The 71,845-nt window shown below is 44.8% G+C and overlaps 2 protein-coding genes across 10 annotated transcripts in view; both read right to left on the bottom strand.

Annotated features, from left to right (window-relative positions):
- The window catches only part of LOC114117773 (liver carboxylesterase-like), a 27,134-nt gene extending 21,905 nt beyond the window's left edge, over positions 1-5,229 (bottom strand). For 2 of the 4 annotated variants that reach the window (XM_042231658.2, XM_060398352.1), the window contains exons 1-2: positions 5,134-5,229; positions 2,603-2,807 (exon numbers count right to left, since the gene is read on the bottom strand). In XM_042231658.2, coding sequence (XP_042087592.1) covers positions 2,603-2,807; positions 5,134-5,185 — 257 coding nt within the window. In that variant the 5' untranslated portion in view covers positions 5,186-5,229. The remainder of the gene's footprint in view (positions 1-2,602; positions 2,808-5,133) is intronic. The other 2 variants (XM_042231660.2, XM_027977512.3) reach the window with 1 other exon arrangement.
- A 29,592-nt stretch (positions 5,230-34,821) lies between these two features.
- CES5A (carboxylesterase 5A) lies at positions 34,822-62,180 on the bottom strand. 6 transcript variants are annotated; one of them, XM_004015008.6, is made up of 13 exons: positions 61,959-62,179; positions 60,513-60,720; positions 57,565-57,703; positions 55,408-55,541; positions 51,668-51,821; positions 50,806-50,910; positions 48,889-48,993; positions 47,100-47,240; positions 43,554-43,622; positions 41,622-41,769; positions 37,985-38,134; positions 35,418-35,490; positions 34,822-35,327 (listed from the first exon to the last, which is right to left on the bottom strand). In XM_004015008.6, exons 1-13 carry the CDS (start codon positions 62,029-62,031, stop codon positions 35,096-35,098), a joined length of 1,731 nt encoding a protein of 576 aa, XP_004015057.2. In that variant the 5' UTR covers positions 62,032-62,179; the 3' UTR covers positions 34,822-35,095. The 6 variants fall into 6 exon arrangements, with proteins under 6 accessions (XP_004015057.2, XP_042087584.1, XP_042087586.1 ...); XM_042231650.2 differs by having other exon boundaries at positions 35,418-35,487; XM_042231652.2 differs by having other exon boundaries at positions 57,655-57,703.
- Between the last annotated feature and the right edge of the window lie 9,665 nt (positions 62,181-71,845).

Genomic DNA, 71,845 nt, shown 5'->3' with positions numbered 1-71,845 from the left:
TAAAGGAAATCAACCCTGAATATTCATTGGAATGACTGTTGCTGATGCTGAAACTCCAATACTTTGGCCACGTGATACTAAGAGTTAACTTGTTGGAAAAGATCTTGATGCTGGGAAAGATTGAAGGCAAGAGGAAAAGGGGGTGGCAGAGGATGAGATGGTTAGATAGCATCACTGACTCAAGGGAGATGAATTTGAGTCCAGGAGATAGTGGAGGACAGAGGAGCCTGATGGGCTACAGTCCATGGGGTTGCAAAGATTCAGACATAACTTATGGACTGAACAATCACAAAAATTCAGGTCAGGGGCTTCCCTGGTGGCTCAGTGGTAAAGAATCTGCCTGCCAGTGCAGGAGACACAGGTTCGATCCCTGATCCAGGAAGATCCCACATGCCACGGGGCAACTCAGCTTGTGAGCCACAGCTACTAAGTCTGTGCTCTAGAGCCTGGGAGCCTCAACTGCTGAAGCCTGAGAGCCCTGGAGCCAGCGCTCCGCAAGAGACACGGTTGCAATGAGAAGCCCACACACTGCAACTAGAGAGTAGCTCCCGCTGTCTGCAACTAGACAAAGCCTGCACAGCATCAAAGACCCAGCACAGCCAAAAATACACAATAAAATAAATAAAATTATTAAAAAAAATCTTCAGATCAGACCCATGATATGGGTTCGATTATTATCCCCATTTCACAGTTGAGAAAACTGAGGCACAGAGAGGTTATAGAACCTGCCCAAGGTCACACAGTCATGAAGAGTCAGACTAAGCACTGCTTATGTTTCCGAGGACTTTATAAGCCACATTTCCAGATTTGCAGAAAGCAGGCATGGTGGCCCCCAGTCCTGAGGTGCTTGGATGACATAGCTGTCAAGTGACTATCAGAGCCCCTTAGAGACCCTCCTGATTTCCATCCTGGGGGAGCTGTCCCCAGATCACCAAGGCAAGGGGATACAGTATTCATAAAAGGATACAATAAAAAATTAATGGGAAAGAGAGTTCAACATCACTAGTGTTGAGATAAATGCAGAATAGACTCTAAAATTATATAAATAATTATGATGCTAATAATTATTATTATTTTGCCTACTCAATAGCCAAAACATTTTTAATAATCTCAAGCATTGGCTAGGGTCTGGTGAATGAAAGTTTCCATATATGAATGGAAAGAGTGTAGCTGGGACATTTCTGAAAGGAAATTTAACAAAAGATGATACTCTCTTACTCAGAAATGTCATTTCTTGGAATTCAGCCCCAATTACCGTGAATGTGCATAAGGGTTTGGCTATAGGATATTCATCACAGTGCTAATTATACTATCAAAAATATCAAGAAGAACTTAATGGTCCCAAATAAGAGACTGGGTAAATAAACTATAACTCAATACCCAATGTAATATAATGTCAGGCTGTGGTATGCAATGACATATAACCATGTTTATGATACAAATGAGCAAAGCAGACATCCAGAGTATCTGTATCGGGCTTCCCTGGTGGCCCAATGGCTAAGAGTCTGCTTTGCAATGCAGGGACATCGGTCTGATCCCTGATCTGGGAAGCTCTCACATGCTGCGGGACAGCGAATCCCGTGTGCCACGACTGAGACCAAGCCCTACAGCCCATGCTTCACAACAAGAGAAGCCCACGCATCTCAACTAGAGAGTAGCCCCTGTTCCTTGCAAGTAGGGAAAGCCCACGTGCACCAACAAAGACCTAGCGCAGCCAATAATAACTTAATAAACAAAATTTTTTAAATTATTAAAAAAACAGTAAAGTATATGTATTGTGTGATATGATACTGGGATCTAATAAGAAATATATCTTTGGTCTTCCCATTTCCTGCAAGGAGTTCCTAAAACCCTAGGAATTTCCTAAGTGAAGAAAGTGACAAACCCATCATTTGCTGTGTTAATGAGGTGGTTCTGGACCTCACCTAAGGGTGGAAACTAGCGGCAAGAAGCAGATCCTGGAAATCCCCAGAGATCCACACAAGCAGATGTCCTAGGTGTTCTGGGGCATGACTTTGACTTCTTTGCCCAACGTGGACACTGTGACTAGGACACACCGAACATTGCTCTCCTCCTTACTAGGCAGCAGCCACACCTGGGAGTTAGGAACTGGCGATACCCCAAAGACTCCCCACCCACACACCTCCTGGCCCACCTCACTCCCCAGCTGCATCGAAGATCAAGACAGAAGAATAAACAGAATCATTACTTCTGACCTGCCCACACCACTGCTCAACTCCTGGTTTTATTCCAAACCACTTAGCCTATTCTTACATATTATATAATCTTTACCTTGCATATTGCTCAGGATCTGTTTTTCCCTGCTACAAAGGCAAGCTGCATGAGGGTGGGTCTTTCTTTGGGTCACCGACGGGTCCCAGGAGACTAGAACACGCCTGACACACAGGAGGTGCTCCGGAAGTATTGGTTGAATAAAAGGCTCTACAGTACTGTGAGAATTCTGGACTGCTGGTGAGGATCTACACTATCTTGGGGATTTCAGAATAAAGTACGAGCCCCTCAGATTTCCTTGGCTCCTTCCTGCATCCCTTTGAGACTAACATCCCCCCTGAAAGGTGCCAAAAGCCACACCCCGGCTTACATGGGAGGGTGAGAGGTGGTATTCTTCACGAAGCTCCATGGTTCTGCAGGCTGTGGCGGAGCAAACCTCAAGGATCCAAGAGGAGGCTTGGCAAAAGGAATTCCCAGGAAAATGCCCACAGGCTGTGCAAATCCTTTTAAGCTGACATATTTTCCCAGGACTCTGCCCTGAGCAGTCTCCACTATAGGTGGTGAGGGTGGCAGCCCTGGTGGACATTGAGAGGAGATGAAGACACATCAGTGGTGAAGGTTTGAACTGGATTCTGGGTGGACTTTGTTACCTTTGCCACGTGATCTTGAATGTCCTCCCAACTCTCTAAGCCTCTGCTTCTTATGTGAGGGAGAGTGAAGCTGACTATCCTTCCTAACTCACAGGGTCATCAGAGAGAGAGAGACGGGGGGTCACATGCTGTCTGTCCCATTCCCATGGAGCAGACAGTTCCTTCTCACTGGGCTCAAATGTGTCTCCCGCAGCTGCCACGTCAGGCCTGGTCCTCCCTGCTTGGGGACATTCTGCACCTTCATGAGGCAGGGGGCCTTCGTGTTGACCCCTGTTCATGCTCATCTCTCAAGTCCTCTCTTGTCCGTCCTCAACAGCTGCAGTTTGTTTAAGCATCCTAACAGGAAATGCTTTCCAGCCTCTCACCCTCCCAATTGTTCCCCTTTAGATACAGATAAAATGACAACCTCTCCCCCAAACCGTGTGGCCAGAACAGAGAAGAATAACCCAGATCTGGTCTTATAAACACATCTAATGATAGCCTTCAAGAGACGTGAAGTGGACAGATGCCCGACTAGGAAAGGTGAAAATGTGGATGATGCGCTGTGAGGCATAGGCAACAATGGTGGCAGCAGCGGTTACCCCTTGAGGTACATGTAAGGATGTGTATTGGGTACATTGGGCCACGTGGACATTCCAATGACAAAAGCCTCGCTAGGGAAACGTTAATATGTCCGTTTTACAAAAGAGGTAACTGAAGAAATGGAGGGCGCCAGTATGGATTTTTAAAAGATGGAAATAGACTGACTCTCCCCAGATAAACCAGCAGAAAGGGGATAGTCAGCTTCTAGAGTGCTTCTTACTCGATCTCCCCTCAGGTCCAGGCCGCTCACACTGTCACAGCACCAGGAAGAGGATTAAACCCAGTGTAGACCTCTCACAGTGTCACAGCACCAGGAAGAGGTCTAAACCCAGTGTCGACTGGACGGTCAGAGCACTGGCTCTGGTCTCAGGAGACAGGGATAGAATTCAGAGCATGATTTTCCAGCTGACCTTGGATACATACCTTTCCCTCTCTGAGCCTCAGTTTTTCCATCTATAAAATGGTACAGATGCATTCCGAGGTCCCTTGCTGCACCCTCGTATTAACCATGTCTTCTATGCTGTGTATTCTGGTGCTTTGACACCTGGAGCCTTGCTGATTCTGGGGGAACTGCCCCTCCCAGAGTTAGCCAATCCCTGGAGACAGGAATGAACTTTCTCTTCCACCTGCCAGAGGCTGAACCCCAACCATCTTCTTTATCAGGCCCGCACAATGGCCACTATCAGCCTGCCCTAATCGCGCCAGGGCAAAGTTCCTAACACTTGTGGGCACTCCCCAAGCCCTAGAGCGGGGCAGGGTTTGGCTAGTTCCCTCGCCGTATCCAGGCCACCCCACCAACCAAGATAAAGTTCTTGCCCAGATTCCTCCCTTCTTCCTCTGCCCCTGACACACCTGGTACTTCACCTTTGAGCCCACCGGGTGGTGTCATGCCCCCTCCTCTGGGACCCTGGGAAAAGCATCTCTTAGATGGCAGTTGGCTCCTGACCCATGGGCTTTACCACATCTCAGAGTGTCTATTAACACACTGTAAGTTATAACAACTCTTTTACTTATGAATCACTGTTTTTTCACTTTTTCCAATTCCAGACACTCTTTAGAAACAATCCATTTCACACTTACAACAGCACAATGATGGAGATACAGTTCTCACCCCCATTTTAGACGTGCAAAACTGAGACACAGAAAAGAAACATCCCTTGTCTAAGAATACACAGCTACTGAATGCTGCCTTGGATGGGAACCCGCACACTGACTCCAGAGTGCACATTAATACTCCGTTAACCCACTTCTGGAGAAGGCAATGGCAATCCACTCCAGTACTCTTGCCTGGAAAATCCCATGGACAGAGGAGCCTGCTAGGCTGCAGTCCATGGGGTCTGGACACGACTCAGCGAATTCACTTTCACTTTTCACTTTTATGCATTGGAGAAGGAAATGGCAACCCACTCCAGTGCTCTTGCCTGGAGAACCCCATGGACGGAGGAGCCTGGTGGGCTACTGTTCATGGGGTCGCTAAGAGTCAGACACAACTGAGCGACTTCACTACCTATCTATCTATCAGAGTCCTGACAGCGCGCGCTGCTGGGGGACCCGGCAGCTGTGGGACCCGGCAGCCTGTCACTGCTTTGCCCTGTACACCTCTCCTCCACCTGGTCCCCCACAAGGATTCTCAAAGACCGCCCGCTATTTGCATTTCAGGACGACTCACCCCAAACGGTGGAAATGGCGAGGGAGGTTAGGACCAGAGCGACGAGTGTCATCCTGGCAGGACAGCAAGCTCTGCGTCCTCGGGTCTCTGTGCCTTATAAGTCCGCCCAGTTCCCGCCCCCTCCAGCTTCCCCACCCAGCCCCGCCCCCACCGCCCAAGAGCCTGAAGAGGAGACAACAGAAAAGCTCTCCTGGCTCCCTAAGAGGCAGGGCTGAAGTTTCCGCCGCCAAGCCGGTCCAGGCCCCGCCCTCCTAGAATGATTTTTGTCAAAACAGCTTGCATTAAACTTCCTGATTACAGATGACCACTGACTTGTTCAACCCCTAGTTTCACAAGTGTTTCTCCCTTCCTGGATTCTAAGCTTCGTGCACGGTGAACTACCCATAGCAGGCATAAGCAAGCAGAGGTCTGTAGACAAGGGCACACTTTGGTGGAACAAAAGACTGGTTCCAAATGGGGAAAGGAGTACCTCAAGGCTGTATATTGTCACTGCTTATTTAACTTCTATGCAGAGAACATCATGAGAAATGCTGGGCTGGATGAAGCACAAGCTGGAATCAAGATTGCTGGGAGAAACATCAATGACCTCAGATACGCAGATGACACCACCCTTATGGCAGAAAGTGAAGAGGAACTAAAAAGCCTCTTGATGAAGTGAAAGAGGAGAGTGAAAAAGTTGGCTTAAAACTCAACATTCAGAAAACGAAGATCATGGCATCTGGTCCCATCATTTCATGGCAAATAGATGGGGAAACAATGGAAACAGTGAGAGACTTTATTTTCTTGGGCTCCAAAATCACTGCAGCCATGAAATTAAAAGATGCTTGCTCCTTGGAAGAAAAGCTATGACCAACCTAGACAGCATATTAAAAAGCAGAGGTACTACTTTGCCAACAAAGGTCCGTCTAGTCAAAGCTATGGTTTTTCCAGTGGTCACGTATGGATGTGAGAGTTGGGCTATAAAGAGAGCTGGGTGCCGAAGAACTGATGCTTTTGAACTGTGGTGTTGGAGAAGACTCTTGAGAGACAGTTGGACTGCAAGGAGATCCAGTCAATCAATGCTAAAGGAAATCAGTCCTGAATATTCATTGGAAGGACTGATGCTGAAGCTGAAACTCCAATACTTTGGCCACTTCATGAGAAGAACTGACTCACTGGAAAAGACCCTGATGCTGGGAAAGATTGAGGGCAGGAGAAGGGGATGACAGAGGATGAGATTGTTGGATGGCATCACCGACCTGATGGACATGAGTTTGAGTAAGCTCTGGGAGTTGGTGATGGACAGGGAAGCTTGGCATGCTGCAGTCCATGGGGTCACAGAGAGTCAGACACGCCTGAGCGACTGAACTGACTGAACTGATGGTTTGGTCTGTGGTCCTCAGAACAACTCAAAAACTTTCAGAGTGACTCCTAGCCCTGCAGCTGTCCAGTTGGAGAACATAGGGCAAATCTCTTAGCTTCCCCAGGTTTCTGTTTCATAGAATTCCATGCTTTCCACTTTGGAAGCATCTTAAATTTCATCCTGTTTCCCTTTTGATACCTGGATTAACTTTACAGTGTTCCTGACAATTAACTCAGCCTCCTTTTGCACACCTCCAGGGTCTGGGTCTCACTACGTCTCCAGGCAGGGATCTTTGGACAGAATGTTCTTATGGTAAAGGAACACTGTCTCTTCATAGTCCCTGACTCTAACCATCCATCTTTCCATCTATTCATTATTTCCTTTATTCATTCATTCTGCAAGCATCTATCAAATATTTGGCTCTATGCTGGGAAGGATGGATACAAAGTTACATTTAAGACATGGTCGAGTGCCCAGAGGAGTTCACCATGTCATAGATAAAACAGATGGGGGAAGCTATGGGTGGCTTGCCATGCAATGTGAAAACACCATATATAGGGATATATGCTATATATAAAAAGTGCTCTGGATATACCTGGGAGAGTGTCATCTCCCTGATGGGGTTGCAAAGAAGATGCTCAAAATCTGTTTCATAGAATCATTAAATGTCCAACAAAAGAGAATTCTCCAAATATGCTCTGAGGTTGATATTTAGCTGGCGAAAACAATACTATCCATTCACTCAAACTAGTGCTGCTCACTTCTACATATGGACAACAGAATACAGTCATGATCCATTGTTAAGGGGAAAATATATGTTATAAAATAGTTAGGGTTGCTTTGGGACACAGCTTGGCAGTTTATTAAAAATTAAACTTAGGGACTCCCTGGTGGTTTGGTGGTTAAGAATCAGCCTGCCAATGCAGGGGACACAGGCTTGATCCTTGGTCTGGGAAGAGCCTACGTGCCGTGGAGCAACTACGCCCGCACACCACGACTCCCGAGCCCGTGTGCTGCAGCTGCTGAAACCTGCACACCCTCGAGCCCGTGATCCGCAACAGGAGAAGCCACTGCACTGAGAAGCCTGTGCACTGCAACGAAGAGCAGCCCCATTTGCTGCACCTAAAGAAAGTCGTCGCGCAGCAACGAAGACCCAGTACAGCCAAAAATAAGTAAATACATAAATTAAAATAAAGAAATAAAAATTAAACTTAGAGTCACCATATTTCACAGCAATTTCACTCCTAGGCTTGTACCCAAGATAACCCAAGATAATTGATAATATGTTTATACAAAAACTTGCACACGAATAGCAGCGTTTTTGTGATTGAGCACCGTTGCACTCATCTCACACACTAGTAAAGTAAGGCTCAAAATTCTCCAAGCCAGGCTTCAGCAATACGTGAACCATGAACTTCCAGATGTTCAAGCTGAGTTTAGAAAAGGCAGAGGAACCAGAGATCAAATTGCCAACATCTGCTGGATCGTGGAAAAAGCAAGAGAGTTCCAGAGAAACATCTATTTCTGCTTTATTGACTATGCCAAAGCCTTTGACTATGTGGATCACAATAAACTGTGGAAAATTTTTCAAGAGATGGGAATACCAGGCCACCTGACCTGCCTCTTGAGAAACCTATATGCAGGTCAGGAAGCAACAGTTAGAACTGGACATGGAACAACAGACTCGTTCCAAATAGGAAAAGGAGTATGTCAAGGCTGTATATTGTCACCCTGCTTATTGAACTTCTATGCAGAGTACATCATGAGAAACACTGGGCTGGAAGAAGCACAAGCTGGAATCATGATTGCCGGGAGAAATATCAATCACCTCAGATATGCAGATGACACCACCCTTATGGCAGAAAGTGAAGAGGAGCTAAAAGCCTCTTGATGAGTGAAAGAGGAGAGTAACTAAGATCATGGCATCTGGTCCCATCACTTCATGGGAAATAGATGGGGAAACTGGAAATAATGTCAGACTTTAGTTTTCTGAGCTCCAAAATCACTGCAGATGGTGATTGCAGCCATGAAATTAAAAGACTCTTGCTCCTTGGAAGGACAGTTATGACCAACCTAGATAGCATATTCAAAAGCAGAGACATTACTTTGCCAACAAAGGTCCATCTAGTCAAGGCTATGGTTTTCCAGTGGTCATGTATGGATGTGAGAGTTGGACTGTGAAGAAAGCTGAGCGCCAAAGAATTGATGCTTTTGAACTGTGGTGATGGGGAAGACTCTTGAGAGTCCCTTGGACTGCAAGGAGATCCAACCAGTCCATCGTAAAGAAGACCAGTCCTGGGTGTTCATCGGAAGGACTGATGCTGAGGCTGAAACTCCAATACTTTGGCCACCTCATGCGAAGAGTTGACTCATTGGAAAAGATCCTGATGCTGGAAGGGATTGGGAGCAAGAGGAGAAGGGGACGACAGAGGATGAGATGGCTGGATGGCATCACTGACTTGATGGACATGGGTCTGTGTAAACTCCAGGAGTTGGTGATGGACAGGGAGGCCTGGCGTGCTGCGATTCATGGGGTCTCAAAGAGTCTCACACGACTTAGCAACTGAGCTGAAGTGAGCAGCTTTAGTCAAAAGAGTTGAAAGTGGAAACAACCAAAATGTCCATCAACTGATGAATGGACAAGAATGATTATGATCTATAATATAACCTATCCACACAGTGGAATATTATCTGGGCATAAAAAGGAACACAGTATGGATACTTGCTATAATGTGGATGAACCTTAAAAATATCATGCTAATGGAGAAAGCCAGCTACAGGAGGCCAGATGTTGTATGATTTTATTTATGAGATGTTCATAATAAGCAAATCCACAGAAACAAAGTAGATTAGAGGCTGGGGAATAAGGAATGACTCCTAATGGGTATGAGGTCTCTCTTAGGAGTGCTGACAATTTTCTGGGATTGGATAGTGGTGATGGTTAAACAACTTTGTGAATATACAATACCACTAAATTGTGCACTTAAAAAATGTGAATTTTATGGTACTTGAATTATATTTCAAGAAAGTAGTTATTTTAAAGATCCCATCAAGTATAGGATCCTATGTTAAAAAACAAAGCTCCACTTCATAAATTTGAAGATATAATTGCCTTTTCAAATGATTCACACACAAAGCAGAAATCCATCTAGCAAGGAGAAAAGTTCTGAAAGGTAGAGAGGGATGGACAAGGAAACCATAAACAAATGGAAAATGACGACGTTGGGCAGTGTCACTTTCTTCGAGGGGGCAAAAGGGTCTATGAGGCATATTACCTCACTGGTGCTGGCCAGAAAATTCCAGACTGACTGGTTAAGATTACATTCCTGGGGAAGGTTGAAACTCCAATTAGGTAAGGTGCTAAATCTTCATCTGCTGATGAGGGCTTAGCACAAGTGATTGCATTTGAGGCCTGTTTTGTTTTTGCTTTTAACAATTCCCCTCTTTTGATCAAACACTTAGTTTAACTGAGAGATGTGATCAAGATCTAAGGCATCTAGGCAAGATCTAAGCACCACTCTTGGCTACAGGTCACAGCTTCTGTGGGTCCTTTGTGTGGTGTCCAGAGCTCAACAGTTTTTTTTTTTTTGTTTAATCCCCATGACAGTCATAGGTCATGGCTTCAAGTTCATGATACTTATCTGGTTATTCTCTTTCCTTCTTTTCCAACATTCCTGTCTTGGGGAGATCATTTGCTTGGTCGTTAGCAGCTGGGAACATGTATTTAAAGCTTTTGAGAGAATACAGTGCACTCATGGAAATGATTATGATTGCAAGAAGCACAATAACTCTCAGTGTTTGGAGTGCACTCAGTGCAGGAGACGCAGAGAAGGAGATCCGATCCCTGGGTGGGGAAAATCTCCTGGAGGAGGAAATGGCAACCCACTCTAGTATTCTTACCTGGGAAATCCCATGGACAGAGGAGCCCAGCAGGCTACAGTCTATGGAGTCACAAAGAATCAGACATAAGTAAGTGACCGAGTGTGTGCATGTGTGCGCACGCACACCCACACAACACACAGTAGAGCCATGGTTCCCAAGACCTAAACCAAAGTCAAATCTGTCCAAGCAAGAATCACTGAAGGAGTCAGCTTTTTAAGCCAAGTGGCTTGCTCAGTGATCTTATGTAATTGATCATGTGTAACTAAGTTACTTCCCCAGAAATGTTAATCCAAGTGCAGCAGGTGGTATTGGTCAAAGCACAGATATCTCCTTGCTCAGTTAACAGATCATCAGGGGAAAAAGACACATGTATCCCATTGTTCACTGCAGCACTATTTGCAAATGCTAGAACATGGAAGCAACCTAGATGTCCATCAACAGATGAATGGATAAAGAATTGTGGTACATATACACAATGGAATAATACTCAGTCATAAAAAGGAATGCATTTGAGTCAGTTCTAATGAGGTGGATGAACCTAGAACCTATTATACAGACTGAAGTAAGTCAGAAAGAGAAAGATAAATATCATATTCTAACGCATATATATGGAATCTAGAAAAATGGTACTGAAGAATATTTATAGAGTAGCAATGGAGAAACAGACATAGAGAATAGATTTATGGACACGGGGAGAGGGTGAGAGGGTGAGAGAGTAAGAGTAACAGGGAAACTTACATTACCATATGTAAAATAGATCGCTGTTTTAAAAAATGGGGAATTTGCCCTATGGCTCAGGAAACTCAAATAGGGGTTCTGTATCAACTAGAGGATGGAGCAGGAGATGGGAAGGAAGTTCAAAAGGGAGGGGATATATGTATAGCTATGGCTGATTCATGTTGAGGTTTGACAGTAAACAACAAAATTCCAGAAAGTAATTATCCTTCAGTAATAAATAAATAAATAAGATCAAGGGCTATCCTGTTACCAAACACAACTTTGGCTAGAGAGTCTAAGGAGTTTTCCTGGGCAGCTATTTCTTTAGCAGCAGATTCTGTAATACTTTCGACAGTAAAGGAGAGGTTTCTGATCATAGCCTCATTTACATTTACTCCTAACCACCTACATTTACACATTCCTTCAAAGGAAGGAAGCCTTGAACACTGAATGCCTCCTGGTAATTCCCATTTGAGTCTTTGGCTCAAGACTGGGAAGGCGACAGCCCTGGAGGCTAGTGAAAGGGTCTGCAGACCACCCAGGCAGTTTTGCCCTTTCCTCATGTACAGTTTTTTTGCGGACAGCCCGGACACAAGGTTTCCCAAGTTTGGGGTTGTTAACAGAGACAAAGAAATGGATCAGGGTGACCCTGGCATCATGGACAGACAAGAGTTTTTTTTAAATGATAGTTCTAGCAGTCTGAAAACATACTCCCTTTAGCAATGGTCTTGGAAATATGGATGATGGCATCATCTTTCCAGGCCATTGCCAGAGTAGAGGGAGGAAAGAGAAGAAAGAAAGCTTTCATGTTTAAAGTATTAAGTTTTTTTAAATTAACTTCTGTTGCCATATAGTTGATTTTTGCAATGTGTTAGCTCTAGCTGTACAGCAAAGTGAATCAGCTATGTTGTTGATGTTCATTGCCATTTCCTCCTTAGGGGATCTTCCTGACCCAGGGATCAAGCCTGCATCTCCTGCATTGCAGGCAGATTCTTTATAACTGTGTCTCCTGGGAAGCCTGCAGGATCTATTGTTTGGGTAAATTCCTTTCTTTCTGAGGCTCCTGAGACTTCCAGGAAGTTATTTTCCTTACTCACCTGGTAAGGTTGCTGGGAAACCTGTAAGCAAGGTAACAGGTCAACTTTTTCAAGCAGCTCCTTAAAGTCGTCTGGTCATATTTGAGCCTTTATACAACTCTTTTAAATATGACATTCTCAGGTTCAATGGCTGGGTCAAGAAGTTCCCCTGGAGAAGGAAACAGTAACCCACTCCAATTTTCTTGCTTGGACAATTTCATGGCCAGAGGAGCCTTGTGGGCTACAGTCCATGGGGTCGCAAAGAGTTGGACATGACTGAGAAATTGAGCATGACAAATTCTAGTCAAAGCTTTGGTAACATGTCCAATATTATTGTGTTCTAAGGAGAACAGATTCTTATTGAACTTACTCAAATAAACTGTATTGCCATGAAAAGAATACTCAAGAGTTTCTGAATTTTGAAGGAGTTAGGTAGGGAGAAAAAGTAAATATTTCATCTTTGTTCGCAAAGGTATAATTGATTAACTTGTCAATCACTTCAAGAGAAAGAAAACAGGTTTCCTTAAATCTGGAAGAACAAAACATAAGCGAACCAGCAACATTTCAAACAAAAAGTCATCAAAAATTATAATGATCTTTATCAATTCATTTAGTCCTACATAATTAATTCTTGTTGATGTTTTGTTAGCAATTTTACGAATTTAATTTTTCCTTAGAGTTCTGAAAATTCTTACCCAGTTTGGTGGTATGATCGAAAGTAATTACAGTCGGTATTCGCAAGCACTTGTGAGATTCTCTTTAATAATTTCTCCGAAGATGAAACATTTTGTTGGAATACTTTTGCAAGAGCATCCAAGTAAAACAAGAACTATCTGTAAACTACAAAAGACTTAAAATAACCATGGTTAAAGATCTCATTAGATTTCATTACAATGTGATTGATATGGAAATCTTGTTATTTCTGGGAAACACACGACATTTTAAGGTAATAACTGGAATTACTAAAGCATTTCAGATTTTTAGGAGTTTCATGCAATTTTTAGAACACATAATACATACTGACATAAATACAACATTAAAAAGCTTAGTGTTCCTTCTTTTCTGACAATGCTTCCCATGTAACTTAATATATCAAATAAATCTAATTAATATATTTTCATATGAGAGAGAATAAATTTTTGAAGGTGTTCCAGGAACCCTTCAAAAGATCCCAAAGTTAGTTTAGGTCAAAAGATTTCACTGAGAATCTGATTTGGGGGATGTTTGTGAAAAATAACAAAAGGTTTAAAAAGAGTCAAATAGAATCACAGGTCAATGTGAAACAATACTTAGTTATCTACTAAACCAAAGTGACAAAGACTTCTCAAGCAAATATGGGAGGTTATATATTCTGAGCAAAACTCGCCTAATTTACGACTGAGAGGACTAGTTTTACTTACATAATCAAAGACAACATACAATACAAGTGACTGTTTTAACAAGTCTCAAGATGTTTGTTTTCTAGGAGATCATTTTAAAAAGTAAAGAAAAACCTTTTGTTATCAGACCAATAGTTCAATAAAACTTTTCCCCTTTAACAGTGAAAAAGCCAACTTTTAATTTGTACCAGCTTACTTTTGATATTGGGAAAGGTCCCCAGTGGCTCAGGGGTAAAGAATCCACCTGAAATGTAGGAGAGGCAGTAGGAGCCGTGGGTTCGATCCCTGGGTTAGGAAGATGCCCTGGAGAAGGAAACGGCAGCCCACTCTAGTATTCCTGTCTGAGAATCCAATGGACAGAGGAGCCTGGCAGACTACAGTCCATGGGGTCGCACAGACTCGGACACAACTGGACAACTGAGCACACACTTTTGATATGAAAACTCATTCAACTTATTTTAAAACGTAAAACTACATTTTATATATTTTTTAGAAACATAATTTTTATAGTAAAAGTTTCAATGTGGCACAAGATGTTTACTAACATACCCAACAAACTTAAACTAGCTTTGATTTACTAAAGATTATTTTAGATCATATGAACGTGAGAAACATCTGGGCTAGATTCTACTATATTTCTGAGAGTTTGACCTATATAAGCACTTAATTTTTCTTAAAGTAATTAAATAAAGCCCGTTTTACAAGTTAATTTTAGAAATACCAGCTCAAGGTAGAAAATACACACACCTACAGCACACATATTTAGACATACAAACATACAGAGAGAGAAAGAGAGACTTTATAGTTTCATTTATGACTTGTAGCCAGGCCAGCACAGTAAGAGGCGGCAGTACCTCCCTTATGCTCATATGCTTTCACAATGTTATTTAGCAAGCTTGCTTTTGTCCAGGCCAGACCAATACTGACATTAGAGAGAGCTGAGCAACCAGCAGCTATAAGACACAAGATAATCCCCAAAAGGCTCATGGGTTCTTGGCTAAGGGAATAGGTTATAGCTGAAATGAAGCTTCTGGAGACCCAAATTCTAGAAAGGATGCTCATTTGCACTCATTCTGGCCACAATGGCAGGCCAGTGAGGGGAAGCCCTGTGTTACAGATGAGGACTTTGTAACAAAATTGGGATCAGCCTTCAGAGAAGATTGCTTCTGTGAAGCTTGATTTCTTCCCTTACATTTATCTGAGAAAGAATCCGGGGTCATATGAGCACCCTAAAAAGGGAATCTCTATTTCTATCCACATGGAACAATCCAAGTGGTCTACCTAAGCAAAAAACAAGGCTGTTTCTAATCACTTACCATACCACACACACACACACACACACACAAACTTACACTCACGCTGAAACTCATAGATGTATATGCCTGTCGAGGAATAACCACCCAGCCTTTTGCCCTGGCCATTTGGCTTTTCCATTCTGGGAACACAACCCCAGCAGTTAGCCCAGGAAGACCGTGGGATGCTGTCTTAACAAAATATAAAAAGAGGGGATGAATTATTCTCCTCATCTCATGGTTCAATCACATACCTACTTGTGACACCCACAATTTCAAAAAGACAGGCAGCCACTCCCAGACCTTGCTCTGAATGGCAACAGCTGTGGATGCCCATATCCGGCTCATGATGACTCTGCAGAAATGGGCAAGGCTGAAGCCTATCAAACCTGAAGCCAAACCTCAGTTTCGCTTAACGTGTGTAATCTTGTGGCATCACAGTCGCCACAAGCAACACAGCTCTTAGGTGTCAGTGGTGGTTGATTGGGATGATCACCTTTCCTCTGGGTAACTCCCTAAGGTTTCCATGTGAAACTGGATGATCTGGAAAGTAAAATCCTGGGAACTGACCTTTACTCGTAAGCAGCTGGGTAGGTCTTAGGAGAGAAGACAAAACCTTACCATCTCTATCAATTTATTCAAAAGATATACAGAGAGCACATAGTAAAAGAGGCGCTGGACAAGTATGAGCTTGTATCGTACGGATCCTTTACTGGCCTTTGTTCAGCTAATCATGGGATTAACCAGACAAAGCCTCCATGATTCAGAACGCAGCACAGGGGGGTCAGAAGCCTGGGAACTCCACTGGAGGGCATTCGGGATCTGCTCTGGAAAGCGAGTGGTGAGAGACAGGAGTGCCTGTGGGCGAGGTGATCTCTCACGCACCGCTCATTCTGAATCGACATTCTATGAATCCAGAGTTATATGACATTTGCCACTGCAGCCTAGACATGTGTAGTGTTTTGGAACCTCAGCTATTCTCGTAATAACATCATGCTTTTTTGCCGTGTCAGTATACCGTCTGTATTATTATTATCATGAGATCCTGTGTGTGTGCTCAGGATCACATGTCTGACTTTCTTCAACCCCGTGGACTGCAGCCCTCCAGGCTCCCCTCTCCATGAAATTTTCCAGGCAAGGGTATTGGAGTGGGTAGCCATGCCCTCCTCCAGCGGAACTTCTCCATCCAGGGACTGAACTTGCGCCCCCTGCAAGTTCATAGATATATATTCATCCATATATATATATGAATGCCCAAATCTGTCCATGACTTCTGATCATACTGGGCATTAAGAGGTGAGCAGGATTTGGAGAAGAGAGAAGAAAGGACATTAGCCCCAGTGCAAGGTGGATTTGGAGGCTTCTTGGGGGTGGGCAGCAGGGGCTGAAAGGTGAATAAGGGACAGAGACCCATTTTTTTTTTACTCTGAAAAGTACCAAGTTAAGGAGAGCTGGGTTTCACCCCAGAAGATGGGGATGACAAGATAACAAGGGTGTTTCTGAAAGTAGAATCTGGCAGAAGCCTGTAAGCCATTGGAGTGGCCAAGAGGGTTACCCTGAAAAGGAACCTTCCAAACACTCACTGAGATGGTAGAAGGTGAGCTCTCCTTCCCAAAGATGGCTAAGTTCTCAGCAGGTGAAAGTTTTTCCTTAGGGGCTCCCACAGACCTCAGCAAGAATAATGACAGAAGAATCTCCAGATCGCTAGATGCCAGCAAGTTTTGTGAAATCCCAGGACCGATTGTCGTGAGCTCTTGGCTCTCACTCTGAAAGGTCACAGGAGCCATGGGAAGTTGTAACCCACTGAGATTGCCCTGAACCACTGTCTTGTTCTGTGCTTACTTGTCCTTCTAGGAAGCAGGTCAGGAGCACACTGGGGACTGGGCACAAGTGTGCGGTGTGGGCGGAGGTTGAATCAGTCCACGGTTTCCCCAACATGTCACCCAGGTTTCAAGTACCCTTCAAGCTACACATATATACGAAATGTCACTCCCAAGTCACTAAGAATGAACATCAAGATGTGCAAATTAAAACTTACATATCAAACTGCACCTATCCAATTGGCAAGGAATCACCTCACGACAGTTTTAGTGGTTGTGCCGAGTATTGGCAAGAAAAACAGGAAGTTTCACAACTGATGTAAGAGATAAATTAATATAGCATTTCTTGGGGCAATTTGGCAAAATCTATCCCCCTGGAGAAGGAAATGGCAATACACTCCAGTGCTCTTGCCTGGAGAATCCCATGGACAGAGAGGAGCATGGTGGGCTACAGTCCACGGGGTTGCAAAGAGTTGAACACGAGCGAAGCAGTTGAACACATCCAAATACTCACAAAGGATATCCGGGTTGCCCTAGCTATTCTCTGCTGCTGCTGCGCCGCTTCAGTCGTGTCTGACTCTGTGAGACCCCACAGACGGCAGCTATCTCTACTGAGGAATAATTCTGAATGTGCTCAAAGATGTCTGTATCAGATTGTTCACCTCAGTGATACTGATAGTAGTAAAAAGTATGAAATAATCTATGACCAACAAAGTAAATGGTTAAATAATTTATTAAGTGTTTCTACTGTGGGATGCTACATAGCAGTCAAAAATGTAGTAACATATATGACATTGTTTTTAAGTGTTTATTAAAAAAGCAGTTTGGCACTTGCTATTAAAGAAGAAGGATCAAAACTTGCATTTATGGGGACTTCCCTGGTTGTCCAGTGGTTAAGAATTCGCCTTGCCATGCGGGGGATGTAGGTTCGATCCCTGGTTGGGGAACTAAGATCCCACAGGCCTCAGAGCAACTAAGCCCACAGGCCACAACTACTGAACCTGAACACTCTTAAGCCTGCCTGCCACAACTAGAGTCTATAGACGGTAGCAAAAGATCCCACACGACACGACTAAGCCTCGACACAGCCAAATAAATAAATATTTTAAAAATCTATTTAAAAAACCCATGCATTTATTTCCACTCCCTTCCAAGTTTTTCTAAAAGGAGAGCAAAATAACGTTTATTAAGGCACAAGCAGCTGTGTCCAAACAAAACAGAAGAGGGGTTGATGGCAAGAGTATTTTAGAAGCTGAAAGGTGATAGCACAATGATTACTACTTTCAGAGCAGAGAGAGGGAGTCGATGTGTGGGGAAGAGGGAGCCCCCAACAGATGGATGCAGAATGGAGGCAATAGACAGCCCTCTGGCTTAGAGGGGCCAGGTAACTGTGAAAGTGGGGGTGCAGATATCCCCAACTTCTGTGCATCAAGAGTGCAGCTCTCCCCTCCAAGATCCACCCAGGCCAAAGTTCCCCACGTGGGCCCTGCTTCTGCCATTCCTAGAACTGGACTGCATCTGGGGAATCCAATCACCTGGTCACAACAGGGCATCAGAAGGACCCTGGAAGCCTCAACATAGTGTTATTTCTGTCCAGAGATCTGAGTGTCAAAAGGAAAAGTCTCCTGAAGTTCCAGGAAGTGACTGCAGTAACAGTGACCCTTGATGAAGACAATGCCTGATCACCTACCAGGGGTCATGGTGGTGGACAAAGTGGTCCCATCCTTATATCACTAGCTGATCATCAGTGGTATGCTTTTCCCACTGAGAAACTTATTTTCAGGAAAACGGTTTTCTAAGGGAGTGGCCAGCATGGTGGAGTGGAAACACCCTGAACTCACCTCCTCCAACAGGCACTCCAACTAGGGTAACAATGAGAATGACCTGAAGACTAGCAGGAAAGGTTTTCCACAACTAAGGTACAAAGAAGGAAACAACAGTACAAGAGGACAGATGGAGAGGACCCACACCCCCTGCGCAGGTGACCCACACACGGGAGGATAGGCAGAGTTGAAGGGGTTCTCCCCGAGGAGCGAGGAGTCCGAGTCCTGCCGGCATCAGGGCCCCCGCCCTGGGGAGCCTACACCAGGGAGATCAGCCCCCAGGATCTCTGGCTTTGAAGGCCAGCATGCAGGGGAACTGGAGGCCTTGGGAATGGTGCACACAAAATACCACACGCTCTTAGATCCAGCAAGGACGCAGTCATTTGAAAGGAGCCTAGGTCTGATCTTGGAGAGCCTCCTGAAGAGGCAGGAGACATCTGGGACACCCCCCAAGGAAAAATATTGCAGCGGCAGCCACTTACGGGTGCCGTTCTACCACTAGGGCACCAGGGCTCGCAAGTGCCGCTTGGGAGCCCTTCCTCTAGTCCGTTACACTGACTCTTCCCTGTCCCCCAGCTAGTGGGCACAAGTCCCAGAACCCCTCAGGCTGAGCCGTCAGCCACTCTGGGACACAGCCCTGCCCATCAGCAGGCCCAGAACCAGCCTCACCCACCAACAGGCCAGCACCAGCTGTAAAACCACCCAACCTCAGCAGCCAACCATACTGGCACATGGCCCTGCCATGAATGGGCTGAAACCAGCCCTGGGACCTCCCCCCAATTCAGGATCCCCTGGCAGCCACCTGGGCCAGGGACCAGCCCCACCTACTGTGGGCCCACAGTAGTCTTCCCTGCCGAAATAGGAGCACTCTGGCAATCCACACAGGCGGCACCACTAGAGCCTCTAGTTTTGGTGTCCTGAGGGAGTGTGCTGTTGGCTCCTGCAGGACAACCACTGCATGAGGCCACTTCTCCAAGACTGGGAAATGTAACTGACCTGTCTAACACAAAAAAATAAAAACAGAGCTAGGCAAAAGGAGGCAAAAGGAAAATATGTTACAAGGAAGGAATAAGATAAAACCCCAGAAGAACTGGAGATAAGCAATCTACTCCATAAAGGGTTCACGGTAATGAATACAAAGAGCCTCAACAAACTCAAGAAGAATGGATGAACACAGTGAGAAGCACAACAGAGAGTTAGAAAGCATAAAAGAAAATAGAGCTGAAGAATACAACAACTGAAATTAAAAACACGCCAGAAGGAACCATCAGCAGAATAGGTGATATGAAGGAACAAATCAGTGAACTGCAGGACAGAGTAGCGGGGATCCCCAGAGTGCAAAAGGAAGAAAAAGGATAAAAAAAACATTAGAATAGTTTAAAAGACCTCTGGGACAATATCAAGTATACTTTCATTTGCAGGATAGGGAAAGAGAAGAGAGACAGAAAGAGGCAGAAATTTTATTTGAAGAAACGATAGCTGAAAACTTCCATAATATGGGAAAGGAAACAGAAATCCAGAGCCAGGAAGGACAGAGTGTCCCAAGAGGTCCACACCGAGACAAAATGTCAACATGTCAAAAGTTAAAGAGAGACTATTAAAAGCACCAAGCTTAGACCAACTAGTTATGCCTAATGAAATTCTCATAAAGCATCAGCTGACTCTTCAGCAGAAACTGTACATGTCAGGAGGCAGTGGCATGATATATCTGAAGTCATGAAAGGAAAAATCCTACCATCAAGAATACTCTACCTAACAAGGATATCATTCAGGTTTGAAAATAAGACAAAGAGTTTAAGCTAAAAGAAGGCTTCCCTGGTGACCCAGTGGTAAAGAATCCACCTGGGGAGGGAAAATTGGATTTTCTCTGGAGCAGGAAAGGACAACCCACTCCAGGATTCATGCTGGGGAAATCCCATGGACAGAGGAGCCTGGCAGGCTACAGTCCATGGGGTCACAAAAGAGTCAGACATGACTTAGAGATTAAACCACAAAAGCTAAGAGTTCGACACCAGAAAACCAGCATTACAATAAATGCTAAAGGGACTTCTCTAAGAATGAAAGACCACAGATAGAGATAGGAAATTTACAGAAGAAAATATCTCACTGGTAACCAATGGTAGTAGATCAGCTCCTCTACAGCAAAGGGCCACATCAAGATGGGCTGGCTGGGCAGTCATCGTGTTCCCAAAACCCCACCCCAGTAGGGTGACCCACAAGCAGGAGGGATCTCACAAGCACACTACTTATCCCTGAGGAGCGAGGGCTCTGTGCCCATTAGCCCTTGGGACCTGAACTGGAGAGACAGCTCCCAGGATGCCTGATTTTTAAAACCAACAGGGCTCCTGTTCAGGAGAACTATGGGCCTATAGGGAATGGAGATTTCTCTCTTAGAGAGATCATACTCAAACTCACTTGCCTGGGATCTAGCACAAAAGCAGCCTCTTGAAAGATGCCTAGACCATTTGTGAAGAAGATTTATTTGGTAATCCTCAAGCATCTGCTGGAGGGGCAGGAACCTGTTGGGATGCTCTCTGGGGGCACAGGCACTGGTGGGCACCCTTGTTGCTTCTCCTTCTACCTTGCTAGCCTAAGCTTGGCAGACACGTTTTCTGCACCCTGCCTCTGACCTGCTAGCTCTGGGGGGAATGTCCTGCATCTGAGACTTTCCCTTGGCCCCACCAAAGCTGACCAAGCAAGTGCCTCACCCTTGTACTACTTCTGCAGTCCCACCAAAGCCAGTTGGGTGGGCGCATACAGTCTTGTCAAACCTGGCTGGGCAAGGACCCTGCCCTTGCATTGCTCCTGTGACCCTCCCCCAAAGCCAGCAGACACCCGCAAGCCATAATGGGGACAACCTCTGAGTGGTTCACTCTGGTGGCAAAGAGTTTTATATTTCTGGGTCCCAGGGGTCTGAAAAATCAGAAAGTTCTTGACACCCTCAAAAACTGGCACCTAGCAAGAGAAAAACAGGCTGCTTAGAAACAGACTCATAGGCTTAGAGAATGAACTTATGGTGGTCAGGGAGGAAGGATGTGGGGAAGGGATAGTTAGGGAGCTTGGGATCGACATGTGCACATTGCTGTATTTAAAATGGATACCAATAAGGACCTACTGCACAGCACAGGGAAATCTGCTCGATGCTATGTGACAGCCTGGACGGGAAAGCGGTTAGGGGGAGGGAAACATGGATGTGTGTGGCTGAGTCCCTTTGCTGTCTGCCTGAGACTATTACAACATTGCTGCTGCTGCTGCTGCTAAGTTGCTTCAGTCATGTCTGACTCTGTGAGACCCCAGAGATGACAGCTCACCAGGCTCCCCCGTCCCTGGGATTCTCCAGGCAAGAACACTGGAGTGGGTTGCCATCTCCTTCTCCAATGCATGAAAATGAAAAGTGAAAGTGAAGTAGCTCAGTTGTGTTTGACTCTTCGCAACCCCATGGTCTGCAGCCTACCAGGCTCCTCTATCCATGGGATTTTCGAGGCAAGAGTACTGGAGTGGGGTGCCATTGCCTTCTCTGATTACAACATTGTTAACTGACTATATTCCAATATAAAATAGTAAGTTAAAAGAAAAATCTAAACCACACACACACAAAAAAAATCAGGCTGCTTAGATAATCACAAATGACTAATAGACAACCCAAGCTAGGTCAGGTTAAATGCTGTTTTATCTCCTACTCAAGTCTGTTACTTCAAGACTGGACGAGATAGCTATTTTGCCTAATAGCAATACATAGGAACAAACACAGAGAGCAAAACAAAATCAGGAGATAGAGGAATATTTTCCAAATGAAAGAACAAGATTAAAACCCCAGGAAAACCTTAATGAAATACAAATAGGCAATTTACCCAGTAGAAGTCTAAAAGTAGTGGTCATGAGGATGCTCACTGAATTTGGGAGAGCAAAGGATGAACACAGCAGAATTTCGGCAAAGAGAAAACACGAGAAGGTACCAAACAAATCAGAGGCCTGCAGAATACAAGAACTGAACCAGAAAATATACTGGAGGGGTTCAACAGCAGACTGGAAGAAGCATCAAAGAGAATCAGTGACTTGGAAGACAGGGCAGTGGAGCTCACTCAAAGAGAGCAGCAAAGAGAAAAGAAAGAACTTTAAAAATTGAAGATAACTTAAGGGACCTATAGGACCACATCAAGCAGAATACCATTCACATTATAGGGATCCAAGAGACACAAGAAGAGAAAAGAGTCACTTCAGATCTAGCCTGAAGAAGGAAATGGCAACCCGCTCCAGTATTCTTGCCTGGAGAATCCCGTGGACAGAAGAGCCTGGCGAGCCCCAGCACGTGGGGTTAGGAAGAGCTGGACACGACTGAGCGACTAACCCTTCACTGCAGATCTAAAGAGGCACACAATCTGAAAGTAAGTGGTTGGGTAATCTCTGATTTTTTTGTTTTCCCAGCGCATATAAAAGTTGTATTTACACCCTACAATAGTCTATTAGGACTTCCCAAGTGGCTCAGATGGTAAAGAGTCTGCCTATAATTTGGGAGACCTGGGTTCGATCCCTGGGTTGGGAAGATCCTCTGGAGAAGGAAATGGCAACCCACTGCAGTATTCTTGCCTGGAAAACCTCATGGACGGAGAAGCCTGGTAGGCTTCACTCCATGGGGTCGCAAAGAGTCGGACATGACTAAGTGACTTCACTTTCTTTCTTTCATAATAGTCTATTAAGCATTCAATAGCATTATGTTTAAAAAAAAATCAATGCTCATACCTTAATTTAAAAATACATTTTTTGCTAAAAAAATAATGTGCTAACCATCATCTGAGCCTTCAGCAAGTCATAGTCTTTTCGCTGGTAGAGGGTCTTACCTTGATGTTGATCGCTGCTGACTGATCAGGGTGTTGCTGCTGAATGTTGGGGTGACTGTGGCAATTTTTAAAGATAACAGTGAAGTCTGTGCATTGATTGGCTCTTCATTTCATAAATGATTTCTCTGTAGCATGCAATGCTGTTTGATGGCATTTTACCTACAGTAGGACTCCTTTCAAAATTGGAGTCAAATTCTCCCAAATCCTGCTGTTGCTTTACCAATGAAGTTAATGTAAATCCTAAATATTTATTGTTATTTTAATAATAAAGTTACATCTAGCTATTTTAATTAGATCTGATAAACAGAGTGCCTGATGAACTATGGACAAAGGTTCGTGACATTGTACAGAAGACAGGGAGCAAGACCATCCCCAAGAAAAAGAAATGCAAAAAAGCAAAATGGCTGTCTGAAGAGGCCTTACAAATAGCTGTGAAAAGAGGAGAGGTGAAAAGCAAAGGAGAAAAGGAAAGTTCCAAAGAATAGCAAGGAGACATAATAAAGCCTTCCTCAACGATCAATGCAAAGAAATAGAGGAAAACAACAGAATGGGAAAGACTAGAGATCTATTCAAGAAAATTAGAGACACCAAGGGAACATTTCATGCAAAGATGGGCTCAATAAAGGACAGCAATGGTATGGACCTAACAGAAGCAGAAGATATTAAGAAGAGGTGGCAAGAATACACAGAAGAACTGTACAAAAAAGATCTTCACAACGCAGATAATTGAAAAAAAGTGAAGGTGTGATCACTCACACTCATCTAGAGCTGGACATCCTGGAATATGAAGTCAAGTGGGCTTTAGGAAGCATCACTACGAACAAAGTGGTGATGAAATTACAGTTGAGCTATTTCAAATCCTAAAAGATGATGCTATGAAAGTGCTGCACTCAATATGCCAGCAAATTTGGAAAACTCAGTAGTGGCCACAGGACTGGAAAAGGTCAGTTTTCATTCCAATCCCAAAGAAAGGCAATGCCAAAGAATGCTCAAACTACTGCACAATCGCACTCATCTCATACACTAGTAAAGTAATGCTCAAAATTCTCCAAGCCAGGCTTCAGCAATATGTGAACTGTGAACTTCCAGATGTTCAAGCTGGTTTTAGAAAAGGCAGAGGAACCAGAGATCAAAATGCCAACATCTGTTGGATCACTGAAAAAGTAAGAGAGCTCCAGAAAAACATCTATTTCTGCTTTATTGACTATGCCAAAGCCTTTGACTCTGTGGATCACCACAAACTGTGGAAAATTCTTCAAGAGATGGGAATACCAGACCACCTGACCTGCCTCTTGAGAAACCTATATGCAGGTCAGGAAGCAACAGTTAGAACTGGAGATGGAACAACAGACTGGTTCCAAATAATAGAAGGAGTACATCAAGGCTGTATATTGTCACTCTGCTTATTTAACTTATATGCAGAGTACATCATGAGAAACACTGGGCTGGAGGAAGCACAAAGTGGCATCAAGATTGCCAGGAGAAATATCAATAACCTCAGATATGCAGATGACACCACCCTTAAGGCAGAAAGTGAAGAACTAAAGAGCTTCTTGATGAAAGTGAAAGAGGAGAGTGAAAAAGTTGGCTTAAAGCTCAACATTCAGAAAACTAAGATCATGGTATCCAGTCCCATCACTTCATGGCAAATAGACAGGGAAACAGTGTCAGACTTTATTTTGGGGGGCTCCAAAATCACTGCAGATGGTGATTGCAGCCATGAAATTAAAAGACGCTTACTCCTTGGAAGGAAAGTTATAACCAACCTAGACAGCATATTAAAAAGCAGACATTACTTTGCCAGCAAAGGTCTGTCTAGTCAAGGCTATGGTTTTTCCAGTGGTCATGTATGGATGTGAGAGTTGGACTATAAAGAAAGCTCTGCGCTGAAGAATTGATGCTTTTGAACTGTGGTGTTGGAGAAGACTCTTGAGAGTCCCTTGGACTGCAAGGAGATCCAACCAGTCCATCCTAAAGGAGATTAGTCCTGGGTGTTCATTCGAGGGACTGATGTTGAAGCTGAAACTCCAATACTCTGGCCACCTGATGCAGAGAGCTTACTCATTTGAAAGACCCTGATGTTGGGAAAAATTGAGGGCTGGAGGAGAAGGGGACAACAGAGGATGAGATGGTTGGATGGCATCACCGACACAATGGACATGGGTTTGGGTGGCCTCCAGAAGTTGGTGATGGACAGGGAGGCCTGGCGTGCTGTGGTTCATGGGGTTTCAAAGAGTTGGACACGACTGAGTGACTGAACTGAACTGAACTGAACTAACAATCTTCACAACATCTTCACCAGGAATAGATTTCATCTAAAGTAGTTGCTTTCTTTGCTCCTCATTGGAAGCAACTCCTCAGCTGTTGAAGTTTTATCATGAAAACATATACTTTGCCATATGTTAAATGGGTAGCCAGTGGGAATTTGCTGAGTGACACAGGGAGCCTAAACTCGGTACTCTGCAACAGCCAAGAGGGGTGGGATGGGGGTGGGAGGTGAGAGAGAGGCTTAAGAGAGAGGGGACTTGTGTATACCTATGGCTGATTCATATTGATGTATGGCATTGACAAATACAATATTATAAAGCAATTATCCTCCAACTTAAAAAAGGTAAAAAAGTTTTCTCATGAGATGGCAGCAATTCAGTCAGTTCATGAGGTTGCACTTCTAATTCTAGCTCTCTTGCAGTTTCCATCACATCTGCAGTTAGTTCCTCCACTGAAGTCTTGAACCCTTGGAAGTCATCCATGAAAGCTGGAATCAACTTCTTCCAAACTATTGGTAATACTGACATTTGGGCTTCTTCACATGAATCATGAATGTTCTTAATGGCATCTAGAGTGATGAATCCTTCCCAGAAGGTTTTCAATTTCCTTTGCCCAGGTCCATCAGAGGAATCACTACCTGTATTGTCTATAACCTGAATGAAATGTATTTCTTAAATAACATGACTTGAAAGTTTAAACTAGCCCTTGATCCAGGGACTGCGAATGGATGTTTAAGCAGCATGAAAATAGAGCTGTTGAGTGACTTGGTGCATTGTCAGTGAGCAGTAATATTTTGAAAGGAATCCTTCTTTTCCCTGAGCACTAGGTCTGAACAGTGGACTTAAAATTTTTGGCAAACCATGTTGGAAACAAATGTATTGTCATCCAGGCTTTGTGGTTCCATTACAGAGCACAGGCAGAGTAGATTTAGAATAATTCTTCCAAGCGCCCTGGGATTTTCAGAATGGTAAATGAGCACTGACTCAACTGAAAGTCAGCAGCTGCATTAGCCCCTAACAACAGAGTCAGCCTGTCTTCTGAAGTTTTGAAGCCAGATGTTCACTTCTCCTCTCTAGCTGTGAAAATCCTAGATGGATCTTCTTCTAATAGAAGGCTGTTTATATTGGAAACCTGTCATTAGTGCAGCTGCCTTTGCTAATCATTTTAGCTAGATAATCTGGCTGACTTGCTGCAGTTTCTTGGCACTTCTTTGTTCTTCTATGTTATGGTGACAGTTTCTTTCCTTAAACCTTATGAACCAAGCTCTGCTAGCTTCAAACTTTTATTCTGCACCTTCCTCACCTGTCTCAGCCTTCACAGAATTAAAAGGAGTCAGGGTCATGCACTAGGTTGGCTTAAGGGAATGTTGTGACTGGTTTGATCTGCTGCTGCTGCTAAGTCCCTTCAGTTGTGTCCGACTCTGTGCAACCCCATAGACGGCAGCCCACCAGGCTCTCCCATCCCTGGGATTCTCAAGGCAAGAACACTGGAGTGGATTGCCATTTCCTTCTAAGCTCTAGCATATCACAGCACCTGCGTCCCAGGAACCCTAAGGGAAGGGAAATTTTTTCCCTCTTTTACATTGCTGCCCTCTGCTGGATGACAGGAAATTCACAGATGAAGACTGATTCATCTGTAAAGTTTTGTTTGGGTTTAATTTAGTAATTCAATTCAAGATTGTCTGAAAAAAAATAAAGGATTTTGCTGTAAATGAAGAAGTTTTAAAGTTTTCAACAAGAAAGTAATTAAATATTTCATGTTTTCAGAATGATGAAAAAAGCAGAAGTGTCTGTGAAATACATGTACCTGTATTGTTGAAGAAGTGATGTGATCCTCCAGAAGTGAGTTTGTAGAACAAAAGGACAGTCATGTTAATAGGGCACCGCCTTTGATCCAGTTGATCTTCTGCAAATTCAGAAGCCAGAAACAGTTTTTAAAAGTATCAATAAAAGTACATATGCACTGTATAAGTTTAAGGTTACAGAATACTGATGTGACTTACATGTGTCATGAAATGATTACCACAATTTTAGTGAACAGCTATCATCTCACAGATAGAAAATTAAGGAAATAGTACACTTTTTTCCCCTTGTGATGAAAACTCTTAGGATTTACTCTCTTAACAACTTTTATATATAACATTTCCCAGGCAAGAATTTCTTGAGAAACCTGTACTCAGGTCAAGAAGCAACAGTTAGAACCAGACAAGGGACAACCGGTCGGCTCAGAATTGGGAAAGGAGTACGTCAAGGCTGTATATTGTCACCCTGCTTATTTAACTTCTATGCAGAGTACATCATGCAAAATGCCAGCTGGATGAAGCACAAGCTGGAATCAAGATTGCAGGGAGAAATATCAATTACCTCAGACATGCAGATGACACCACCCTTATGGCAGAAAGCGAAGAGGAGCTAAAGAGCCTCTTGATGAAGGTGAGAAAGGCTTAAAACTCAACATTCAAAAAACCAAGACCATGGCATCTGGTCCCATCAGTTGATGGCAAATAGATGGGGAAACAATGGAAACAGTGACAGACTTTATTTTCTTAGGCTCAAAAATCACAAGGCTGTGGTTTCTCCAGTGGTCATGTATGGATGTGAGGGTTGGACCATAAAAGAGGCTGAGCACTGAAGAATTGATGCTTTTGAACTGTGGTGTTGGAGAAGACTCGTGAGAGTCCCTTGGACTGCAAGGAGACCCAACCAGTCAATCCTAAAGGAAATCAGTCCTGAAAATTCATTCGAAGGACAGATGTTGAAGCTGAAGCTCCTATGCTTTGGCCACCTGATGCAAAGAACTGACTCACTGGAAAAGACCCTGATGCTGGGAAAGATTGAAGGCAGGAGGAGAAGGGGTCGATAAAGGATGAGATGGTTGGAAGGCATCACTGACTCATGGACATGAGTTTGAGCAAGCTTGGGAGATGCTGAAGGACAGGGGAGCCTGGCATGCTGCAGTCCATGGAGCTGCAAACAGTCGCACGCGACTGAGTAGACTGAACATCAGGGCAAGAATACAGGAGTGGGTGGCCGTTTCCTTCTCCAGTGGACCTTCCCAAGGCAGGGTTCAAACCCACATTTCCTGCTTGGCAGGTAGATTTGCTGAGCCACCTGGGAAGCCCTTCATATATAACATACTATAGTGATAATTATGGGGCTTCCCTGGTGGCCCTAGTGGTAAAGAACCTGCCTGTCAATACAGGAGATGCAAGAGACCCAGGTTCAGTCCCTGGGTTGGGATGATGCCCTGGAGGAGGACATGGCAACCTACTCTAGTATTCTTGCCTGAAGAATCTCATAGACAGAGGAGCCTGGTGGGCTACAGTCCACAGGGTTGCCAAGAGTTGGTCATGGCTGAAGTGACTTAGCATGCATGCGTGCAGTGTTAATTATATTTATTATGTTGGACATTGCATCTCTAGTATGTATTTATCTGATAATGGGAAATTTGTACCTTTTGACAACATTCATACAATTTCATCTTCCCCACCCCTGCCTCTAGTAACCAAAAATATAATCCGTTTTTCTATGAGTTTTTTAGTTTATTTGCTTCTTTGGGCTTCCTATGTAGTGCAGTTGGTAAAGAATCTCCTTGCTAATATAGGAGATGGAAGAGACACGAGTTTGATCCCTGGGTCAGGACAATCCCCTGGAAGAGGAAATGGCAACCCACTCCAGTATTCTTGCTTGGACAATTCCATGGACAGAGGAGCCCGGAGGGCTATAGTCTATGGGATCGCACAGTCAGACATGGCTGAACACAGCCCAGCCTTGCTTGCTTGTTTGTTTTTGAAGTGTAATTGCCCAACAACACTCTGTTAGTTCCTATTACATAACATGGTGATCTATGTGTTTCCAAAAAAAAAATCACCGTGACAAATCTAGTTACCATCTCTCACTATACAGTAGCACGTATATTTGCTATATCCCCCATGCTGGACTTTTACATCCACAACTCATTGTTTTACAACGGGAAGTTTGCATTTCTTAATCTCCCTCTCCTGTTTTTCTCTTCTACCCAATCCCCACTCCTTGACAACCACCTGTTTGTTCTCTGTCTCTATGATTATGTTTCTGTTTTGTTTTTTCATTTGTTTTGTATAAGGGGAATCATACGATAATTGTCTTTCTTTGACTTATTCTGCTTAGCATAATAATTGCTAGGTCCATCCACATTGTCAAAAACAGCAAGATCTCATTCTTTCTTATGGCTAAGCATACACACACACACACACACACACACACACACACACACACGTGTGTGTATTATGTCCATTCATCTTTTGATGGCACTTAGGCTGCTTCTGTATCTTACCTATTGTAAAGAATTCTGCAAGAAACATTTCAAATTAGTGTTTATGTCTCCTCTGGATAAACTGCCAGGAATAAAATTTCTGGATCATATGGCAGTTCTATTTTTAATTTTTTGAGGATTCTCCATACTGTATTGCGTAGTAGCTGCACCAAATTTACATTCCCACCAACAGTGCTGAGGGTTCCCTTTCCTCCACATCCTCACCATTTGTTGTCTTTTTTATAATAGCCATTCTGACAGGTATGAGGTGATACCTCATTGTGGTTTGGGTTTTCATTTCCCTGGTGATTAGTGACGGTGGCCTATTTTCATGTGCCTGCTGGCCTTTGTATATCTTCTTTGGAAAAATGTCTGTTCAGGTCCTCTGCCCATTTTAAAATCAGGTTTTTGTTTTTGTTTTTTTTTTTTTTTTTGATGTTGAGTTCTGTGAGTTCTTTGTGTATTTTGGATATTAGCCTCTTATCATAGGTATCATTTGCAAATATCTTCTCCCATTTAGGTGGTGGACTTTTTGTTTTGTTGATAGTTTCCTTTGCTGTATAAAACCTGTTTAGTTTGATGTAACCTCATTTGTTTGTTTTGACTTTTGTTTCCCTTACCTGGGGAGACAGATCCAAAAAAACATTGCTAAGACCAATACTACCTATGTTTCCTTCTACAAGTTTTATGATTTGGGGTCCCACACTTAAGTCTTCAATATGTTTTGAATTTATTTTTGACTATGGTGTGAGAGAGTGGTCCTGTCTGATTATTTGCACGGTGCTGTCCAGTTTGCCCAGCACCACTTGTTGGAGAGGCTGTCTTCACCCTCACTGTGTATTCTTGCTTCGTCCTAGATCGTGTGCTGTGTGCTCAGGCGCCTCAGTCGTGTCTGACTCTTCGCGGCCCTGTGGACTGTAGCCCACCAGGCTCCCCTGTCCTTGGGATTCTCCAGGCGAGAATACTGGAATGGGTTGCCATGCCCTCCTCCAGGGGATCTTCCTGACCCAGAGATTCAACCTGTGTTTCTTCTGTCTCCTGCATCGGCAGGCGGGCTCTGTGCCACGAGCACCATCTGGGAAGCCCTAGAGTAATGGACCGTTCATGTGTGAGTTCACTTCTGGACTCTCTCCTCTGTTCCGTTGATCTGTGTGTCCTTTTTTTGTGCCAGGATCATACTGTTTTGATTACCGTAGTTTTGTACGAGAGTTTCAAATCAGGAAACATGATACCTTCAGTTTTGTTCTTCTTTCTCAATATTGTTTTGGCTATTCTGGGTCTTCTGTGTCTCCATACAAATAGTTCTAGTTCTGTGAAAGATTCCATGGGTATTTTGCTAGCAATTGTATTGAGCCTGTAGACTGTCTTGGGTAGCAGGGTCAATTAAACAATATCAGTTCTTCTAATCCATGAGCATAGTATGTCTTTCCATTTGTTTGTGTCATCTTTAATTTCTTTGGTCAGTGTCTTATAGCTTTTTGAGTACAGGTGTTTTATCTCTTTGGTTAGATTTATTTCTTAGGTATTTTATTCTTTTTTGATGTGATTGTGAATGGAATTATTTTCTGAATTTCTCTTTCTGATAGTTCATTGTTAGTGTATAGAAACATAGCAGATTTCTGTATATTAATTTTGTATCCTGAATCTTTACTGAATTCATTGATGAGTTTTAATGTTTTTTCGGTGGTAGCTTTAGGATTTTCTATATATAGTATCATGCCATCTGCAAACAGGGACAATTTTACTTCTTTTATTTTCCAATCTGGATTCCTTTTATTTCTTTTTCTTGTCAAATTTCTGTGGCTAAGACCTCCACATACTAAGTTGAATAAAAGTGGTGAGGGTGGGCATCCTCGGCTTGTTCCTGACAAGAGGAAATGCCTTCAGCTTTTCATTATTGAGTGTGGTGTTATCTGTGGGCTTGTCATAGATGGCCTATATATTATGTTGAGGTTTGTTCCCTCTACATCTGTTTTTTGAGAGTTTTTATCATAAAAGGATGTCAGATTTTTGTCAAAAGCTTTTTCTACATCTATTGTGATTATCATGTGATTTTGATTCCTCAATTTGTTGGTGTGGTATTTCATATTGATTGATTTTCAGATATTGAACTATCCCTTCATGCCTGCCATAAATTCTGCTTGATCATGTTATACTTTCCTCTTACTGCATAGTTAAATTCAATCTGCTAATAGCTTGTTGAGGAATTTGCATCTATGTTTGTTAGTGATATCAGCCTGTAACTTTCTTTTTTTGTGATATCTTTGTTTGATTTTAGTATCAGGGTGATGTTGGCCTACTGTGATGAGTCTGACCCAGGTAATTTCAAATGACTGCTTCTTCCCTGAGTCTCACAGCATGTAAGATTCTGTGTGTGCCTGTAAGTGTGGCGTTTCTGTTTCCTACAGGCTTCTGTCTCTCATGAAAGTTAGATCCACTGGCCTGCCAAATCAAATGTTTTGGGGGATCGTCTTCCCCATGCAGGACCCCTGGACTGAGGACCCCACTGTGGAGCTTAGACCCCTCACTCTTGTGGGGAACCTCTGCAGCTGGAATTATAATCCTGTTTGTGGGTTGCCTATACAGGGGTATGGATCTTGACTATAATATTTCTGCCCCTCCAACCCATCTCATTGTAGATCCTACAAAATAGTTTCTGCTAGTCTTCATGTCGTTCTCATGGATAGTTGCTCTGTAAATAGCTATAATTTAGTTTGCCCATGAGATAGGTGGAATTGGGGTCTTCCTACTCTGCCGTCTTGGCCATGCCCCACAAAAGTTGATTTTTTTTTAAGATGCTCTAACAATTAGGAAAATACATATGCCACATGATTAATGCTCAGCAGTTCTTATTCAGGGTGTGCATTGAACATGTAAAAGCTGAAAATATAGATATCCAGGTCCCTCCCAAGAAGATTTTGCCTCAGTTAGACTGGGGTGTGGCTGGACATTGGATTTTTAAAAACCCTTTATATAATCCTTCTACTTATACCCCATATAAATTCTGAATTAAATGAAAAAAATTGGATACCAAGTGTCATTTATATGTCAACTTTGATTTGATAAAATATCTGATTGCAGGTGGACAGGAATACGAGGGGAGAGGGCCCCATATCTGGATGAAGTAGAAACATGCTCCCTCCAGCAAGATACCAACCAAAATAAGAACCATATTTGATGTTAGGACTGCATTCAGTATATAAATGTGTAATTTCATTTAATATAATACTATTTAAAAATATGAGTTGAGTGGTATTTTCTAGTTGGTAGTTTTGCCAAATATCAACGTAGAAATTAGCCTTCTGCAGCTGCAGAAGCAATTGAATTTTCAGCTTGCTTGCATATGGCTCAGTCCCTCTTTTAAGAGCCATAAAATAGCCTGAACATCACTGATCTGCAACTCTCAAAATCACCTAGACTAGAGATAATCCAACGACTTTGGATCATCTGCTGAGGGAGACAGCCAACATGGCAGGAAGAGTCTTGCTCTGGAGAGACAAGAGATTCAAGGCCTGGTTGATTCAAGGTTGGCTTGCTGCTAACTCACTAAGTGATCTTGGGTGAATCCCATCACCCCTGCAGATTACTGCAAAATGAGAAGGTAAGGGGTCCAAACCTAAACACCTTCAGGGGGCAGGTGATGTCAGTGAGCGAAGTGGGCCAGGACCAAGACAGTGGGGGACAGTGAGGGCTGTGGGTCACTTGGAGGTCATTCCTGTGGCAAGGGATAGCCCCTCCTCAGCTCCTGCAGACTGTTCCATCAGAGAATGCTTATGAAGGTTGTACAGTGTACAAGGACACTGTTTCAGAGGACGTGCCATTCATATCACAGATGTAGATACTTTCTGGGGAGAGTTCTGAGGAAAGGACATCTTCTCATTTGCACAAAGGTATTTCACGGGCTTTCAGAAGTCCAGAATTACTGTGTGGTAATTCTGTTCCAGTGTCAGCAGATCTGTTGTCGTTGAGAAGCTGTAAATATAGCTTTTAATGTGAAATTTCCCTAATTTAAAATTAGGTGGAAAATAATTCCAAAACATATTTGACATTGTGTGAGCTAAACAAAATACTTGTGGGGATCAGATTCAGGCTGTAAGTGAAGATCTCTGACCTAGATGAACTGTAAGTTACTGACATTTCATAGACTTTCTTATTCTGTGTACCTCATGTCTAATTCTGAAGGAATAAAAAATAAATAAACACTAATTACCTGGGTAAGTTATATGGATGTAACAGGGATTAAATGGGTATAAAAAGTAAAAGTACACCCTTTGAATGATGGTATGTATAATGTTCTCCCCAATTATCATGTGGTTAACTTTAATTCATCCCTTATTACAAATGTTATTTCTCCAGAGAGAACTTCCTGAGACTTTCACCTAAGTTAGGTTCCCCTCTTATACTTTCTTAAAATGCCTTACTTTCTTGAGTGAACTCTTCAATGTAATAATGTAAGACAGTCACATGTGTGAATGTTTGCTTCCTGTCTGCTTACCATTCAGTGGAGAGTATGCCTTTATTAACCACTATATGCCCACTGGAGGTATTACGGGTATCTATCAGGCATCCTGTGTAGATTTACTGAATGATGGATTAGTCTTCACACATCCGTGTAACATCTTTTCTTCTTGGTGTCTCTGACTGAACTTGCTGCTTGGTGCTTGACTTCTGGGACTCAGACCTTGGAGGACATCTGGTTTCCATTTCTGAGAAGGATCTCTGGTATGTCCCCCTCCCTGAAATATCTCCAGAGTCAGATAAGAGACATAGTTCAAGGCAGTGATGTTCAGGACATCCATTCTTGGTTTGTGGTTAAAATTCACCTGGATGGGGGTAGGAGGACTCGTTATTTGGGAAACATACGCAAGATATGTTTTGCTGACAGAAAGCCCACTTCATCTTGGTTGCTGGGACTGGGGGGAGAGTTTTCAGCCCAGAATTAAATTCTGTTCCCTGTATCTGTTTTGCATTCTCATTTTATTTTAGATGAGTAAAAGGATCATGATGATACCAACTGATGGGCCAGCCCTCTTCCAGATTTACTAAAGAAATCTGGTAGCCTTCCAAGACAAATGGCATTTTTTGATGTTGAAAATAGTTTTTTAAGGGTCATCCCCAAGTTCCCAAAACACAGAGCAGCTGATTCCATAAAGTAACTGAACATAGATGAAGCTAATGATGGTGGAAGAAATCGTAGGAGAAGGGAAATCAAAACTACACGAAGAGAACTCCTCAGGGAGCAAAAGAGAGAATGAAAGGCAGGAGTAGAGAAAGGAAGGCTGAGGACGAAAGAGGAGCCAGGAGAGCTCCGGCCGAGGTCATCATCAAGGGGAGGGTTTCTGTCCAAAATTTCAGCTCCAGCTCTTTCAGTCTCTGTCCCACGCTTATGTTCAAGTCCAGCTGCAAGTATTCCTCAGACTCCCTGTAGGCCGGCCACAGAGGCAGACCGTTCCCATTAGGATTCCTGGAAGTGAGAGATTTTTTGCCTCAAATGCCCAGTGAGATTTTCATCCTCAAACACCTGGTTACAGAGGAAGCTGGGAGGTTCACTTACCCAGTCCGAGCAAAGTTAGCCCAGTATCTCATCATCTTCCTGCTCAGCGCTTTCTCTTCCTCTGTGGCTTCTTCTGGAGGAAATAATCACAAAATCTCATTCCCACAATGATTTGCCGGAAGCCCAAGGGGCCTCCCATTGGATGAATCGCTTTTGCGCCTTTCTTTTCGTTGCGTCCCTAACAGCCTGCCGAGGCGCCATACTCATTGTGCATTTGCAGACCATGACTTGCCCAGGGAACCAAGCTTTCGCATGGCGGAGGCTGAACACACGCCTCTGCTGTCTGTCCAGTGCCCTTGCAGCCTGTCCATGTGACTGCGATCTCCTTGGGGACAGAGATCATCTCTCTCCCTCTCTGCCAATCCATTAATTGTATCTGTATTTTATTTGAAAATGTAATACTGCTCAAAGTACAAAATTAGAAATACAGGAAGTAAGTCTAATGAAAGTTAAGTTTCTCCCCATCTCTTCCCTCTAGTCACTGAGTTACCAGCCTCAGAGGCAACCTCAGAGGCAACCATTGTTTCCTCGTTCTTGAGTGCACTTCCGAGAGTGTAGACGAGCACATGGGTTTAAGCAGACATCTTTTTACACACTTGGTACTACAATGGACACACATTCTGTATCTTTCTCTTTCACTAAAACTGTATCCAGGAGTTAGTTCCACATTGGCACCTATAAAGCTTCCATTTGTTGCTCTTTGTTGTTCTAGAAAGAGATAATATATAAATATATATTTATATGTCTGTGCTTGTGTGTGTGCTCAGTCGTGTCCGTCTCCTTGTTACACCATGGACTGTAGCACGCCAGGCTCCTCTGTCCATGGGATTTTCCAGGCAAGAATACTAGAGTGGGCTGTTATTTCCTCCTCCAGGGGATCTTCCCAACCCAAGGGTCAAACCCACATCTCTGGCATCTCCTGCATTGGCAGGCAGATTCTTTTCCACTGAGCCACATGGGAAGCCCATATTTACAATTAATTATATGTAAATATATAATTCAGGTATCCATTACTGTATTAATGGGTCTTGACATTTTTTCAATCTTTTGCTCAAAAAAGCAATGTTTCACTGTGTGCATATATATTTTTGCACACAAGTATAATTGCACACACAAAAAAATCTTAGAAGTTGAATTGTTGGACTAATGACTACATGCATTTTAAGTTTTGATAGAGTGTTCCATTATCTATTATCCCCCACCTGCTCAAATACATTATGTAAAATGCTCTTCCCAACTGTGACCTATGAAAAGTGATTACTTGGTCAAGGTTAGTTTTTAATCCTCTTTGCCAGGAGCCAGTCTGGGTAGATTTTTATGTTCAAAAGCCACTGGTGTTTCTGTTTCCCTAGACTATCTATTTATATCTGTTACTCAGTTTTTGACTGGGTTGTGCTTTTCTCATTGATTCCACAAGCTCTTCAGATATCAAGTAATTTAACTCTTCGACACAAGCACATGTTGTTCATTTGTCCATTTTTGAGAGTCCATGTGCCCATCATATACTACAGACTCAGTGATGGCTACTGAGTAGTAACAGTAGTATTTATTAAGCACTCACCACGTGATTTATGAGAATTGTTTCATTTAATCCTTATGACAACCTAAGAGGTAGTTCTGTTAGTACTGGCATTAAAGATAAGAAAGAATAAATAAAGCAACGAACAAACCACGCTACACACACTCTAGAGGAGAGGTTCTGTCCTTATCACAGAGAGGCCAGCGTGAATTGGTTAAGGGTCCATACTGAGCAATATTTTTAATGAACTAGTTTAGTCATGACTCCTGTGTATAGTTCCTGTGGTTTTTAAATTTTTGATAACCTCACTGAACAGGTCATAAGCTCAGGAATAAATGAGCTAACCTCACTAGAAACAGTTCACAAGCATTCACATAAGATCACCTGAATCCATACCACTTTCAGCTAAAATTATGAAAAATATGGTTTTTGTCTTTGAAAGCCCTGGATGGTAGCCTCATAGGAGCTCTGGGACGGGCAGGGAGGATAAGATCAGGTGTCAGGGAGAGGGAACTAAGTGGCTTTGTTTCTCACAATGATCAGACTGTGGGACTTCACTGGTTGTCCAGAGACTAAGACTGTGCACTCCCAATGCAGGGGACCCAGGTTCAATCCCTGGTCAGGGAACTAGATCCCACATGCTGCCACTAAGAGTTCACGTGGTGCAACTGAAGATCCTGTGTGCCGCAAGACAATGGAGGAACTCACAGGCTATAGCTGAGACCCAGTGCAGCCAAGTAAATAAATATCGAATTGCATGAGTGTCCCCAGGTGCCCACCCTGCCTTTAGTCCAGACAGAAAAATTTATCGAGCAAATGTTGGCCCTTCTTTTTCATCCTCGTTTCTAAAACTATGAGTGGGGCCATTCTCCAGGGAAAGGTTGTGTCTGTAAACCAGAGGTTCAGTCCACCCTGCCAGCCCTCCCAGGCTCTCACATAGTGGTGGGGTGGGTGAGCCTTCATGCTAAAGGTGGTGATTCTCTCCTTAGCCCCTTCTCCCTATTTCATGTTCCTGCAAGAGCAGGAACCCCTCAGGCCAGTTTCTTACCAAACATGACAATGTTGCCCTTCAGGAAGGCACCTCCAAAGACGAAGCGGATTTCATCAGTGTGATCAGCTTTGACAAAAGGTGGCTTCCTGTCCTTCAAGCACTGGGGCCGATGCTGAAACTCATAGAAGTAGACAGGGGCACCAGCATCTACAGGAAGGTAGAGAGGGTTTGTGGTAGACATGCAGGCAGGGGACAGTAGAGGCTGGCCCCGCACTCCACCCATCTGGTCTGGGATTCACAGACTCAGGTGGAACAGCCCAGAGACTAGAGGTGACCTAAACCAAGCTAACTCCTTCCTCATCTGAGGCTAGGGTTTCCTGCTCCTGGAAACAGAACTCATTACCCCTCAGGGCAGCCTGCAAGGGCAACGGTTCTACTTTTCAACACAAACAAACAAACAAACAAAAACCAAGGGAGGATGGGATAAATTAGGAGAATAGCATTGACATGTATTTATATGCCATGTGTAAAATAGATAGCTAGTGGGCAGCTGAGGTCAGCCGACCTGGAGGGCTGGGGTGGGGTGGATGGGAGGGAGGTCCAAGAGGGAGGGGATGTATGTATACCTATAGCTGATTCATGTTATTATACAGCAGAAACTAACACAACGTGGTAAAGCAATTATTCTCCATGTAAAAAAATTCTTTATACTGATCCAAGATGTACCTCCTTGTGACTTCCTTTCATTGACCCTGGTCCCACTGTCTGCAGAAAATAGGACAAAGCTAATCCTCCTGCTTCCAAGATGCTCCACTGCATCCTATGTTGCTTCATCTCTCTTCTAGTGAACGTCTTTGCTCTGTCATTTCCCCTCCTCTGCATCAGTTTCTCTCTATTGGATTGTCACCATCAGTGGCAAGTCAGCTTACAGAGTCTCTCATTAAAGCACACACACACACATGCATGCATACACACAGAGAAACACACACAATCATATATACTCTTGGTCTCAACTTCCCCTCCAGTTACTGGCTTACTTCTCTAAATCCTTTCTAGCTAGCCTGATAATGCAGTTGCCTTGTACTCACTATCTCTGCTTCCTTTCCTCTCGTTTTCTCTCTTTTCATCAAAGTATCAGGTAACAAGCACAGATTTTAAGGGTGCATTTTGATGAGATTTTACAAATGCGTGCACCTTCATGTAAACACCACCCTAGGCAGGATACAGAGCATTTCCATCACCCCAGAAGTTCCCTTGTAGCTCCTTCTAGTCATTCTACCAAGAAACACAATACTTTTATTCCTCTCACAATTGATTAATTTTGCTTGTTCTTGAACTTTGTGTGTATGGAAAGCACAATAGGTACTCTCTTGAATCTGGCTTCTTTGGCTCATCACAACGTTTTGAGGTTTATCCATGTTTTCCCTGTATCAGTAGTAGTTGATTCCTTGTCACCAAGTAGTATGCTATTGCATGAATATACCATAAATTATTTATCTGTTCGTCTGATGAAAGACATTTTGGGTTCCTTCCAGTTCTGGGCTATTATGATCGAAGCTGCTGTGGATATCCATACACAAGTCTTATGTATACTTGAATAATAGAGTAGGTATATGTTTAACTTTGTAAGGAACGTACCATTTTCCAGAGTGATTGTAACCATTTTACATTCTCGTCAAAAGTACTAAACATTCCACATGCTTGGCAATACTTTTTGGTATATGTTTTGAGTTTTTAATATTAAATATTAATCATTCTAGCAGGTATAAATGATTGCCTCATTTGGGGTTTACTTTGCATTTCCCTGGTGATTAATACTGTCGAGCACCTTTTCATGTGTTTTTGTTCTCCTTTTTCCTCTACTGCAAAGTGTCTTTTCAAGCCTTTCACCTATTTGTAAATGGATTATTTGTCTTTTCATTATTGAACTATAAAAATTTTTCTGTTCTGGATATGGATTTTTTTGTGGGATAGCTGTGTTGTGAATATATTCTTCCATCTGTGGCTTGCTTTTGCAGTTTCTTCACTATAAGTCGTAAAAACTCACCAACATAAATGTCAATATTTTAACAGTTTCAGGGTGCGTAATTCAGCAGCTTTTAGAAAGTTCAGAATGTTGTGCAAATATCACCACTATCTAGGTCCAGAAAGTTCTGTCACTCCAGACAGAAACCCAGGCCCGCTGAAGCACCCATTCCCTCACTGACCCCTCCCTTTCATTCATGGAAACTGCATGACTCTGTAGATTTGCCTGTTCTGGACATATCACATAAACAGAATCACACAACATATAACCTTTTGTGTCTGGCTTCTTACACTTAGCAGTGCTTCCAGTCTTCATCCATGTTGTGGCACGTATCAATATTTCATTCCTTTCTAATGGCCAAGTAATCATTCATATATATAAATTAAATATATATGCCCTGCTTTGGCAAAAGGATTCTTTATCACTCGCATCACCTGGGAAGCCCCATAATCCACATGCACCCTAATGTTCAGAGCAGCAGTGCTCACACTATCCAAAACATGGAGACAGCCTAAATGTCCCTCAGCAGAGGGATGGATAAAGAAGAGGAGGTGTGTGTGTATGTATCTATATATTCACATATATACACAGTGGAATACTACTCAGTCATAAAAAGAATGAAATGACGCCATCTGCTGCAACATGGATGCAGCTAGAGATTACCATGCTAAGCGAAGTAAGCCAGAAAGAAAAAGACAAATACCATACAACATCACTTACGCGTGGTATCGAAGATATGACACAAACGAACTTAACTGTGAAACGGACTCACAGACACAGACAGCAAATCTGTGGTTGCCAAGAGGGAAGGGGGATGGGGGAGGGATGGACTGGGAGTTCGGGGTTAGCAGATGAAAATTATTATATATAGAATGGATAACAACAAGGTCCTACTGTATAGCACAGGAAACTATACTCAATACCTGTGATAAACCATAATGAAAAAGAATACTAAAAAGAATACATATGTGTATGTACACACATATATGTAGCTGAATTAGTTTGCTGTATAGCACATTTACACATTGTAAATCAACTATACTTCAATTAAAAGTAAATAAATACAAACTTTTTTAAAAAAGAAGGGCAGGTTTGTGCCCCACAAGTAATCTCTTTCTTATTGCTCCACTACTCCTTATAGATATTTGGGAAGACATTTCCAAAGACAGGGCTTCCCAGGTGGCTCAGTGGTAAAGAATCCACCTGTCAATGCAGGAGACGTGGGTTTGATCCCTGGGTCGGGAAGATCCCCTGGAGCAGGAATTGGCAACTGGCTCCAGTATTATTGCCTGGAAAACCTGGCAGACTGTAGCCCATGGAGTCACAGAGAGTCAGACACAGCTGAGCATGCACACGCACGCATTCCAAAGAGAAAGGTAAGTGGGGGCCAGCCTCTGAAAATGTGTGTGTGGGGGGGTGGGACTTCTCCACATAGTCCTGAAGAAAGGAAAGTACTAGAATCAACAAGGACTGATGAACATTCCTGAACTCTGAAAGGCAGGGGAACTGCGAAGGTCAGCATGCAGGGCTATATCCCAGGCAGCCTTGGGAGCTCCCTCTCAGCAAGGGAACAGAGGGACAGGGCAGGGCACGTGGCCGCCAGTACACAGGCGACAGGGATCCCTGCGGCCACCAGCCTGGCAGGAGGAGGGGCGCGAGGAGACTCACCTGTGTGATATTGAGCTGTGACCAGCCCAGGGACCACAAAGAACACATCTCCAAGTAAATCCAGGAAGCGATTTCGTATATCGAGCAGAGAGTGCTTGTTGTGGAAATATTCATCAGCCACAAGGTATGAATACTGGACAGGGATGTGCTGTAAAACATCATGGTAGCAAGAGACCCGGGTCAACCGCAATAGTCATCATAGGGACACTCGCCAAACCTTTGCCTTTGCAGGCGTAATTCTGAGTGCTTTATACGCATTGTCTCATTGAATCCACACAGTAACACTATGATGCAGGTATCAGAATTAACCCCATTTGACAGGTGAGGGAACTGAGGTTTAAAGAGGTGATGAGGTTTGTCCAAAGTGGTGGAACCATGACTCCTTCACAAGTCTATTTGCACCCAGGTCCCATGTTCTTAACCCCAGTATGAGGTGTTTGGTCATGTTCACCCATCCCGACAGTCTACAAGTCCCTCAAATGCAGGGAGAGTGCCTGTTATCACTGTTCAGTTCAATTGCTCAATCGTGTCTGACTCTTTGCGGCCCCATGGACAGCAGCATGCCAGGCTTCCCTGTTGATTACCAACTCCCAGGGCCTGCTCAAACTCATGTCCATCGAGTCAGTGATGCCATCCAACCATCTCATCCTCTGTTGTCCCCTTCTTCTCCTACCTTCAATCTTTCCCAGCATTAGGGTCTTTTCCAATGAGTCAGCTCTTTGCATCAGGTGGCCAAAGTATTGGAGCTTCAATTTCAGCATCAGTCCTTCCAATGAATATTCAGGACTGATTTCCTTTAGGATTGACTGGTTTGATCACCTTGCAGTCCAAGGTACTCTCAAAAGTCTTCTCTAACACCACAGTTCAAAAGCATCAATTATTTGGTGCTCAGCTTTCTTTATGGTCCAACTCTCACATCCATACATGACTAATGGAAAAACCATAGCTTTGACTAGATGGGCCTTTGTTGGCAAAGTAATGCCTCTGCTTTTTAATATGCTGTCTAGGTTGGTCATAGCTTTTCTTCCAAGGAGCAAGTGTCTTTTAATTTCATGGCTGCAGTTACCAGCTGCAGTGATTTTGGAGCCCAAGAAAATAAAGTCTCTCACTGTTTCCATTGTTTCCCCAACTATTTGCCATGGAGTGATGGAACTGGATGCCATGATCTTAGTTTTCTGAGTGTTGAGTTTTAAGTCAGTTTTTTCTTTTTCCCACTCTCCTCTTTTACTTTCATTAAGAGGCTCTTCAGTTCCTCTATCACTGTACCCAGGACCTAAGCACATGCCAGGGTGTGCACACTTTCAAGAAACATTTATTCAATGAAAAAATGAATGAAATGAACCTGGTACAGAATACACACTGAGTGTATGTTTATGGAAAGAAGAAATGAAGGAAGGGAAGAAATCTATCTCTGTCTTAGTGTCTAGGTTAAATATATCTCTATATCCCTAGTATAGGGAGTGAATGAATAAATGATTGACTAAAGGCCCTCAGCATTGCTAGAACATAGAACAGTACCTGACTGGTCAATGCAGTGAATATGGGTCTCTAGTCCCAGGTGGTTTTCAGAATTCAAAACTTTTCAGTTCTTAGATGAATAATTCAGCACATATGCTGCATATTATATGATATGCTCAGCCCCCACATTCATATGATCACAGAGAAACATATAGCGGATTAAAGTGAATGAACGTGTAGGAATAATGAAGACCAATGGCTGTGGATCAGTCTAGGTCAATTTTGGCTGCTGAGTTTTTGGGCTGTCAGAGCTATTTGGATGCTGAGACTGTGGACAGGGGATTGCAGAACTCTGTTTCGTGAAGATCTACTAAATGAATGAGTGACTAAATCTCTATCCCAGCCTTACTCCTGAGTGTGACCCAGGAGGTTTGTGAAATGAATGGATCGCGAAGGAGAGTCACGCCCACTTACCAGGACTGAGTGTATCAGTTGCAGGGCAAGGGACTTGTTGGAGCCCCCGAGGATCTCAGGAAACTCCTTCTGTGGAAAGGAGCAGGGAGTCCTCCGTGAGTACATCAGGTCATCAGAAGGGAAACTGGTGTCCCCAAGGGCCCAGGCACCCACCTTTCAGAGGGGAGGCTGGCTAGAGCAGGAACGCTTTTGGCCCCAAGGGGTCCATGTGTAAGGAGCAGCCTCAGTGGGTTGGTTGAACAATGATGATTCTTTTTCTCACATTTGAATTTATCAAGCAGCCATTCCTTGTCATACCTGAGGTCTTGAGGGAGCTGAGTGGCCACCACGTTATGAGTTGAGTGTGTCCTCTACTAAATTCCTATGTGGAACCCCTAGGACCTCAGAATGTGACTGTGTACAGAGAGGAGGGTCTTTAAAGAGGTTGTTAAACTAACGTGAGGATGCTAGGATGGGCCTTAATCCAATCTGATCGGTATCCTTATAAGAAGAGAAAATTTGGACATGCAGAGACTCAAGGGGTGTGCACATGGAGGAAAGACCTTGTGAGGCCACAGAGAGAAGGTAGCCACCAGCAAACCAAAGAGGAGGACGCAGAGGAAACCAAACCTACTGGAGCTTTGATCTTGAACTTCTAGCCTCTAGAACATTGAGAAAATACTTTTCTGTGGTTTAAGTCACCTCTGCAGTATTTCATTACGGCAGCCCTAGGAAACTAATACAGACCACCACTTGGCTTCAACAGCAAGTTGAAGTGGTTTATTTATTGCTCTCTTTCTAAAGTCCTTTGTCATTGGGCTGTCTGAGAAACCAGCAGTTGGCAGAGGCAGGCAGCAAGTGAGGCTGCAGAGTGGATGGTTAAAAACACAGAGGCTGCTTGGTACAGAGTAAGAGCTACAAGCAGTTATTTTTAAAATGACCCTTCCCTGGCCAATATCACAGCTTAAAAACATGAGGGAATAGAAATAGTATTCACTTGTCAAATGAATTTCTCTGGTACATTTTCTGCTGAAAATCTTGGGGTAACGAATCATGACAGATATTTAAACAAATCTGTCTTGTGGAACCTGAGAGAACCCCTAGAGTCTTTCAAATAATCCACAAGTACTTTTAAACTACTAAGAACCCTCTCTGTATGTTCAGGAGCTAGGATTGGTTTTTGGAGACTTTCTATGGTCTCAAACAACCACAGAATGACAGCACTTATGCAGGCTTTTGTGCTATACAGACATGGACACCAAGTCTGTCCTCCCACTTGAATAATTCCAATATCTAATAAATGCCTAGCATTTAGACTATATGCCAGGCTATTTGATATGCACCTGTGAGGCAGGTAGTAACTTTAGCCATATTTCATAGATGAGGGAACAGAGGTTCAGAGAGGTTAGGCAGCTCCTTGAAGGTCACACAGCCAGTAAATAGAGAACTCAGTATTTACAGGCAGAACCTAAATATATGAAATTTATACACTGCTGTCTCCTCTCTAGATAGGAGATTTAGGAAAGTCACATTAGCCTCTCTGAGTCTCAGTTTCTTTAGCTGCTAAATGGGGATAATAATGCCTGTTTGCATTATTGTACAGTCGCCAAACACTTGCCTTATGAAAGACACTCAATCACAGTGATTATGGTGATGTGGCTGTTATCAGTAGCACCTGTCTCCCTTTCTCTAGTACAGATACACAAAGCATTAAAAGAAGTAACTTAAGCCACAGTCTGTGACTCAGTTGCTTCAAGTACAATGAGGGACAAAAATCCCCACCTCACCTACCCTGAAACATTGCTCTGTATGTCAAATTAATAATCGCCAGAACATGCCTTTAACAACCCAGTGATCTCAGGGTTTTGATTCCAGAGGACCACCAGCTAGCCTTGTAACTCGACAAACCACTGTATTTCATAGCCTGCATTTCATACACTGTATTTCACTGCCCGTACTTGAAAGATGGAGGTTGATCTGTAGAAATGAACTAGGAAATATTTAGAATTGAGCACTCTCTTCTGAGGACAGCATGCATGTGAGCTAAGTTGCTTTAGCTGTGTCTGAATCTTTGTGACCCTGTGGACTGTAGCCTGCCAGGCTCCTCTGTCCATGGGATTCTCCAGGCAAGAATCCTGGAGTGGGTTGCCATTTCCTCCTCCAGGGTACCTTTCCAACTCGTGGATCAAATTTGCTTCTCTTATGTCTCCTGCATTGGCAGGTGGGTTCTTACCACTAGTGCCACCTGGGAAGCCCTCTGAGGACAGATGAAAAGCTTGTTTTAAATGGGGAGACTCAAACTACAGGGTCAAATGAATCATGGCTCCTACTAAGCATTCAGATCTCAGCTCAAATGGTCCCTCCTCAGAGAAGCCTTTCCTGACCCCTTTTCTGCTCCCTAAAGAAGCCTCCTCTTAGTCTACATCCTTCATAGCCCTTAGACTCTCTGAAACCATGCATTCAATCCTGTATATCATCTGTCTCTCCCCTTGAGAATGTAAGCTGGCAAAAAGCAGGAACCATGTGACTTGCTCATTGCTGAATGCTGTTTGTTTGTTTGTTCGTTTGTTTTTGAGTGCAGGGCATAGAGTAAACCCTTGGTTCATATTTGCTGGATGAATGAAACAAGTCAATAATTTTGCAACTTGCACTGGCATTCTTGGAAATGAGATGCCAGAACCAAGGCTGGAAATGAAAGTGTGAAGGTCTGCAGTTTTCTAAACCTGTATGAATTTCACCTTTGAGGGAGAAACAGTGCTTATTTGAAACAATCATTTGTAATATTTTGAACAAAGTCCACTTGGATGTCTTACTTTTTTGTACAGTTGTTTCTTTAACCCTATAGGAAGAACAGAGTGAACACTTGCTGCAGCTGCCCCCAATCCACAGTTCTCCTCCTCCATTGAGAAAAAGTGACTGCTGTGTATCTGGGGTGATGGGCTCCAGCCCTCATCAGTATCAGTATCAGTTCAGTCGCTCAGTCGTGTCTGACTCGTTGCGACCCCATGAATCGCAGCACGCCAGGCCTCCCTGTCCATCACCAACTCCCAGAGTTCACTCAGACTCACGTCCATCGAGTCGGTGATGTCATCCAGCCATCTCATCCTCTGTCGTCCCCTTCTCCTCCTGCCCCCAATCCCTCCCAGCATCAGAGTCTTTTCCAATGAGTCAACTCTTCCCATGAGGTGGCCAAAGTACTGGAGTTTCAGTCTCAACATCATTCCTTCCAAAGAACACCCAGGACTGATCTCCTTCAGAATGGACTGGTTGGATCTCCTTGCAGTCCAAGGGACTCGCAAGTCTTCTCCAACACCACAGTTCAAAAGCATCAATTCTTCGGTGCTCAGCTTTCTTCACAGTCTAACTCTCACATCCATACATGACCACTGGGAAAACCATAGCCTTGACTAGACGGAATTTTGTTGGCAAAGTAATGTCTCTGCTTTTGAATATGCTATCTAGGTTGATGCTGGTGAGATCTATGTGCATGCCCAGTGTGAAACAAGTGTGAAGCAGACAGCTGCCTCACTGTTGAAGGAGTGGGAGGAGGCACAGAGGAATTCTTACCATCGGTAGCAGGAAGCCACACTCGTGATTATTGACTCCGATGATGGAAGGAACCAGATGAAATAATTTTTGAGCCAACAGGTCTAGCAGCTCATTAGGAAAGAAAAGGCCATCAACCACTCGAGTGAAAGACTTGGTTTTCTGAAACAAGGAAGAAGAGAAAATCAGTAGCTGTTTCATTTCACAAAATCTGCTGTCCCCAGACTCTAGCCCAACTGAGCCAATCCACTATAGCAAAAGGCATTAAGGAAAGAAAAATCAATCACTCTTGGCCCATCCCAAGGCATCAGTGCTGCCTGGCCAACTCTGCCACTCACCTGGGCAAAGGGGCCCAACTTTTCCGGGCCTGAACTTCCTGGTCTTCTAAATGAGGATAAAAAAGTAGTAACTCCCTAAGATATATAATACCCCCGCACAATGATTCTCAGAAAGTGGCTCCAGGACCAGCAGCATTGCCTGGGAACTTGTTAGAAATGCAAGTTCTCGGGCTTCCCTGGTGGTCTAGTGGTAAAGAACCCGCCAGCCAATGCAGGGAACACAGGTTCGATCACCAGTCCAGGAAGACCCCCACGTGCCTGAGAGGAACCAAGCCCAGTGCGCCACAACTACTGAAGCCCAGGTGCCTAGAGCCTGTGCTCCACAACAAGAGAAGCCACTGCGATGAGAAGCTCACACACCACCACAAAGAACAGCCCCTGCTCTCTGCAACTAGAGAAACCCTGTACAGCAATGAGGACCCAGCACAGCCAAAAATAAACAAAAATAAACCTTAAAAAAAATTCTCATGCCCTATCCCAGGCCTGCCAAATACAAAACTCTGGGGCGTGCAGCTCAGTAACCAGCCCTCCAGGTGAGTCTGATGCATGCTCAAGCGTGGAACCACTGTCCAAATGCGATGGACAGAGAGGTGAGGTGAGGGGATGGCCAGGGTAGTGTGGGCTGCTGTGAGCATCTTCCCAACGCATCTTCCTCAGCACTGAGACTTGGGTCTGGATGGACGGTTCTTGGGTCTTAGGAAGCAACATCTGGTTCTATTTATGATTTTTTTTTTGTTTTTTTTTTTTTTTAGGTCTCTGTTTTGGGAGTAGAGGTAGAAGAGAGCCCACAAAAAGAACTTTCAGACTACATTGGGTCAAGAACTTATCTATTTCCTTGATCCTAGTACAACCTGTAGCAGATTTTTCAATCCATGCCAAATAATTGTTTAATAAATGTTGGAATCAGACAGGTAAGGACTTCATTTTCTCTCAAGGACTATCAGAAGGTCTCAAGATTGGAAGATTAGGCATAAAAAATTATCCAGTCCAGTGAATTCCTTAGTGATTGAAATTCATCTATAGTCATTTAGACTTTGCTTGCATACCTACAGAGGTGGGTATCTCACTGTCTTCTAAAGGAGCTGATCCTTTTTCAGATACCTGAGTTTTTAGAAAGCGCTTAGTTATGGCTCCCCAACGTCCAGCTCTTGATCTTGAGTTTAGCTCCTGGTGGCCTGTGGAGCAAATGTGGACCCTCTTCCCTGTGAGATCCCTTCACTGATGTAGAGACAATTTTAGTCTTTGTGTTTTGTTGTGTCTTCTCCAAGCTAGGCAGCACCCTGGCTTGTCAATCTCCTTAAATTAAACTATAAGAGCTCTATATTCCACATTGCTTTTTTTACAGTCATTACTAGGAATCCCCAACCCCCATCTGTCCAAGTTCTGAATCGAAATAAATAAGAGAGAGGTAGGATTTGTCTACGATTCCATTCAAAGGACAACCTTGTCCCCAAATTCCCCTCCCTCTTCACCTGGCTGATGCTCAGCAGCTCCTCGGAGGACTTTGCCCGCAGGCACTGCAGCAGGGCCACGGAGTCTGATGCGTTGCAGTCACAAATACTTGCAATTGTCTGCAACTATTTTCAGAGAAGGAACAGGTCAGTGCACAGAACTGAAAGCCTCCAGGAAAATGAGAGTTGAAAAACGTCCTCAGTCCAGCCCTAGGCTGCTGCTTGATATATGAAGACCAGCATGTGGCCTCTCCCACCACGGGCCCATAGTGGAATGCACACACTGAGGACAGGCCGGCGCTGCATCATCCTTTCTCTCTTGCCTGGCCCTCCTCGCCATCTTTAGTAATCACCTGAGCTGGATCTGTCTCAGCCTGTCAGCTCTGCTCAAGCCCCACCGCCACCCCAACCTGGAGCATCTGAACATGTCCTGAACATCCTTTTTCTGTCTCTACACCAATTCCTTGAGGCCCAAGCCCCATCTTTTCCAGGATGTCCTTTTAGACCATAGACCCATGAGCCCTTCCTCTTCTAATCTCCTGTTACTCTGTGTCCTCACCTTCCTGCCTTAGTTAGCCTTTGCTAAACACCTTCCTGCTCTCTCCCTGGACTTCCTACATATATAGAACTTGGCTCTTGAAAGTAGTGACCCTTACTCTTCTGGGAGTCATGGATGCTCTGAGTATCCAACTGAAGCTACAGACCCTCTCCCTGAAAGTCGCACACACAGGCAGTCTGCATACAACTGCAGGGGTTCTAGAACCACCTCTTCTACTTTCCATGGATTCCAGGTTAAAAATCATAAAAAGGATTGATGCCATCCAACCATCTTATCTTCTGTCACCCCCTTCTCCTGCCCTCAGTTTTTCCCAGCATCAGGGTATTTTGCAATGAGTTGGCTCTTCGCATCAGGTGGCCAAAGTAGATTAAGTAAATAAGGACTGAGTTATATATCACCAGCAAAGAATAATGGATAAGCTGTAAGAACTATCACACATCTGCTTACACACACAGTCTTAAGTTAGTATATGCCTTTTCCACGGAAACACTCATTGGTCTTAAAATAGAGCAGAGAAAACCATGAGCACTCAATATGTGTGCGGCAAACGCACAAACTTAAAGTAGCTTGATATATCATTCTACCCAAATCAATATTCTCTGGGTATTGAGAGTATTTTTAAAAATCATATTACAGCTCTATGTTCCCACTCTTGGTTGTTATTTTCTACAAGGTGTTTAAAAAAATGCACCACTAATGTGAATGATACCCAGGAGATGGCTCCATAGTCCAGTGCTTAATTAATATTCATTGAGTGAATCAGCTCATTCGTGAACTCATTCATTCAGCAAATATTTAGAATCTTCTAATACACACCAGATACTGTGCTGGGACATGAAAGATACAGAGAGACCTTGGCCTCCGGGTCCTCTTATCTGGTAGAGCACTAAGACAAGATGATAGATGACAAATATCTGGGGCACATGCTTCACTTCCCCCAGTCTCATGCCAGACAGCATTTATCAGTACCAGTGTTATTTCACACTGAGCTGGAAACAACCTCAGAGCCTTTCTTAACATAGCACTGTAGGTAGAGAAAGCAGATAAGCCATACATAATACAGAAAACTGAGTCATGTCACCAGCAAAGAATAATGGATAAGACGCAAGAACTAACACATCTGCTTACACTGCCCCTGCCCACCCACTCCCCCCTCCCCCCCAACCCATGCAAGCACACCAGCAGCAGTGCATGGTGCGCCTGGGCCTACATCCTATTGAACCAGACCTTCCGTGAAGCAAGAAGGGTCACCTTGGGCCAACATCAGACCCTTTAGTCATGGTCAGTACAGACAGTCAAGCGGATGGTCTCTGGACACCTGACCACATTCTCTCCTGACCAAAGAGAGGAAGCTGGAGAAGAGTTCACAATATACCTACATCATCATTCCTCTCGTAATCAGAGGCCTTCAGGTAAGGGATGATGGCCACCCCACTCTCCATGATGGCTCTGTGGAATAAGCCTTTGGTCATGGGGGACAGAATCTGGAGAGAGAATGCAGGAGACCCAGGAAACGTTATTCAGGGAGCTTCCCACCCATCACACATAACAACCAGCCTTTCTTTAGAGAAAACTTCCACAGAGATGCAGATGCAGAGAGCAGACCTGTGGACACAGTGGGGAGGGGGCGATGCCCTGAGAAAGCAGCATTGGCGTGTATGTATATTTCCATGTGTAAAGCAGACAGCCGGTGGGAGGCTGCTGTACGACACAGGGAGCCCAGCCGGGCACTCTGTGACAACCTAGACAGGCGGGATAAGGGAGGTGGAGGGAGACTAAACATGTCTACATAAGGCTGATTTGTGTTGTTGTGTGGCAGAAACAATAAACATTTTAAAGCAATTAAAAAATTAAATATAATAAAAATAAAAGAAATAAAGAAAACCTCCCAGGAAGCGTACTTAAGTGTTCTACACTTAGAGGGAAAGAAGTCCTGGTTTGGGAATTTCAAGGGTAGCTGCAAAGGTTTGGGCAAGTCTTTTAACATTTCAGAGGCCCAGTTTCCTCATGAACTTGGAGGTCAAGCCTTCTGGCACAGGGGTGCTGGCTCCCTCACTTCTTGCCTTTGAAATGAGACTAAGTCCCTCACTCACCATGTATTTGTGAGGCTCAAGGGAGACAATGTGCTTATGAGCATTTGTTCAACATGAAAGCAGCAATTAGATGTGCATGACTCATTGTCCTCATTTTTGTCACCTCTCCCACCGAGGTTCCTTCAGGTCCCAAAGAGAAGAAACTCACAAGGCTGGAAACACTTATCGCTCCTGCTGACTCGCCGAAGATGGTCACGCAGCGTGGGTCCCCACCGAAGAACTCAATGTTTTCCTGGACCCAGACCAGAGCGGCCACCTGGTCCATGAAGGCCCAGTTCCCCCGCGCGTGCTCGTCCCCTGTGCTGTGGATGAGAGGCAGGGTGAGAAAGCTCATCTGGCTGCTGTCTGCTTCCCATAGCCCCAGGGGCTGGAGGCGGAGGCTGTGGGCTGTGTCAGGGCACCGCCACTCCAGCTGGAGAAGAGTGGGGAGTCAGAGGCCTGGGGTCGCTGGGAGAACCAGGCTTAATTCTCACCCCCTGTTGGGATTTGGGTTTCTTTGAGAATCTGATGAAAGCTCCATACCCCTAGAAAAATGCATGGACAATCTGGTATGTGCAATTTCAAGGTATTCACAGGCTCCCCTGAATCCATGGATTCCAGAAGAGTTCTGCTCCTGAGAGTTGGTCTGCACCAGGAAGCAAGACCTCCCTGGGCACAAGGGTTCCAAGTGAATGACTGAATTAAAAAGAATGATAATAATAGCAGCTGTTGCAGCATCATGTACAATGCTGTCCCCAGGGCTTTATAGTTGGAGTCCTATAATCCTCCCACCCTGTGAGGTAGGTGGTGCTGGTCTTTCTCCATCCTTCTGGGTCCTCTCTCTGCCCTTCTCCACCTTGTTCTCAAAAGGCCTACTTTCATGAACTACCCCACCCAGGCTCCCCACTGTGTGCGGCCAGAGGGAGGAACCGGCTGGGGGTTTCAGGGTGGAATATTGAGAGACTGCTTCCATCACCCCGTGTTCCCCCACCTCTGCTGGGAAGTGGTTTGGGCCAGTGGCTGCATTTCTCGGCAGCCAGAACTCACTCACGTCATGCCCACTCCCATGCTTGATATCCGCAAGCATGTTCTAAGGATACTGAGGGATTCATCGTTTCCGTCTCACAGACAGGAAGCAGAGGCTTAAAGAGATGAAGTCCCTTGCCCAGGAGCTAGAAAGTTGCAGATCTGGGTCCATTTCTCCTAACCATGTGCCCCTGCTGCTGGGTAGTACGTGTATGCTACCCACCACGTATGAGAGTAACCTAGGGACCACAGTCTGCTCCTCCTCTATCTTCCAGTCCCCCACACCGCCCCTCCCCTTGGTTCTCTCTCTCTGTCCCTGATGCCTGGGCTGGCCCCAGCTCCACCTTCTCTCCCCCACAATCCCTGCATCTGGTCAGGAGCCGCACTCTGCTAATTTCATCTCCATCGCATCGTGGCTCCCACGGTGGTTCCTGTTGGGGTTAGAATAGGAAACAGGAGTCCAAAGTGGCGGGGGCTAAAGGACAAGGGAGGGAAAAGCCCGTGAAAACAAAGCAAAGGAAGGCCAAAGGAAGGTCCGAGGACCCCAGGTAAAACAAACAGCATTCCTGGCTGGCCCAATTTGCATAGGGCAGGCCCAGGGGGAGGAATAACATATAAAAGCAGAAGCCAAAGCTCTCTCTCTCTCTCCCCACCACGTGCCTGAGCTCTTTCTCTTTCTCTCTCTCTCTCTCTCCCCCACACTCTGGGGCGTTCTTCTCTTCGCATCTTTGGGTCGACATGCCCTCATGCCTCAAGGGTGGATTTTCCTGCTATTATCTAAATAAAATAGAGCTGTAACACGGAGTTGTAACACTGATTTGTCTAAGAGCTATAACACGGTCCATTTGTGACCTGAGAGCTATAACACGGTCTGTCCAAGACCCGAGAGCTGTGACACGCTGAGGACTTTAATGTCCATCACTCTGAATCTTTGTTGTGATGAGACAGAACTGAGGAGCATACACTCGCCTGACAGTCCCCATTCCTCCCTTTGTTTATCCTGATTCATAATCTGGTCACTTATGATCTGACCATGAGCAAGTCACTTAACTTGCTTTGCCTCAACGTTCTCATGTCTGAATGGGGTTGATAATGGTACTTGCTTCACATGACTGTTGTGACGACTGACGGTGCAGGCACACAGTAAATGCCATATCTGTGCTGGTAATCCCTCTAGTCATTCAGCCACCAGCCTGCTTCACCCCATGACCTGCATCCAGGCTGTACAGCAGCACCCCAACCAGATGTTCCATCTGAAGCCCAGGCACCCCTGGGCCAGCCTGAACTCTGCTCTGGAGTGACCTTCCACTCTACTGCTCTGCAGGGCACTCCTGGGTCCCTCCTTCTTTATCCACTAAAAACCAATCACCATGCACAGCTTGGCATTCAGGGTCTTTCCCAATCAGGCCTGGCCCTACCTTTTCCCACCCATCTCCTGTTATATCCTCATCTACCTGTCTATTAGAACCCGGATGTTATAAACAACTTTTGGAAACCTTTCTGTTGAGAGAATATTAGGCAGAATACCAATGTACAGACCTGCTAAACATGTAATCACTCTGGTCAGGACATTAGTCTGATCTCAGCCCTCTCTGCCTCCACTGCAGCCTCTCAGCCACCTCCCTGTGCTACATGCCCCAGAGCCCAGTTTGCAAATACCGTTCCAGCCCCAACTTCCTTCCAACTTCCAATTAGGTTTCCTTCCAACTTCCTAGTCTTTGCTCAGGCAGCTCCTGTTGCCAAGAGTGCTCTCTCCCAACCCTTCAACCCTAAGACCAACCCCGTCTTTAAGGTACAGTTAGTTCCAGTTCCACATCTCTCAGGAAGACTGGCTGATTTCTTGCAGCTCCCGCCTCTGTTTCTACATGCAGCTCTGGTGCCTCTTACCCTTAGAATGTGACTGATGTCCTGCCTGGGAGCCCGGGGATTTGTGTCCCTGTGTTATTTTCCCCATGACACTGACAGCCTCTCAAGGGCAGGATACATGCTGGACTCCTTGCTGCCTTCCCCATACTTTCTGACCTTTGGCTCACGTCGCATCCTGGCCAGGGCTTGAGTTCTGCCATGTTCTAAGTAGGGTCAAGGAAGTGGCCAAGAGGCCTAGCTCTGTTCTATGACCTCTGGGAAGTTGTTTTACTTCTCTGTGCTTCCATTTTTCAAGTGTAAAATGAGAATAACAAGAGTATGTTTCTCATAGAATTAGTCTGGGGGTGAGTTATAACGAATGCATAGCAAGTGCCCGGCATGGTGCTGGGCACATACGAGCACTGAAACACGCTTGATATTATTTGGGGGGGGGAGGGAAGTCATCAATGGAGTGATTATTCCTAGGTGAGCAATGGAGGAGCCTTGATGTGGGGCCTGATGGCAGACACTTGGAACTGCTCACACTCCCGGTTTCCTCATCTGCCAGGGAGCACTTTTCCCTTACAGTTGAGTGTGGCTATTATGACTGACTTCTGCCACCTGTATGTAAATAGAGTAATAATCGCCCCCTCCAGGCTGACCTGGAAAGACCACCCTGGTATGATTCTCCTGCTTGGTCTCCATCTGCTGGCCAAGTGCAGAGGAGCTGGGTGGGGCCTCCTAGAGAAGGGATGGAAGGAGCCTGGGTCCCTGATTGACCATGGAGAAGAATGCCTGTCAGTCAGAAACACTTGGTTGGATTTTAGTTGAGTGAGAAGGAAAGTTTTATAATTTGAAGCCACTAAAACTTGGGGTTTATCTGTTACAGCTGCTAAAATGACCTAACTAGTTTGGGCCAAATTAGTTCAGCGTCACTGAAGGCTCATTTCTTCTTAGGTTGCCGAGCACTAAGTTCCCTGTGGCTGCGCCCAGCTGCTCCTTGGGGGTCAGGGGTGTCAATCCCTTGGGGAGACTCACTTGAAGAAGCCAAATATTCCTAGTCGGTACTGGATGGTCACAACCAGCACATTCTCATAGGAAGCCAGGGCGGACCCATCGAAGATGGATGCTGAGCCAGTCTCGAAGGCGCCGCCGGGGAACCACACCATGACCTGAGGAGGGGAAAGGAACCCTCCAGCCAGCCCACCAGGCACCCACAGCACTCCCCCCTCCCCATGCATGCTGGGACATTCTTTCTTTAGGGAAATAGGAATGTTTCACTTTCCTTCCCAAACAGCCTCAGCGGTTTTGTCTTTTGAAGAAGGCCCAGGGTTAGGTATGTGGATTCTGGCATATGAGAGCCTGGGTATGATTCCCATCTCTGCCCTTGACTAGCTGTGTGACTTTGAGCAGCCTTCTGAGCCTCTCTGAGGTTCGTTTTTCTCATCTGTAAGATGTGCAGAATGAAAGTATCTCGTTTATGAGGCTAGCATGACGTTGAAAGAAAATTCTTCATCTGAAGTTTATGGAACAACGTTGGCATATTTCAAGAGCTCAAAAAGTGTTAACTGAATGTCATGAAACTTGTGACCCACAGGAAAATGGAAATAGCTATAAGCGATACCTGAGACCAAGAGCCACTTGAACTGTTTTAATCTAAGAGTTTATCCTACTTACAGAGAGAAGAGAAGAGAGGAGGGAAAAAGAGAAAAGTGTGGAAGTTTTACTTTACCAATTAGAAAAATTGGGACCAGGAAACATCAAACATTCAAATGGTATTATCACCAGGTATATACTTAGTGTATGTGTGCGAAGTCACTTCAGTCGTGTCTAAATCTTTGCCACCCCATGGACTGTAGCCTGCCAGGCTGCCCTGTCCATGAGATTCTCCAGGCAAGAATATTGGAGTGGGTGGCCATTACTTTCTCCAAGGGATCTTCCCTACCCAGGGATCGAACCTGAGTCTCGTATTAAGTCTCCTGCATTGGCAGGCAGGTTCTTACCACTAGCACCACCTGGGAAGCCCATACTTAGTGCATATTACCATGTATATACTTAATTTTTTAAAAATCCCTTCTCTTCTCTTTTAAAAGTCATATTAGCGGCTATAACTCATGGGGTAGGAAAGAGAAGAAAGCCATGGGGGTAAAGGAGAACTGGACAAAGCACTGGCTTGACACCCAGATCTGCCACTTACTGTGTGTATAACGTGGACCAAGTTGCTTATGCCCTCCCCATTCCTCAGCTTCCGCATCTGTAGAATAGGTCCAATAATGCTCCCCACTGGGTTATAATGGGGACTTAGATGAGAGAATGAACTGTACCTGGCACACAGTCAGCCCTCAAAAGGTGCTGCTGTTATGATACAATAGAGCAAGTCTCTGTTGCAGTGGCAAAGAGGAGAGAGAGGGTGATGGAATGTGTGGTTCACAATTAGATGTATAGTGCACTCACTCGTACAAAGATCTTTCACATTCTTAGGTGAAACATTTCCCATTATAACCTGTCTTCGTTTGAAAATAAAAAATCTGCAAAAGGCAATTATCTTCTTTAAAACAGGATGTTCCCCAGACTTCCCAGGTGGTCCAGTGGATAAGAATCTGCCTGCCAATGCAGGGGACACTGGTTAAATCCCTGGTCTGGGAAGATTCCACGTGCCTTGAAGTGACTCAGCCTGTGTGCCACAACGACTGAGCTCTTGCTCGAGAGCCCGGGAGCTGTAGCTACTGAAGCCGATGCTCCCTAGAGCCCATGTTCTGAAACAAGACCAGCCCCGGCTCACAGCAACTAGAGAAAAACCCTCACAGCGACAAAGACCCAGCATGGCCAAAAATAAATGAATACATAAATATTTATTAAAAAACAGGATTTCCCAAACCAAAAAAATCAGAGTCCTTCAAAGCAGGGTATTTTCTGTTTGCAGACTATTTAATCCCCAATAGAGGCAAAAAAACAAAGCAAAATAAAAAACCAGAGGTCAAATCACTAACCATAAAGAAGTAATCACAAAAGAAGACAAAGCGAATCTGTCAGTAGAATGATTTTTGAGAAAGCTACTGACATGTCAAGTGATTACATTTCCCTTTTACCCAAGGGAGCCTAGATGTGATTCCAGATATCCAGACACTTTACCCAGGTCCTAGGCCCAGAACCTGCAACTGGCGCCCCCAGCACAGCAGGAGCCGTGAGCCTTACCGGGAGCTTGGAGCCGGTTTCTGCATGGGCCGGGGCATAGATGTTAAGGTACAGGCAGTCTTCCGATACTCTGAATTTGGGGTAACGCACCTTGAGAATGTGTTGATCTGTGAACAGCCACTCTGAGTTCTGGAAGCACCTTGGAAAAGGGAAGGAGAAACCCCCAGAGTTGCTGTCAGCAGACCTGCCTCGGAGGGGCCAGCTTTTGTGACAGCAGGGAGGCCTAGTGATCTCCTATGCCTGAGCAGAATAGGGATTCAGTGCTCTGGTACAAAGTTTAAAAACACCCCAGCCCCCATGGTGGCCCAAACAAGCTGTGCATGTTAAGTCACTTCAGCTGTGTCCAACTCTTTGTGACCCTATGGACTGTAACCCACCAGGCTTACATGGGATTCTGTCGATGGGGTTCTCCAGGGAAGAAAACTGGAGTGGGTTGCCATGCCCTTCTCCAGAGGATCTTCCTGAACCCAGGGATCGAATCCATATCTTCTGGGTCTCCTGCATTGGCAGGCAGATTCTTTACCATTGGCACCACCTGAGAAGCCCAAACAAGCTATAATTCTCATTGATCTGGTTTCTGGGTAAGAAAGCACATTGTGCAGAATAATTATACCATGAACCTCCAGGACTCACTCATGCCTATCCCCATCACCAGAATACACACACACACACACACACACACACACACACACACACACACGCACGCACACATAAAGACTCAAGCTGGCTCGACAATTCTCCAAGCTGCAGACAGTAGGTCACAGGGTTGTGTATCAAGGGTTGTGCTTTGGTGGGTCCCTTTTCTGCCTCTAGAGGAACAAAAGGACATTCCCAGGCCTTTCTACCAGAAACAACAGAGGTAGGCTAGCAGCAAGATTCCTGCAATCAGGCCTTTGCCTAAGCTAGTCCCTCTGCCCTGACTACTTTCTCCCCAGATCTGCTTGTTCACACTCTTCCCTTTCTTTCAGATGCTGTCAAAGTGTCACCTCCTCCAAGAAGCCTCCTGAGATTTCTCCAGCTAGACCAGAGCTCTTTGGAATTGTTTAGTTGCTAAGTCATGTCAGACTGGTTTGCAATGCCATGGACTGTAGCCCACCTGGCTCCTCTGTCCATGGGATTTTCCAGGCAAGAATACTCAAGTGGGTTGACATTTCCTTCTCCAGGGGAGCTTCCCAACCCAGGGATTGAACCTGTGTCTCCTGGGTTGGCAGGTGGATTCTTTACCACTGAGCCACCTGGGAGGTCTTTGGAAACACGTATATATTTTGTGTTCTTTCCTAGAATCTCTCCTAGTGAGCAGCTAAAAGCCTAGGGTTCTGTGTGAGTCACCTTGGTACCTTATAGTCCCTAGCCCAAGGCATAGTAGGATTAAGTGAGATTATATATGTGAATATGTCTAGTAAGTGCTCAATTGATGTTCATTGTTTTCTAAAATAGAATAGTGTACAGATTAGGCAGCAAAAAATCATTGCTTCAGATGCTTTTTTCTTTCTGTGTATGTTGTGTATCAGAAATTGGGGCTCACTGCTTTTAACAAAGCCATCTCTGGCCTCCCCTCAAGTCTCCCTCACTGACCTGCTCTGACTCCCTAATGCTTGCCTTGTCACCCCATATTTTGACTGTCCTTATTGTTTATGTCTTCACCACCACAGCCAGTCTGCAGGTTCCTTGAGGGAAGCTGTATCTAACTCAAGTGTCACGATCTCAGGGCCTAATGAAGAGCCAGTTTCTGAGTTGGTTCTCAGTGGATATTAGTTGAATGAATGAATGAACACATAAGGTTCAACTTATTGTCCTAGGTGTCTGGACAACATAGGGTTTTCTTCTGTGGCTTAGTTTTCTGGCACCAGGGTCCTCCTTCTGCCTGGGACCCCAATGCCAAGAATCAACATGGCCCAGTCTGAGGGCTTCACAGAATCTGAGAGTTGAAAGATTCTTGCCGGACTTTGCTGGTGATCCAGTGGTCAAGAATCTGCCTGCCAGTGCAGGGGACACAGGTTGGATCCCTGGTCTGATCCCTGGTCTGGGAAGATTCCACACATGCTGAGGGGCAGCTAGGCCCATGAGCCACAACTACTGAGCTCGTGTGCTGCAACTACTGAAGCCTGCCTGCCTAGAGCCTGCACCCCTAGGGCCTGTTCTTTACAACGAGAGAAGTCACCATGATGAGAAGCCTGTGCCCTGGGCTAGAAAGCAGCCCCTGCTTGCCAGAATGAGAGCGAGCCCAAGCAGCGACAAAGACACAGCACAGCCAAGAGTAAATAAATGAATAAACTTATACTTAAAAAAAAAAATTCTTGGCATTTCCAAGCCTCACCTCCCACCAGTGCACAAGACACCTCCACAATTTACCTGGGAACTACTTGCTCATCCAACCTGGAAAATTTGCAGTGTCTGGGAGCATCAGCCCTCCCAGCCCCCCTGGATCACAGAGACACATTCATGTATCCATTCCACAGGTAATTATGGATTCCCCACTATGGACCAGGCCCTGCACTGGGCACCATGTGAATCGCTAGAGTTAAAATTCCTCTGGGGTGGTGCTCACTCTAAAGACCTGACCCAGTCCGATGGTGGAGACTAAGCCTGGGGTAGAGATCACCTGGAGATGCATCAATAACCTCTTTTAGCTCAAAGACTCAGTCAGCCCATCACAGTGGTTCCTCAGCCTGACTGGTCCTCAAAATCGCTAAAGAGCTTCTTTACAGCCCAGTTTCCCAGGCCCAGCTCTGGGGATTCAGGGACTTCAGAAGAGAGCCCAGGGACTCTGTTTGTTTAAACAGGTGGGGAGCCATGCCATCACAGAAGCCTCAACCACATCTGACCCTCCGCATCCTCCTCACAAATGCTGCCCCTTTTCCAGTGGGCTGCATGACCTTTACTCCCCCTCAAAGTTCTGCCCCTACTCCCAGGTCACAGGCCACCCCTGGGACCAAGCCAGTTCTTACAATTTAGGGTAGGACGTGGCATTTAGGAAACCATTCCAGGGCAGTAAAGGCTCCGGTTTTGCAAATCGCAGAGGCCCTACAGGGGGTGTGGCATAAGGGACCCCAAGGAACACATTCACGAGCATGTCGTTTCCCAGAACAGAAGCTTGCGTCCCCCGGACCCATCCCAGGTTGGTGTGCCTGGCTGGTGCATCAGCGGTGGCTGGCCCTGAGGAAACACATAGGGAGGAATTAGGGGTGTGGGGAAGAGGTTGGGAACAAGCCAAATTCAAGAGTTTCCCAAGGTGGAGCGCTCTTTCTCAACCCAGAGACTGTGCAAGTATCTAGATTCCTTCTCAATGAATCCATGTCCACTGCTCCTTCGACATTCCCCTAGAAGTCATCTTCATCAGAGCACCCACTGAATGTCTCCTAGGAGCATAGACCAAGCCACAAAACTTTCTAAGACGTAAGTTGGGAACCCATCTCCCTGCTGCTGCACACAAGCTTTTCTTTATTGTGGAAAAGATACACACCAGCCTTCATAGAGCCTGTGTGTTAGTTATTCAGTTGTGTCCATCTCTTTGTGACCCCGTGGACTGTATAGCCCGCCAGGCTCCTCTGTCCATGGAATTCTCCAGCAAGAATACTGGAGTGGGTTGCCATGCCCTTCTCCAGGGGATCTTCCCAACCCAAGGATTGAACCTGGGTTTCCAGCATTGCAGGCGGATTCTTTACCCTAGGACCCCATAGAATCTGGCCCACATTTCAGTTATTTTTATACCCACCAGCATAACTGCTGGCATGTCTGTGTATCATCTGTGTGACTACTGGCTTTCTTCTTTTCTTAAAACTAAATTGAGATAGGCTTCTAAAATTTTACTTGGCGGAATTCTAAACAATGACACCTATGGAACTGTTGCTTTGATGACTTAGGTATATGCTTTTGAGTACACAAGAAAATACATATAGAGCCACAAAAACAAAAAATTATCTTACGCTACCTGAAATCAGCTCATTTACCTCCAGGGGTACAAGGATAACTCTTATGGACATTGCGCAAGCTTCTCGGTTTCCACATCAACTATGGAGCCTTGAGAAGTTAGTTGCCCAGCTATTTACTTATGAGGGCCCAGATTTCTTGGCATTACCTGTTCTAAAGTCATTACAACAGCAACAGTCCTGCCTCAGCAGTCGGTGTTATAAACACAGGCTCTGTTCCATGCCCCTGCAAGCCTCCCAAGATTCAAGCAACCCAAAGACAGGACAGGATCTTCTGTGCTCTACACACACCTGGGAAGGAGACTCTGGCCTGGGGCTCTCAGCAACACCAGGACATGGGTCAGGGGCCCTGAGGTTCAACACAACCCTCCATTTTCCATTTTCCACCAGTGGAAAAATCCTCCAAGGCAGGGAAATCCCCTATCCCATTTTCTGAGAGCCCTCCTCTCCCACTGGGCGTCTCACCCTTGGTGGCAGCTGCAAGGACCCAAACAGCCCAGATCAGGGTCTGGCCTGGGTGCACCCACTCCCCATTCATCTGGCCAGCTCGCCTGACTCTCTGGACATCCACAGCCACAGCTGGCCTCAAGGATCTTCCGTCAGGGACAAGGAACGACTTCCTGATAGGAGACAAGTGTTGAGCAGGCAGACACAGGACACAGCCTCAGTGAAGAATAATAGCTAAGATTTTCGGAGGAATTGGCCAAGCAAGACTTTCCTGTTCTGATTTACATAAGAAGCTGATGATTAACTCTTGAGTGCAGGGTTGGGTGGGGGGAGGGGAGCGTTTGGAGATAATTCACAGGATGGTAGAGGCAGAAAGTACATTTGGGAACTTTTGGGTGCATCTCAACTCAGATGCCTACAGAGGCTAGGAAGGCAGCAAACAAGCAGTGAATGAAGCTGGCCAGGAGAGACAATAGAGAATGGTGGGGACCGCGGAAACCAGACAGCACATGCTCTGTTTAAAGGGGCAATGACTACCCCACTCCAGTAAACTTTTAGTTCATGGTACTGTAGGTTGGCCAAACTAGAAGTCTATGATACTTCTCAATTCTTAAATGTGGCCTCAATTGAAAAAAAAAAATCACCATGTGAGCCCAAAAACATTTCTACTGGCTTGAGTTGTGTTGTGGATGAAGACTCTGCAATCCTAATCTAGATCCAGCCTCCCCACAGTAAATATAAAGAGACAAACCTAGGGAGTGAAATTATTATAAGCCGTTCTGTTGGGACCAGTCATCAGCATTCTGGATTCTTGTTGCAGTACTGGTGGGTCACGGATGATCCAGTTCAGAATCCAGGATCATCACCATCCTGCCCCTCACAGGCTCCATGCCTCACATACGGTTAAGGACTCAGGATAGAGCTTCCCAAATATTTGGGGCTGGGCCAGTGGGGTCAGAATTATCAGGGGCACTTGTTGAAAAGTGCGTTACTCTGCCCCACCCCCTGGAGATGCAGGGAAGGAATTTAACAACAGCAATAGCGGGTTTGAGAAGCAAGGGAAGTTTCCTAGAATAGTCACCTCCTAAAAGAGACAGAGGAGTTATGAGCAAGATACAGAACTCTGCACTAGCAGGTCAGGTCATCCTCGAGGTCAGAGCAAGGGGCTGCCTGATGTACTTTGCTCATCAGGTGCTCCATAAACTTTTGTGGATATGAAGTCCTCCAGTAAATAATGTCTTCCTTCCCAGCTGCAACTGCATTTCTGCTATGCCACTGACAGCACTAAGGATTGTGGAAAAGGGACTTCAGTGGAGTCTTATGTGAGAGTTTGATTCTTAATTCAGCAAAAACCCCACATGGTTCAAATAAACCTTGAAAATCCCTCAAGTTGTCTCTGAAATCTGGTGAACACCTGTGGACAGTAATCCCTATGCATGATGAGAACCACTGGGGACCAGGGGTAAGGAAGAGAGGGACTGCTTATTTCAGGAGTCTTAATGTTCAAATTGCCCACATTTAGGTGACCATAAATCCTGGGAGGTGAATGGGGGATGGGGCCAGAATATTGAAAACGTTTCCAGCTTGTCTGCATGGTTTACTTATTTTGGTTTAACGTGAGGCATACAAACACATTTTTAAAGAGTTTTTATTAGGTTGTGTTGGGCCTTAGTTGCAGCACACGGAATCTTTGTTGCATCATGCAGGCTCTTTAGTGATGGCACATGGCCTCTCTAGCTGTGGCAGACGGGCTCCAGAGTGCATGGGCTCAGCAGGTGCTGTGCACAGGCTTAGTTGCTCTGCGGCATATAGGATCCAGTTCCCTGACCAGGGATTGAACCTCTGTCCCCTGAATTGCAAGATGAATTCCTAATTACTGGACCACCAGGGAAGTCCCTACAAATATCTTAATTCATGTTTTGTTTGTTGTAATATGTTCAAGAGAACGATACCATTTTAGACATCAAAGCATTTAGCTTAATGCCCGGACTGTATAGTAGGTGGTCAGTAGTGTTTACTAGATCAGAATCTACAACTTTTTCTCCAGGCCTCAGTCTCCCATGTTATGAGAATTGAGAAGACATTTAAGGATTGTAAATTCTAGAGACCCCAGTACGAATGAGGTTTCCATTCCTGTCTGTGATGCCAGAAGAACCCAGAGCAGGGTGGAAAGGCAGAGAAGTTTCCAAGGAGAGGAAGAAGGCTGCTGATCGGATAAGTGATTGACTCTGAGGCACAAACTTTGCCAGCTCAGAATGGCATCTCCCCTGGCCTTCCCACCCAGGGTCTGAAATGTCCATTTTGTCTATAATCTTGAGCCTTCTTAGACTATCTCCCTGCTCTGGCCCTCCCTCACTGCCTCCAGAAAGAGTCTTGTTGCCCTACAATTCTGTCCCTCCATCCAGTCAGAAATAATATTAACACCTTATACCAGTACTCATTCAACAGTTTGAAAAGTGTCTTCACTTGTCCTGTTGCTATCGTCACATGGCCGCACACACATTTTGGAAGTCTTTCATCTCTAGCTTCTTAGTCCAGTTCAATGGCCATCTCTCTCAAGAAACTTTCCTAGGTTCTCCTGAACAACTAAATGCTCCGCTTTTCCCCCCCCTCCTGCTTGTTAATGAGTTGTGTACATGAATGATGAATGCCTTACTCCTCGAGGAGGTCTTTTCTACCCATGTATTCAACACAGCTTTTTCCATGTATCCTGGTGTTTCCCCAACTCAGCCATTGACCTCCTAACTTTACAATTTGTATCATTCCCACTACTAATTTACTATCAATTCACTTGATATTTTTCTTTAAACTGACCTTGAAAACTGTTAATTATCAAAGAAATCATTAATATCTAATGCAATAGGGATAGTATTTTAGAAAGAGTGAACCAGTATGTCTTGCATTTCCATACTGCAAAATCATTCCCCCTTCTCCTGGCAACCAATATGCGAAGCCAAATGGTGTGATGTAGAGCACCTCAAAATAGGACCAAGAGGAGAGTTTTGGTCCCTCCTATACTGTGGACCTTGGGAAGGACAAGGAAACAGAGGTAGGGAAGGCAGGCGTTGATACAAGTTGCTTTGAGTTTCCCTCTTAGACTTACGTCCCAAAGTGGGAGGTATGAGAGGTGGGAGAGTTCCAAAGCAAGCTTGGCTCTCCAGGAGGAGGAGGCTGCCTCTGGTGTGTCCACACCACTGAACCAGCCTGCAGCGGCCACAACAAAATAAAAGAGGACAGACAAATCACAGGTGATGCTCCCACTCCCCTCAGATCTGCTGTTCCTTGGAAGGACCCCGGATAAAATCTTGAAGGGAACTCAAAGGTGATTGAGAACCTGGCCAGGAGCTGGAGTGGGAAGAGGGCACGAGGCCCACAGAGGTGTTTTCTAGGCTTGAAAACAAAGTGGAACCACAACTTGACCTGGGCGGAGCACAGTGCTGAGTGCTGGTCAGAGCTAAAGTGAGGGCTGAGTTAGCAGGGGAGGACCATTGGTTTTGATCAAGACAAGAGGACAGATCACAAGCTTACCATGTTAAAATTCATCATCCTCCCAGAAACCTGGTGCAGAGGGAAATTGCCATGGAGATCACAAGAGGAAGATGTTTACAAATGGCTCCAGGCTCCTGCCCTTCTACTTATATAAGTTTCCCCAATTCATACAGCCAGATTGCACCTTGGAGAGGAGGAGGGAAGCCAGGCAGCCAATCTGAGAGGCCATGCATTTATTTGAAAAAGTTACTTTTTAAAGCTTATTTATTTTTTTAATTGAAGTACAGTAGATTTATAATGTTGTGTTAGCAATACGTGTATGTGCTCAGTTGTGAAGTCATATCTGACTCTTTGTGACCCCATGGACTGTAGCCCGCCAGGCTCCTCTGTCCATGGGACCCTCCAGGCAAGAACACTGGAGTGGGTTGCCATTTCCTTCCCCATGAAAAAAGTTTATGTTACTTAAAGAGACTTTAAGGTATTGAATAGGACTGAGTTTACCAGATTAAACACAACGTAATTTTCCCCCATTAACCAGAGGGACAAGGGTGTTCTCTCTTTGTTATAAAGAAAAATTAACAAGATATATATGGTGGCTTAGCAGTAAGGAATCCACCTGTCATGCAAGAGACAGGGTTTTGATCCCTGGGTTGGGAAGATCCCCTGGAGAAGGAAATGACAACCCATTCCAGTATTCTTGCCTGGGAAATCCCATGGACAGAGAAGCCTGGCGGGCTATAGTCCATAGGGTGGCAAAGAGTAGGATATGACTTAGCGACTAAACAACAATATACATATATATATAGATCTTATTAATAAGATATATAAGCATATATTTTACTTTATATATGTTTGTATATCTTATATGTATATATATATGAAACATGCAAACTGAGTCTATCTTTTCTGCAAAACCATTATTGAAAGAGAACTGTGGAGGATACAGCTTCCTAACCATGTATCTTCTATTTCCTGTTCCATCTAGGTTGCCTGTCCCCTAATGCTCGGGAACTCCACTCTGGGAGACACTAATATATGTCAAGAAATGATGGTACTAGTTTTCATGTATGGAATGCCTTGTAGGTGTCAGATCCCAGGCTGAATGCTTTGCAGCCAGTCTCTAATTTAATGCAATGATTGCCATTCTGTAGATGAGGAAGCTGAAGTTTTGCAAGGTAGGATAAACTGTCAAATGTCACAAGGCTGAAAAGCAGCATAGCTGGGACTTGAGCCCAGATTTCCTGCCTCCAAGCTGCAGGCTTTGCCATTTAGAGAGGACGGAGTAAGAAATGAGGAACAGAAGTAAGATTCAGGAAGGATGGCTGACTTCTGCAGTTCTTGATCTGTGAAAAATCACGTAATCTTCTCGGAAGCTGACTAATCACTTGACATCACCTCCTAGGACCTTGATGTCCCCATCAGTAGCACAGACCAGTGGCCTGGATGGCCCCAGAGAGACACAGGCCTTCAATGGGCTCTCACTGTTCTCCAGATTGCTCTTCTATAACCCCTGAGGGAGAAACCAAAAATGAGAGAGGACCCCAGTCTGAGGCGTGGCGTAAAGCATGCGATCAACCACCCCTGCTGATAGATGGTAGTGGAGACCAAAAGCACACTTTCTGATTCTCATAATGGGAGACTGAAGGAACCCTGAAGGCATCAGAGTGACCCTGTGGCCTCAAAGTGGAGACTGGCCCGCAGGCTGACAAAACAAAGGGAGGATGGTCTGGGGATGGAATCAGCTCAGCAGGCAATGTCCCTGTTATCCCACATGGGCCCAGAGCTGGACCTTTAGAGTTTCCTTATTTCAATCTTTCTTCAAACCCACTTCACATTCATGTTAAACCCAACTACTGCCATCCCAGAGAGATGCCTCACTGCACCCCATCCCGACAACCCCATAAAAACATGCCATCACTACAGTCCCATAACTATACTCATCACTGTACTCCATCACTGTACGCCATGGGTGTATATGGTCTTTGTTAATTATAGTTTCCTCTCCTGGATGTTTTGCCTTGACTTCACCGGATGAAATCCTCAGTCAGTTCAGTTCAGTTGCTCAGTCGTATCCGACTCTTTGCGACCCCATGAATTGCTGCACACCAGGCCTCCCTGTCCATCACCATCTCCCAGAGTTCACTCAGACTCATGTCCATCAAGTCAGTGATGCCATCCAGCCATCTCATCCTCTGTTGTCCCCTTCTCCTCCTGCCACCAGTCCCTCCCAGCATCAGGGTCTTTTCTAATGAGTCAACTCTTCACATGAGGTGGCCAAAGTATTGGAGTTTCAGCTTCAGCATCAGTCCTTCCAATGAACACCCTGCTTGTCTTTTAAGATCCCATGGAAATACCATCTCCTCTATATAGACCTCTTTATTATCAAATGTGAGATTCATTTTTCCTTTCCTCCTATATATTCTGTAGATTTCTTGTTATATTACTTATAACAGTGGTCCTCAACCTTTTTGGCACTGGGATTGGCTTTGTGTATGACAATTTTTCCATGGAACAGGGCTGGGAGCGGGTGGTTTAGGTATGATTCAAACACGTTACGCTTATTGTGCACTTTATTTCTGTTCTTATCACATCAGCTCCATCTCAGATCATCAGGCATTGGCTCCCAGAGGCTGAAGACCCCTGATTTATATATATATATGTGTGTGTGTGTGTGTGTGTGTGTGTATGTCTGCCCTTGTTCTACAGCTGGTTTAGCCACAAATAATGATGATGAGGAGGATAACAATGACAGTGATGATGACGTCACTCATCACTTGGTCACTAAACCTCAGCACAGTTCTGGTTTAAGTCTTAGCTGCAGCGGACAGTTCTATGCATGCTCAGCCTCACCTTGTAGACAGAATGCCACTTGAAGCCTCAATGGGCCACATGACTTTCTATTTTCTGTTCCCGTTTGTCTTTGTTCAAGTGAGACTGGAATTATAGGATGGTTAAACCCCCCAGGAGTAACCGTGTGCTCCAGCCTCTGGAGATGTTCTGTATCCTGCTCAGGTAGCAGGAAGTCCTGGAGAAACTGGGCTCTCCTTGGTCACAGCAGCAGTCTTAGTACTACACACTTGTCATGTGGTTTCCTCCCCTGTCTGTCTCAGGTTCTACTCTCAGGGGACAAAACTAAGTCAACTAGTCCTAGAGGAGGACCTAGGAAGGAGACCCTCAGTGGGATTCTGTAACTGGGTTACTCCAGTCTGACAACATCATGTCACTAAGACTCTCTCCAGCTGGAGGGACAGCACTGATATATGGATTAACTCTAAGTTACAGAGGCAATGGGCTTCCCAGGTGGCTCTAGTGGTAAAGAACCCACCTGCCAATGCAGGAGAACTAAGAGATATGGGTTCGATCCCTGGGTTGGGGAAAATCTGGAGAAGGGAATGGAAACTCATTCTAGTATTCTTGCCTAGAGAATCCCATGGACAGAGGAACCTGGTGGACTACAGGTCATGGGGTTGCAAAGAGGTGGACATAACCGAAGTGCCTCTAGCAGCAGCACAGAGGCAATGATAATGATAAGGATTGTGGTTTGGGCTAGCTTTGAAGCTTCTTGGAAATCTTAAAGAAAATGACAAGCTCAGCTATTAACAGAGTATGCCACGAAAATTAGAAGGCTCTGTCAGCTCTGAAAGATACCTTCTCTCCTGGAACCATAGTTAGATCATGAAAGTTATTCTCAAAATTTAACCACAAGAGTGAGAGAGCTACAAAGGAGGTTGAATATACAGCCATGGAAGATCTCCTATACTAAAGTTCAGTTCAGTTCAGTCGCTCAGTCGTGTCCGACTCTTTGTGACCCCATGAATTGCAGCATGCCAGGCCTCCCTGTCCATCACCAACTCCGGGAGTTCACTCAAACTCACGTCCATCGAGTCGGTGATGCCATCCAGCCATCTCATCCTCTGTTGTCCCTTCTCCTCCTGCCCCAAATCCCTCCCAGCATCAGGGTCTTTTCCAATGAGTCAAGTTTTTGCATGAGGTGGCCAAAGTATTGGAGTTTCAGCCACAGCATCAATCCTTCCAATGAACACCCAGGACTGATCTCCTTTAGGATGGACTGGTTGGATCTCCTTGCAGTCCAAGGGACTCTCAAGAGTCTTCTCCAACACCACAGCTCAAAAGCATCAATTCTTTGGCACTCAGCTTTCTTCACAGTCCAACTCTCACATCCATACATGACCACTGGAAAACCATAGCCTTGACTAGACGGACCTTTGTTGGCAAAATAATGTCTCTGCTTTTCAATATGCTATCTAGGTTGGTCATAACTTTTCTTCCAAGGAGTAAGCGTCTTTCAATTTCATGGCTGCAGTTATCATCTGCAGTGATTTTGGAGCCCCCAAAAATAAAGTCTGATACTGTTTCCACGGTTTCCCCATCTATTTCCCATGAAGTGATGGGACCGGATGCCATGATCTTCGTTTTCTGAATGTTGAGCTTTAAGCCAACTTTTTCACTCTCCTCTTTCACTTCATCAAGAGGCTTTTTAGTTCCTCTTCACTTTCTGCCATAAGGGTGGTGTCATCTGCATTTCTGAGGTTATTGATATTTCTGCCGGCAATCCTGATTCCAGCTTGTGCTTCTTCCAGCCCAGCCTTTCTCATTATGTACTCTGCATATAAGTTAAATAAGCAGGGTGACAATATACAGCCTTGACGTACTCCTTTTCCTATTTGAAACCAGTCTGTTGTTCCATGTCCAGTTCTAATTGTTGCTTCCTGATCTGCATACAGGTTTCTCAAGAGGCAGGTCAGGTGGTCTGGTATTCCCATCTCTTGAAGAATTTTCCACAGTTTATTGATGCTAAAGTGAGGTCCCAGATAAAGAATGATTAAGACCCTGAGACATGGAATGGAGACATTTGGAGGTATACATTTGAGAAATGAGCACCCAGATTCTCTTAAACTCTCCAAACTAGCAGGAACAGCTCTCTCCTTCTCACTAGAAGAGAGTAGATGTGATCTATGATGTGTGTCTCCTATGAAAATACTTTTCCACATAAAGATCACCTGAGTTCATACATTGCCCCAACCAGGTGCAATTAATAACCAGGGACATGTTGCAGCCTAAACAAGAAAATATAGTTCTTTCTCTGGGAGGAAATAGACTTCTTACTGAATTAATTGCATGACACAGCTAATACATCCTGGTAGGAATGAGAACGGAGAAGGCAATGGCAACCCACTCCAGCACTCTTGCCTGGAAAATCCCATGGATGGAGGAGCCTGGTAGGCTGCAGTCTATGGGGTCGCTAAGAGTCGGGCACAACTGAGTGACTTCACTTTCACTTTTCACTTTCATGCATTGGAGAAGGAAATGGCAACCCACTCCAGTGTTCTTGCCTGGAGAATCCCAGGGATGGGGGAGCCTCATGGGCTGCCGTCTATGGGGTCGCACAGAGTAGGACACGACTGAAGTGACTCAGCAGCAGCAACAGCCGGTACTCTTGCCTGGAAAATCCCATGGACGGAGGAGCCTGGTAGGCTGCAGTCTATGGGGTCGTGAAGAGTTGGGCACGACTGAGCGACTTCACTTTCACTTTTCACTTTCATGCATTGGAGAAGGAAATGGCAATCCTAGGGACAGAGGAGCCTAGTGGGTTGCCGTCTATGGGGTCGCACAGAGTTGGACACGGCTGAAGCGACTTAGCAGCAGCAGCAGCAGCAGCAGCAGGAATGAGAAAAACATGTGTGGGAGTGACTCTTGAGGGTGGTGGACCTGAGGCATGGGGCGGAACATAAGTCTGTGTGGGAGGGAACTGATTAACACAAAAGCACATGCTCATGACTTAGGATTTATTGTCCTGAAAGAATGCCTCAGGCTGGTCTAGCATGCTGCAGGAATGGCTCCCTGAAGCTTGTACACATTAACAGCCTATAGCAAAAGAGATGGAACTGCTAGAATTGCCATGGCAGAATCTTGATGAAGAGATCAGAAAACTAGGGACTGTGGGTCTGTTAGAATACATTTATTTCCTAATACGAGGGAAACCACCACCTAATGATCTTTACTAAGACAACCCAGGAGCTCTCTTCACAAAGGCAACAAGAAATGCAGTAGTGTAGAGGCCACCAGCATCTTTGAGAAGCTAGATGGTGACAGTCCTTGTTAGATCAGGGTTGACGGTAGTCAATTCCACCGTGAAAATAGGCTTTCTTCGGATTCTGTGTGAATGAGTCAGGAAAAGCAGAGGCCAGATAGTGCTACTTAACCATTACAGATAAGGCAGAAATAATTACCTTAATGGGCAGCAAAGACATAGTGGCAACCAGGTTGCCTCATCCCATAAAGATCTATGACAGTGGGTAATAGACCATGGTATTCCTAGAAGTAAGATAGGTGGACAGCCAATTTGAACATTATTTAACGTTTAAAACCAGAAAAAGTCAAGAGCTGGTGAGCAG

This window comes from Ovis aries, chromosome 14 (assembly GCF_016772045.2).
Source record: "Ovis aries strain OAR_USU_Benz2616 breed Rambouillet chromosome 14, ARS-UI_Ramb_v3.0, whole genome shotgun sequence".
In the NCBI taxonomy this organism is placed as follows: Eukaryota; Metazoa; Chordata; class Mammalia; order Artiodactyla; family Bovidae; genus Ovis; species Ovis aries.
This window is presented reverse-complemented; position numbering and strand designations above follow the sequence as displayed.

Excerpts from the sequence above, each read along its gene's own strand:
- CES5A (XM_004015008.6), bottom strand. The coding sequence starts at position 62,031 with ATGAATGGGGAGTGGGTGCACCCAGGCCAGACCCTGATCTGGGCTGTT. Across the intron at positions 55,542-57,564 it reads AAACCGGCTCCAAGCTCCCG|GTCATGGTGTGGTTCCCCGG; the intron begins GTAAGGCTCACG and ends TCCCCTCCTCAG. Across the intron at positions 35,328-35,417 it reads GCTAACTTTGCTCGGACTGG|GAATCCTAATGGGAACGGTC; the intron begins GTAAGTGAACCT and ends TCTCACTTCCAG.